Source organism: Thermobia domestica, chromosome 13, assembly GCF_964235325.1.
Source record: "Thermobia domestica chromosome 13, izTheDome1.hap1.1, whole genome shotgun sequence".
In the NCBI taxonomy this organism is placed as follows: Eukaryota; Metazoa; Arthropoda; class Insecta; order Zygentoma; family Lepismatidae; genus Thermobia; species Thermobia domestica.
The window spans coordinates 65,372,410-65,444,498 of NC_137466.1; the positions used below are offsets into that span (position 1 = coordinate 65,372,410).

Consider the following 72,089-nt stretch of genomic DNA (forward strand, 5'->3'; position numbering starts at 1 on the left):
TCCGAAAAGAAGCATTTGTGCACCCAGGTTGGTCTATACTTTTTTGTCTAATCTTGGTGTCAGGAATCACCTACCAAACTTCGTCAGTGTCTTTTGAAACACCCTGTATATTTTTAATAAGGTTCATGAGATGTGTAATGTATTATGACGTGGCAGTTAGGGGCTGCAGACGAAATTACTTTATAAATTGCCCGTGTGTCATGAGGTTCTCGCCAAAAATCGAAGAAGATGGTTTTCCCCCCAAACATTTGGATGTCTGTTTTTTTTTTTTTTTTTAATAGTAATCTGTACATTATTCTGTATAATTTGATACTAAAATCATTTATGCTGTACTTAGACCCAAATTAGTCCAAAATTTCGTCTTTCTTGACTCTAATACGGTATAGGTATCTTCTGCATTTGTCCATTTATATAAGTTTTAAGAACGAGATTGTTTTAACCAGAACACCTTTCTAGGATCTTAAGTCAAGTATATTTTAATTTACTGAGGTTGGTTTCGCTGGCTTGTCTGTCCCCTTCTCAGATGTCTATAATAACCTACTGATCTACTGTAGATATAATCTATATCTATGTTAATACGTCCTAAGATATAATGTATATCAAGATCAATAAATTGTTATACTTACGTCTGAGAAGATGACGGCTAAGCCAATGAAACGATCGTCAGGTGATATATAAAATATTATTAAAATATAGCCCTACTCGGCATAACCGCAGTTTCTAAACACATTATATAAAATGTGTTATCAAATATCTTATAAACTTCATTCGTTCAAGAACTATTGGTACTCTTTTCTTGGCTACTCTTTCTGATGTATTGTTACTTTCTTACAAAGTGGTATGTGTTTCTCTAAGTTTCTATGTTTCACTATTACTACAATAGGCGTCATCAGGGGCATATGCGGTGGGTGAACTCTGGATATCCGAACTCTCCCTCCTGGAATCCCGATTTTTTGTAAATTGAGACTAATTTTAGGGGTGTATTTTACAAATTTTGATATAATTTATCCTCATATTCAATTTGGAACCCATAAAAGATCTTTGGACACCCCTGGAAATAAATTCCTGCGTATGCGTCTGGTTGTCATTGTTAGAAGACAAACAATAGATATAATCAGCATATTTTTACATATTGTAACTGGATAAACAACCTATTGGAGGAGAAAAATGAAAATGAAATGAAGTCTTTCAGTTTTGCGTCCCACGGATATGCCGGCTAGGCTAAAGAGGCGGTGATGATGAGAAATGAATGCAATAGTGGGAAGAATAAAGTGAGAAATCCGAGAAAACACACGAACACGGTGTTTGTCCACCACAAAGCCGACTTGGTGCGTGCTGGGATCGAACGAGGGACCCAACACACCAAAGGTGAAAGCTCTACCACTGAGCCACTGTGCCCCTATTGCAAGAGAATAAAAAAACTATTAATAATTATTGGCAACGAACGGCATTCTTTTTTTCACGCCAAAAAATGAGTTTTTCTCGGTTTTTACTTTCAACTGTCTCATTTTGTTCTATGTTACCAATCGATTCATACATACATACATACACACACATACACACACACACACACACACACACACACATATATATATATATATATATATATATATATATATATATATATATATATATATACAATTAGATTTAATTAAAATTTTGGCGTATATTTCATTAACCAAGTTAATGAAAAGTTTCAAGAGTTTGCTTCAGAATCAGTTTCATCTTAATAGTCTATATGTATTCGCTATCAGACTGCACCAATTTTAAGATTCACAAAATAATAGTGTTTCTCGATTTTCTCAAAAACTACGCATGAGGATTTGTACCCACTCACAGTGTTTCTCTCAGAAACAATGTTCCAGGAGAGCATACTTAGTATTCCGGGGAGAACTTCTGGTACTATTCTATTATGTATAATATATATACTTGTATTATTTTGGTCTCCTCCGGGGGGGCACTCTCAGAGCTCCGGGCAGCAGTGCCCCCCAAAAACATATCTGGAAGGAACACTGCTCACTCATATCATTTTGTTTACTCTGTGAGACGTATCGATTGGTATATGTCTGGTCTTCGCACATTTTTTTTTCATGAAACTCTAGTAAATATTGTACGTAGAACATTAATAAATCACAAGAGGTGATTGGCCCCTTCTCTAAAGAAAATTCGAATTGTGTAAGTACAAATTGACTTAAGATATAAATGTATTCATAATTTTGATAATATAATTAGTGAATGTGCAATCTTTCAATTGTTTGTATTCAACATTTTATCTGTTCATATTTTGGAGGATAATGGGCGGATGTAATTCGAAGTTGGGAAATTCAGTAGTTGAAATAAGTGTATATAGAATCAGATATGACGCGAAAACCACACCCACGCTCTAAGCAATCAGCACACATTAGCAAAAAAGAAAAAAAAAATCTGAAAGGAAACATTAATTTTCTATTGACCTGATTTTCAAAGACGCATTGCCTTAATTTCATAATTACGATTCCCTCAGCAAGTACATGGTAAGTTGGATTTTGTTAAATCAAAATGATTTATTGCTATAGAAAGTGCCTAATATTATTAAATATAAGCAAAAAAAAAAAAAAAAAAAAAAAAACTCGTACAATATTGATTCATCGTATGTAATCTAGTGGCTAGATTACATGTGAAGTCCATTAATATGAAAGAAGAAACTTGATTCTTTATGTTAAAGAAAATTATATCCTCATGGGAATCGAATCATGTAATCTCTGGAATTGCGCGTATCAAAGAGGAATACACCACCTGCGGTCTTTGGTTAGTATGCCTCTTTTACTCTTTGTGAGTACCTTAGGAAATGTCCTCATGACTAAGTAATTAGCGCTTTCACTTTTGCTACAAGAGGTCTGGGTTCGATTCTCAGTGGGAATACGTGTTTCTAATTCCAAATTAAATTTTAGACTTACGTCTTAAAAGATATTCTCTGTGCTTTAAGGGAAAAGAAGCAGAAGGAGAAGAAATGAAGCAAATCAAGAAAGGAAATACAGTAAAATGTATAATTTAACATTTCATGCCTTACAGACGAAAAAAAAAAGCGTATCATAATTGAAGTGAATGGTTATGAAAGTAGAGTTGCATTTGATATAAAAGTTAAGATTGTTTCGTCTCGGAAAGGTCTCGTAAAAGTAATGTCTTGTCTCGGGAATCGTCTCATGTGTTTTTAATTTTTTTTAAAAAATGTGTCTCTCGTTTCTAGTAAGTACAACTCTGTCTCGTCTTATCTCGTGTGTAATACTAATGAAAGAATTGGTAGAATGATAATGTGGGACAAGATGGAAGAACACTTAGGAAACCGACGTCCACCATGTTGTCCACCACAAAATCACGTCGGATGAGATCATCCCAGAGACTCCGTGCATCAGAGATGAGAACTCCACTACTTACCAATCGTAGTTCCCCCTCAATAGAAATAAACGTTATTTAAAAGAAAAAAATATTCTTCTTTCTCTAGTGAAGCCAATGCTGGATTGGAGCCTTAGATACAGTATAGCTTATGTAGTAGTGTTCCCCAAGACAAGATGAGACAGACTTTTTGTGACGAAATGCGAGACGAAACAGAACTCTTCAAATTGAAACAGATACTTTCCAAGAGACGAGACAGCATTTTCACGGCAGGTTTTCGAGACGAGACAATCCCAAATCTCGTGTCATAGGCAACATTACTAATTACTTATTAGCTACTCCCTATAAGTGTTCTAACGGAGAAATATATTTCAACAAATTAAGTCGATCTAGTGTCTGAACTTCATATAAAGTAGTTTTTAAAATTTATTTTATATTATTATTATTATTATTATTATTATTATTATTATTATTATTATTATTATTATTATTATTATTATTATTATTATTATTATTATTATTATTTTGCTTGTTTACAAAATCAAGATATTAATGAAAGGGAATGAGTTATGACCATTTTTAAAAGTCGCGATGATTAATGAAACCAATCTTACGAAACACTTGAAGGGCAATAAGAGAGAGAAATCTCTACATCTTAAAATGCATGGAGAAACACTGGTGCACGGACAGAGAAACAACGAGATAAGATACTACACACTTTTATAGCTCTGGCTAGCCGAGTCATGGTTAACTTTCGATTCCTTGTTTTTTACGCAATCACTCTTCGATTTAAAACTTTCTTCGCTCTCAAGTTGATCGTGACCGGTCTATATAACCTGTTCAGTCTTACAACACCTTGTTAAATGTCTCTTTTGTACAGTGCATTTGGTTCATATCATAAATATAATTGTGAGGAATCAAGTTACGAATATTAGACAATAGTAACCTTATGTGTCTGCTTTGAATCATGTTTAAGTGAATTGTTATATTGATTACTTTCACTTCTACTAAGAAGCAGTGGAAAATTTTGCAAAACGGAAATCAACTAATCGAACACGTAGCTTAGTTTGGAAGTCAAAAATGGAAAAATGAAATGAAGTTAAATCTTTAATTTGCTGTTTTCCTTTAAGCGCAACAATAAAGAGAGTGCAAGGAACTAATTACGAGCAAGTGATGAAATCAAGAAAGTTGGAGAAAACTGGAAAACTTCAAAGAAACCCAGTGAATACAATGTTGCCGATTTCAACATCAATAGACTGACAGTAAACCAGAAACTCATTCCTGAAGATAAGCATTTTACACAGTTCTACCAAAATTTAAAAAAAAAGAAAATAAGCAACCACTATGTTATACCTTTTAGGCCAAAAAAAAAAAAAGACGAATGATAATGAAAGTTAATAAGAAAAAACGATGGCATGATAATGTGGGAGGAAACGAGAGAACTCCCACGTACATGATTTTATCAACTAGAAACACATATGGATTCAGATCGAACTAACAATCCCTCGTATGAAAGATGAGCGCTCTATCATTAAATCAATATGTCCCCCACCTCCCAGCCCGAAAAAAAAAAATCGGCTAGCATCTTCAGTCAGTTAATTTCTCCAATTTCGTTTTCAAATTTACTATGACAGCATTCCTGAAATCATTTTAAAGTAAGGACAACTTTTAGTAGTCAGAAGTAAATTCGATTCTTCAAAAGTAAATTAATAATTAAAAAGAAAACAATGTTTTGAGCATTTGAGCATAACATTAATAACAATATACTTTATATTTTAAAAATAATGTTAATTGAAAATTTTATATTATGGTTAATGTTAGTATACGAGAATGGATCAAAAAGTAATGCTTCCTTCACTATAATTTTGTTTCTATTGCAGCTGTTGAACTATTTATGCATGATATTATAAAGGAAACCTTACTGTACTAATGTAGTCTTTTGTTTTTCAGATTGACTGATTAGAACCATTGATTTGACGCTTAAAGAAAGCTGTTAATCTAAGTAAATTCATAATCACTTGAAAAATGTTTATGAAGTCTATGTAATGGACATCAGCAATGTCCGATGGGACAAGTAAGACCGTTTCTTTATTTTTTTTTTAAGCTTTGCTCAAAATATTTGTGAGGTTCAAAAACAATCCTGTGGAGGATCAGGAAGCAGAGGTGTCTTCAACATTGGGAGGCGGACAAATTTCAGGCTTCTTCTGGAGGGACTCAATTTTACTTCACTTTCCTTTGTGGGAATCGGACACAAATCATCATATATATTTTTTTCAAAAAACACATTTCAAATTGGATTATTAGGGGAGACAGTCCCCCCTAGTTCCAAGATTGGGAGGAACATGTCCCCATCATCCCCTCGGGATTTGCGCCAGTGTTCGAGGAGACAGGCGCATTACAGTTCAGAATGTTGCTGATGCATTGAACGTCTCGTAGAAACTTGTCAAAAACTCCTGGTCACATTTGAAGCTGACAATCGAGATGTGATCATTGGAGATGAGACTTGGAAATGGAATGAAATCTTTGAGTTTTACGTCCCATGGTTATACCGGTTAGGCTAAACGAGACGGTGATGATGAGTAATGAATGAAATGGTGGAATGAAGAAAGTGGAAGGAAACGGGAGAACCCCGAGGAAACCCACGCACACGGTTGGTTTTGTCCACTTGCGTACCCGTATGGCTTAGAGAGTAAAGTACAATCCGAGGAATGGTGACACAGTGTTTCTCCACGTCCTAAAAATTCAAGTCTTCCAGATCAACCAGAAGGTTATGGCAACATTTTAGGATACACAGGCTGTTATTCTTGTTGGTTTCCTAGACCATCGTGCCACAATTGACTGCAAAATCTATGTAACCATACTTACAAAACTTAAGAAGCCAATAAAACAGAAGAGACCACTAAAATACTTTCATTTCATCAAGCTCCATCACGGTAATGCACAACCACAAATGCCATTTTTCACAACTCAGGCGATAGCGATAAAAACACCCTTAAAATCATGGGTCAAGAAGGAAACCCCTGAATTTTCTCAAAATGATTTTGATGTCTGGATTCGATGATGGCGCAAATGTGTTCAAAATCGTGGAGACTATGTTGAAAGGTAGTTTTCTGTAGAGGACAGTTCGGGCTATGGTCTGTACTATCTTTTGCTGTTATACGTATGTTCATTAATACATTTTTATGCCCAGGAGGTATTACCTTTTGATACGCCCTCGTATATTAATACTTCAAAGTATTCAATAATATCTTATATTAATACTTCTATATAAATTATTAGAATTTGTAAAATCTGTATATCATTAAATTAAATAGTCTGTCATTTTGCATAATATATAAGTATTTGAGATTCTCAACTATAGTGTGTAATTTTATTTCTTGTCTTTTTCGGATTAATGTTGAATCTAAGAAGACACAAAGGTTTACTTGGTGAACCACAATTTTTGAAACGCTGGTTAGGATTAGAAACCATTCCATTCGTTACCACAAAAAAAAAAAAAAAAAAAAAAAAAAAAAAAGTCATGTGTGAGGAAGGCTTACTGGTAACACCATAGAAGCATTTCCTTTCCTGTCTATTTGTCTCCATAAAGACAGAGGCGGAAATGTTTGTCATCAATAACGGAAACACTACTTTGAAACTACATAGGTAGGTCAAGGGCACCAAGGTACTTAAAAAGGATAGCTATTTGATATTCCTGTGTCGCCTACGCTGACCTCCTACGTAATGAGCATAAATGCATTTTCAAATTGTTGACAAAAACATAAAAACTTGTAGCCTGTGTGCTCTTTCAATATTTGGTTTGCGTAATTGTCAAGGTTAAACATGTAACGTTAAACAATAAATTTTGTCAAATTTGTCTCGCCCATCTCCTTCATGATGACATTAGTTCAAACATAGCATTATTCATTAACAGATTGCTTCCTCATCAATAACCATCATTTCCCTATTAAATTCTTAATTATTATAAAACCGTCGACTTTAGTGCTGTATACATAAGTAACGACAGAAGCTTATCTTTATTTTTATTTATTTATTTATTTATTGAATTTAAAAAATTGCCTTGTTACTGGTGTTGAATGTGTGTAGCATGCTTATTTTCAGCCTATCGATCAGTGTTCGTAGATTTTCTGAAAAAAATTTCCCTCAACTAGCACAAATTTTCCCTTTTCCTGTCAAATTTTCCCCTAGTTTGTTAAGCATCCAATTCCTATGACAGACGTTATGCGATAAGATTAATTTAACTATATTAAATTAAGTGCCAACCACATTATTTATTCATTTGTTATTTCTTTGTACTTCTTTTCACTTTCTTCTCCATTTTTTTACACAAATATACCCAGCCAATAAAAGGTGCAAAGTATCCTACTTTGAACAAACACACACACACAAACTATCGTTATTGTTTTGGTTTATTTCTGAAGAATAAAGAATTGATCAGTCATCGCAAGAATTTCCCTGGATTTTCACGTTTTATCGAAAAATTCCTTTTTTCCTTTTTTGCTAAATTTATCTACGAAATTTCCCTAGATAAGGGAAATTTCTCTCCAATTACGAACACTGTCGCCGATTTATATGAGGAACTATTTTTCCTCTTTTCTTTCAAATGACATGATTTTACCATTTTCTTCTTCAGATCTATTTGCCTTGTCAAAATGTTTTATTATACGTAGTGATGAGCGCAAGAGTCTTGGTCTTGCAGTTTTTGCAAGAGTCTTGCGTGCAAGACCAAGACCAAGACCAAGACCAAGACCAGGAATAGCGGTGCAAGACCAAGACCAAGACCAAGGGGTGCAAGACCAAGACCAAGACCAAGACCATACCTGCAAGACCAAGACCAAGACCAAGACTCTTGCGCAAGAGTCTTGCACAAGTACTGGTAGTACTTGAATTTTTTTATACAATGTAAAAAAAAAAGAAAATTCATTACATCTTTTACTTGAATTTTTTTACTTCAGTAAAAATGACACTGGAGTGAATGTGTTCCCAGTAGTGTTATGCAATCCGTGTGAGTCAATCTGCCCCTGTAGCATATAGCTACATTATATCGTTTCCTGAATTGGTTGTTCGCGTTTTCTGTAGATATTGCTCGTTTTGGAGCCACACAGGTGTCATCTTGCCCCATATAAGCTATTTTGGTGGACAAACATAGTGTGCGTGGGTTTTCTTAGTTTTTTCCCGTTTCCTCCTACTTTCTTCATTCCACCATTTCAGTCGTTTTTCATCATCACCGTCTCCCTTAGTGTTGGTGCATTACTGTGGGATGTTAAACTAGATACTTCATTTCATTTCAAAGCATACTAGTGGTGTTCTTCTTCCAAAACTGAAGAGAAATGTAGTATTGAACATAGGTAATTCCGTACACCATAGGTGCTGACTACATGAGTATGGCATTGATTATGAGACTCAAGCATCCGTTGTAAATTTTTAGTGTGCGCTCATAAAATTAATATCGAAATAACATTTTCATGACATTGATAAAAACTAGTGCATGTGACCGCAAGTTTGATTTCATGGGCGGATGCTTATACGTTGAATAATTGTTTATCCATATAACTTTTGGCCTCCTTAGGTATACGGCACATCGGGGATTGAGCGATATAACATTATACTACAACAGTAAATCTATATTATAAAATTGAAAGTGACTATGTTTGTGACTCCTAATCTCTTGAACCACCCGCTCGAAATCCATCAAATTTTCAGTATAGATCAGGTTTGGGCCTAGAATGTTATTTGTCAGTTCACTTTGAAGGAGCAACGTATGGTAGGAGGAGGAGGAGGAGGGGGAGGTATACAAAAATCAAAAATAAATAAAAATAAAAGTGACTAAGTTTGTGACTTAATAATTCTTGAACCACCAGACCGACCTTAATCAAATTTTTAACATGTATGAGGTGCGGAACTGGGAAGTTTATTTATAGTTTCATTTTGATGGTAGAACCTAGGAGAGGAGGAGGGGAGGGGGAGGTATATATACAAATGAATAAAACTTAATAACTCTTGAAACACCCGGCCGATCTCGATCAAATTTTCAACATAGATGAAGCTCAGACCTTTCACGATTTTTATCATTTTACTTTGACGGTGCAATATAGAGGATGGTGAGGAGGGAGATATAGGTAAAAAATAAAAGTATAAGTGACTGTCTTTGTGACTTCATCACTCTTGAACCAGCCAATCGATCTTAATGAAACTTTCAACATAGATGAGGTTCGGACTTAGGGTGTTTTATATTATATCACTTTGATCGTAGAACTAAGGGTAGGAGGAGGGGAGAGGAAGTGTACAAAAATAAATAAAAGTTAGTAACTCTTGAACCACCCAACCGAACTCGATCGCATTTTCAAGATAGATGAAGTTCGGACCTGAGATGGTTTCTTTCTGTCATGGTTTCTGTCACATCACTTTGACGATGGAGCTTAGGGGCAGGGGAGAGGAGAGATATTTAAAAATGATCGAAAATGACGGATATTAGAGTAGAGTCTATAGTTTTGAGGGTCGCTGAGATAAACAATGACACTTCCGATGCTGTTTAAATCCAAATTTAGCCCCGTAGCTTGGCGGTGGGAGGGGAGATATCTAAAAATAATCGAAAATTAATATTAGTGTCGAATTCATAGTTTTTAGGGTCACGAAAGTGAATAGTGATACTTCCGATCCCATTTAAATGCCAATTCAGCACAGCAACTTGGGAAGGGGGAAGAAGGAGATATAAAAAATTATTGAAAATGACCATTATTATCAATGTCAAATTCATGGTTTTCGATGTCATAGAGATGATCAGTGACACTTCCGATCCCGTGCGTCGCAACATGGGGGAGGAAGAGATATATAAATTTATTGAAAATGACCGATATTAGCGCCGAATCCATAGTTTTCGGTGTCTCTAAGATGAACAGTGACGTTTCTGATACCGTTTAAACCCAAATTCAGCCCCGCAACTTGGGGAGAAGAAGGAGAGAGAAATAAAAAAATAATCGAAAATGACCAATATCAGTAAGCGCTTTAGTAATAATGAAAAGTGACTGATTAATGAAACATATTATTATTTTTGTTTTAAAATTTAACCCAACGAAGTGGGTAATTGATGCTAGTAATTCATATGCACAAGGGAGACTGATTTTATACAGTTATTTTAAATAACTTTAGTTTGATGTCGTTATTTTGTATTTCTAATATAGGTCAAAAGTATTTATAGAAATTGAGTTTATAGAAAAGACATAGACAGACAGACAGACAGGGACGTAGCTAAGGGGGGGCCCGAGGGGGCACCGGCCTCCCCAAATCTTGGCTTGGCCCCCCAAATACTTATTTAAAATTATGTTACATTTTTTTTAGCCGACAATAAATGAAAAAAATATTCATAGTAAACTGAAATTACACATACTTCTCAGAAAAGGTTATTTTTTTAAAAAAATATTTATAGGCTATTTCTTAAACGTTAAGTGAATGGTAATAAGAGTATAAGATCAGTAACTTTGGGGCCTGGGCGTCATTTTCGTTAACACTGGGGGGAAGTTCTTCCAGCCCTTAGAGTGATTCCAGCCTTATAGTCGCCTTGAGGTACTAAGGGCTAAAAATCTATACGAATGCACTTTTTATAACCAACTAAGACAGAACTGAAAAGTCGATTCGATTCAAAAGCTACGAGAATCCCTCTCCCTCATTGCTGAGTTTTGCAACATAATATTTTATACTTTGTTTTACTAGAAGGTATTAAGTGTAGATTTACTTTCGTATATTTATTATATTTAACAACGATTCTGGCTAAACAGATGAGAAACTATTTAGACCCCTATACAATATGTACTGGCGCTGGCAACAGGCTGAGCGGGAAAGAGTCTATTTTCGTACTGAATGTGGAGTGCGCAGTGTTAAGTTTGCTATGTATGTGTTCTTGAAATTAAGTTAAATATGGAGAGGTTTATAAAATCTGGATATTTTATTTCACATGGAAAAACTGAGACACACTTGACGAGTACCTGCAGCGAAACTGATAAGGTGCATGTTGTTGCTGAGGAAAATATTCATTCGGACACTGTTGATAAGGAAGAAGGTAAGGAAGTTGCTAGCACCTCACAACAAAACATTCATGTGAATGACTTATTTTCAGAGGTCCAAAGAAACTGCAGAGATTTTGGATTTACAAAACCACGCATCTAGAGAAGTAATAACTTCCCGTCGCGAGTGCTTAAAACGTATAGTGGCGATTGTGATCCATTTAGTTCGACAGGGATTAGCTTTACGAGGTAAAGATGAAGATGACAACAGTTTAAATAAAGAGAATTTCTAGTAAATATTCAAGTTACGACGTTTTGACCCTTTTTAAAAGAATATCAGCGCCAGGAAATACACTCTGTAAAGAAAAAATAGCGACACCTCAATTCTCAAGGTAACTTACACAGAAACCGTAGTTGCAGCCGGCTAGAAGAAGAATAGAAGGCAATTATGAGTGTGGTAGTTCATTTGCATTATATGTGACACCTATGGTGTCCAACAGCGCTTACTAATTATTTATGTATCAGTAATATTCTCTCCAGATGACACCTGAGAGGTCTCGCATCTGTGATGTGTAGGCCCAGGTAATTAGCATTTTGTGATTGTTCTCTGCTTTGTCATTGTTTGAACAGTGTCAAGTAACTATATTGTTGTTGTGGAGCGTTGTTTTTGTATGAAATTGTTGCTACATGTGGACTGTAAACAAGTATGATGGGTAAGAAATGTGACTTGTCGCCACGTGAACAAGACATAACTTTTGCTTTGTACAGCTAAGTTATATCTCTAAGGGAGATGGCTGGAATACTCAAAATCCACCATTCGACTTCAGAAAGAGTAATTCACAAGCAAAAATAGTATAAGAAATCGTCCCTCCGTGAACAGTGTGATAGAAAAAAGAAAGCATCACCAGAGCAGACCACCAAATAAAATCAATAGGACTGCAGAATTAAGGAATGACTTCCCCTAAAATCGTTTCTATAATTTGAGATGATCTTGGAAATGCAGTTACTCGTACGACGGTATTGTCTTAACTGTATGAAGAGGATATAACGAAGAAAAAACCGCCTGGAAAGTCAAAACTGACAAAAACACAGAAGTCTTCAACACGTAGGTTTGTGAGGTTATATGCTACTTGGACTTATGACAACTGGAAAATGTTGTTTTCTCCGTTGAAAAATGTTTAGAATAGTGGGAAACGATAGTGGTGTGAAGTTGTGGATAGGAATGAGCGAGGAACTTGATACGGCGTTTGTTTAAGAGATACAAATATTCAGTTACTGAGTGATGGTATGAGCTTGCTTCACCGTCAAAGACGTCAGAACAATGGATATATGTGAAGAGTGATTTGATGCACAAAAAGTCTTCAAATTCTGGTACGTAAAATTTTTACAACAGCCAAAGATAACTTTCCCCAAGAAAATATGGACTACTTCGCTTTCCAGGACGTTAATGCTTCATGTCACCGAGCGAAAATCGTTAATACGTGGTGCAAGAATATGACTACTCAAAGACTCATGTGGTCTCCAAACTCACCTGACATGAATCCAATTGTAAAGTTTGGGTCAATATGAGCAGAAGACTCAATAGACAACTATCTCGGATGGGATTAAACTCACGGAAAAGATAATCCGGGAGTGATTACATGAAATCAAGGTTGCATTTTGCAATAGCCTTATCACCAAAAGGCCTCGACGATTCCCTGCACTTGCTAAAGCCCATGGTCCATATATGAAATCAAGTTTGATCTATTTTACCTCTCCAAGTTCGTACATAATATATCTTACTCTTAAGAAAATAAAATTGTTTGTTTTGTGCTATTATTGTTGATTTTTCATACTTTTATGTATAATTCTTCCCACAGAGATTTTGCTTAAAACACGCATAGCTATTAATATATTCATATAAATTCATTATATGCATATAAAAATCCTGAAGCTAAAGCGCAAGTATTAAGAATGAACGGCTCATTAAGAACATGCATTGTAATATTATCAGCAATTAATACAAAAACTCATATTTGTTAGTGTATGTTGTGAAAACCTTTTCCGAGCAAGTGTCGCTATTTTTTCTTTACAGAGTGTACCACTTATTTGTCCCCAGAAATTCAAAATGAAGATATGCTGCGGTGAGGAAATCATCAATGTCATTGTAAGTGAACTGAATGCCGCTGGAAAGTTCAGTGTTATAGCTGATGAAACACGAGATATTAGTGTTTCTGAACAACTTAGTGTTTGCGTGAGATATGTGAAAAATTCTAAAACGGTAGAGCACTTTTTGAAATTTCAGGTAAACAATTATCGAAACTTTGGCTTCTGTAGGTGTTAATAAGGGCTCAAAATGCATTGGGCAAGCTTACGATGAGGCGAGCGTTATGAGAGGCCACATAGGTGTTGTGCAAAAGTTATTTCGCAAGTCTCATCCCCTCGCACTGTATATCCATTGCTATGTGCACCAGTTAAATTTAATAATATTTAATAATTGTAAAAGTGTGTTGGTTCGAACAAGCAAATACCTTTTTGATTTATTGCAGACTGTACGTAACTATTTCTCTGTGTAAAAGCTTATAGACAATAAAGCAAGCTCAGACAGCGTTAGGTTTGGAGCAATCCAGTATACCTGGCCTTTCAGACATTCGTTGGTCTTCACATACCGGTATTTGTTCACTGAACGCTGTAAAAAAGAATTATGGAGCTATAATCTCTGCATTAGAGGGTAAGGATGCTAAGAAGACTACTGAAGCTGATTGTATTGCGAACAAACTGAAATCATTCGCAACTGTTTCATGCTTGATTTTTTTTTTTTTTTTTTCAAGATTGTGGGAATTATTAGTGGCCTGAATAATTTTCTACAAGGAGAAGATATTATCCTAGCAGACGCCCAGCTATCTATTTGTTCGGTTGTTGGAGCCATAAAAGAACTTAAAATTCAATGTGTCTCTACACTGAAGCATTGGAGTTTGACACACGAAATGGTGTAGAATGTTTTAATCAACCAAAGAGCAGAGAAAAGCGAGATAATAGTATTATGAAAGGTTTTCTGGTTTCCATTAGTATTCCGAAGAGATACACTATAGGCTAGTATTTCACTATCCAAAAGTACATGTTTCAGAACCCTAAGGTACTCACGAAACAACTTGTATAGAGGAAGTTTGGCACCTTACATATAATTTGAAGTACTCACCAACTATCTCTATAAAAATTGTTGCAGAAGTACCGGAGGATCGTGAAACTTGGATATTTGGATAGGGCACATATTAGTTTCTAAGTGAAGTCTTGACCCGACTACGGTAGGTCCCATAGTTTCGGAGCTATGGACCTTTAGTTATTTTTATAAAATATGTTGTCGGGTGCTTATAACTCCGAAAGGAAGCATTTGTGCACCCAGGTTGGTCTATACTTTTTGTTCTATCTTGGCGTCAGGAATTACCTCCCAAACGTCGGTGTTGTTTTGAAATACCCTATATACCGGTATATATATATATATAATTCCATTTGCAAATATACCCCCCCCCCCCAAACTCAGAACTCTGGCTACGTCCCTGCAGACAGATGAGTCGTTTTTAGTTTTCACTCAAATTATTCTAAAATATTAAGTTTCGATGATAATAATTATTTTAATTTTTTCTCTCTTTTTTGTCGATATGCTAAACATATCATCATAATCATCATCAAAGCTATTTTGCCATTATTGGCTGGTTGCTTGCAGCAACTCAGGAACCTCGATGTACGGTGGTCCTCAGCTAGTCTCTTCGTCTTAATGTAGCAATTTTCTGTTTTAATACCTTCCTTTAAATACAATCTCCTTTGCTTCCTTTCTCTCTTTCCTTTCACCATACCCTCTAGCACGTCCTCCACAGCCAATATCCCAACCAGTTCCTCTTTCTCCTCTTATCAATATCTAATATTCTTTTTTCTCCTACTGCTAATATTTCTAACACCTTCTCATTCGTTTTCTGTTCAACACAGCTAATTCGCTCCATTTTTCTCCATGCCCAGGCTTCGAAAGTCTGTATTTTTTCCATTGCTTTTGCGTAATGTCCATGTTTATGCCCCATTGGAATCAGTAAAACAAAATCTCAATATTTAATTATAAGTTTGTTTAATACAATGATTAGCAAATGTGGTTGAAAGGAAAAATCTGACGCCTTTAGAGTGTAAAAATAATTTTGCATTTCATGTTATTTCAATTATCTGTACCGTTTTGATTTTCTTTCATTCGTCTCCGGGGTAGCGGTCCCAGTTTCGGAACCTGTGGAGTGTTGGATCTGTTAAAAAAATATAAAAAGATTACGAAGCGTCGTGATTTATCTTATAAGTAGCGGAGCGTGGGCACCCAATAAAAAAATAAATGTCACCACTTATGTTGTACACTATTATCATACTTACACGAAGATAAACTATGTTACATTTAGAAACATATATTGTGTTTCCGTTACTATTGGAGCATTGTAGAATTTATTATCCCTTATATCCAGAGTAAAATTTACGTATGAAAAACATAAGATTTCTTAAAAGTAAAACTTGCAAGACTCTTGCAAGCAAGACCAAGACTGGGTATGCAAGACCAAGACCAAGACCAAGACTGGGTGTGCAAGACCAAGACCAAGACCAAGACTGAAGGTTCCAGTGCAAGACCAAGACCAAGACTCGGTGTGCAAGACCAAGACCAAGACCAAGACCACCCCGGTCTTGGTCTTGGTCTTGCATTTGCTCATCACTAATTATACGGGGTCTTCGAGAAGCAATATTGGGATTTCGTGGTTCTGCTGTGCAGGAGTAATGGAATCGAGTGGCTGAATGATACGTTTTGTTTGGAAACTGAAATAGTTTGTCGTCATTTATTTATTTATTTATTTATTTATTTATTTGGTCTAGGAATTAATTCGTGCGGTTGGTACGCACACATTGAAGCTGTAGTACAAACACAAAATACATAAATACCTTAAGAAAAATATTGTCCATCGCTAGCCACCACTTTCGCCCATCTGTCAGGCAATGTACGGATTCCGTGGCGAAAGAAGTCCTCATTCTTGGAAGCGATCCAGTCAGAGACCCATGTTTCGATATCTTCTGAAGAAGTAAACCGCTGTCCAATCAAATCGTTGTTCATGCAATCGAACAAGTAATAGTCCGAAGGAGCAACGTCTGGTGAATACGGCGGGTGGGGTAAAACTTCCCATCCGACATTTTCTAAATAGGTTTTGACCGGTTCTGCGACATGTGGGCGAGCGTTATCATGTTGAACAATAAGTTTATCATGTCTGTTCTCCCATTCTGGTCGTGTTCTGGCCAGAGCTTGCTTCAAACGCATTAATTGTCGTCGATAACGTTCTCCATTCATAGTTTCACCCGGTTGCAGCAGCTCATAGTACACCACACCTTTCATATCCCACCATATGCACAGCATAACCTTTGCACAGTGAATATCTCGTTTTGGTTGTGATGGACCTGGTTCACCTAGGCCTTTTTTCGTTTAGGGTTCTCGTAATGGATCCACTTCTCATCACCCGTAATAATTCGATGCAGAAACCCCTTTCTGCTCTGTCGTTGAAGCAGCAATTCGCAAATGGTTTTTCGTCTTTCAACGTCTCTGTCTTTCAATTCATGTGGAACCCAATGTGACATCTTTTGAATCATTCTCATGGCTTTCAAGCGTTTGGAGACTGTTGTTTGATCAACGCCTAATGCTGCTGCAAGTTGTTCCTGCGTTTGACACGAATCCTGCTCGAGCAATGCTGTCAATTCTTCGTCTTGAAATTTTTTTGGCTGTCTAGCTCGCTCTTGGTCTGCCAAGCCGAAATCACCACTTCTAAACCGTGCAAACCACTTCTGACACGTTCGCTCAGCTAGAGCATGGTCACCATACACTTCCACCAAAATACGATGACTTTCAGTCGCACTTTTCTGCATGTTAAAGTAATGCAGCAGGACACCCCGCAAAAACACTTTATCAGGCACAAATTGCGCCATGTTCACTTAATTACAAACTGGTGTTGTTGACGCTTTAATCCACTGCCCTATACTACGAACGATACGCGATGACAGGGGTTTGCAACACATGTGTGGATACACGGAACTGTGGGACGCTCCGTTCGTTGCGCCATCTCTTGTCCAACCGCACGAATTAATTCCTAGACCAAATATTTGAAACTACACAGGCACAAGCCCATAGCATATCTTCCTACCTAGTAATATTTTCTCCACGATATATTCTCCTATCTAATAATATATTCATGCTTATGTGATATATTTCTGTCATCACTTATTTTTTCTCGTTGCTAACTAACTTTATGGCCTATGGAACCCGGAGGTTCAATTTCATGTTCACAAAAGCTCTCCATTGATTTCTGCCCTTCTTCAACTGGATCCAGTTTCTACTTTGTATTCCTATTTCTGCGAGATCCATCTTAATGTTATCCTCCCATCTGCGCCTATGTCTTCCTAATGGACGTTTTCCGATTGTATTTCCAGTCAAAACTTTGAAAGCGTTCATACTTTCTTCATTCTCGCTACATGGCCTGCCTGATCCTTCTAGACTTCACGCCCCTAACAATGTTTGATTTTTTAAAAAATACTACCAAAATACTACAAAAAAAAAGTTAAGGCATCTTGGAGTAAAATTGACAAATTCAAATCCACGTTTTGCCACACTGCAACACTGAAAGGTAGAACGATACCCCTGCCCTACTATTTGAATTATGGCTAAATGCTGATAGAGAGCAAAAAAAAAATATTGACAGAATCCTTTCGGAATTCGTGGTAATTTTTCATGTCAGTGTTACGTAATGTTGAAGTGCACTAGTACAGATACAGTTCTTGCATCGTAAACAATCTGGACACTTTACATGTCTTTTCAATTAATGAAGAAGAGTCGTTTCTCCAGAAAATAAACCATTCACCTTTATATAACACGTTCAATTACAGTGCAAAGTTAAGAAACCTTCAAGTTATGCAAAGTTGCTCTACTTAAAATTAAAAAAAAAAAAAAAAGAGAGAGAGAGAGAGAGAGAGAGTATGAGCACTTGAGCAAATTTTATCAAAATTTCAAAGTCGTAGCTATAACTAGAAAACCAAATAGTTAATGATAGTGGTTATCAGTGCTCTTTTTCTAATTTGAAAAAGTGCCGGTACTCACCATGAATACATTATTCTACACACTCTGATTCACTGCGAAAGAAAGCGTCAAAATTAAACCAGTAGAAAAAAATTAGTATGTGCTGCTATCTATTCATCAATCGCTTTTATAACTCATATATGCTCTTGTTCCAATCTTGTAAATCGCAATATTCATATCGTAAATATAAAATTTTAAAAATGAGTAGAAAAATCGCTTCTTTAGAGAACAGGTGCCGGTATTTCATAACATTACATACCGACAGGAAGAAAAGGCTTTGGTGATTATGAGGAGAAGAAAACGTATGATCAGTAATTATTTAAACCATTTATGAATTTAATTGTTTGTTATTTTTTTCAGATATACAAGAATGTATCAAAAAGTTCCGCTACTAGACCTATAGAATAGAATGTGCTTCCTTAAGATTGGACACTAGACCTACCCCATTCAAAATAGCAGCCTTGTACAGTGTTTCATCGTTGCCACTGGCCCTTGATCCTTACTGGATCTGTCGCACATAAAGTGGTGATCCTTCAGAAGTACATCTTTTTCGAGAAAAGGAAAGTCTTGAGAGGTCAAGTCTGTTGAGAAGGATGGATGGCGAAGTGTAATAATAATATCGCGGTCGTCAAACTCAAACGTTACGAGACAACAATTCATTATCGTCATAAAACAGTCAACCGTGCACGCCACAGTTCAGATAGTTTTCGCCAAATGTCTTTACAGATGCGACGATAAATATTTCAGAAGGACTCGGCGTTCATGATTTGGCCTTAGGCAGACAAATTCCTCATGTATATCCTCATGTATGGATCTATATACTCGTACAAAATCACCGTTGTGCAGTAACTCATACAAAGACTACAAGCAGCAGAGACTGATATTCGCTCGTTGGGCTGAGGGTAAGCAACAAGTTCATAACAACGTTTCGTTTTCTGATTAGGCGCACTTTCATTTGGATGGTGTGGGTGACAAATAAAATGTGCGCTTTTGTTCTAATAAGAATCTGTGATTGCTTCATGAAAAACATCAGTTTGCAGCCACTGACTGATTGGGCATTTCTTCGACAAAGAAGCGGTAAAGAGTGACCACGTTATGCAATAACTTTCAGCAACACAGCTGCTTGTTACTGCTTTGCCCATCAACATGCAGTGGTTTATGCGGAATAGTGCAAGGCCACACGCTGCAAACATTGTGTTGAATTTCTTACACAAGATTTTTAAGATGGATCATTGGGGTAATTTTAGGTTGGTTTCCAAACTAGTTTCGTAGCGAACAATTTTGGTTCCCTCACAGTCCAAAAATTAACCTATATGATTATTTTCTGTGGGAGCTCCCCAAGGAAAAAAAAAAAATCCGAAACATCCCCAAAATTTGAAGGAGCTCTGCAAAATTATTGTTCAGGCGTGTAATGAAATTAAAGAGGGCATGTCCAATCGGGTAATCAATAACATCCACGTTCCCTTAAATGAAATTAAAAATCAAAATGACGGTCATATTGAACATGTTCAGCATTAGAACATTTCTCCACAGTGTGTTCTTTCTTTTGGTACTAATTTCATTGCACTAATAGGAATTTCATTTATTTATTTATTTACTTTTTTTTATAATTTCGTGCGCTGGCTTGTACTCGCCTTGTAAATAGCTTAAAATCATATAACTTTCGTAGTAACTACTAATTTGATCTAAACGCACTGAAAAAGGGTAGTGATGGTTCTTAACGAAAATTATTTTTTAATGCTCATTAATCATGCTGATACTCACCACACTATGTGACCTTCATTTATTAAAAGAAGGCCTTTTCCGTTCTAAATTATATATATATATATATATATATATATATATATATATATATATATATATATATATATATATATATATATATATATTATTATTATTATTATTATTATTATTTCCGGAAGTACCACACACCAAATAACAAAAGGAAAGTCACTCTACAAGTAGGTATACAATGTTTTCGCAAGACCTTCGGGTTTCAACTTTCTCGTCGACATATACTGTTAAATAGCTCATGAATGCAGTAACACGCTTTGAACTATTTGAGAAACAAGTGTTAAAGAGAAGATGTTGTATATATGTTTCTTTTTGTATGTGCGAACAGAAAGAAAAGAAAGGGAAGAAAAGACGAAATAAAGGAATATAATGTCTACGTAATCTTCAAGCACCAATACCTGTTTTAACACGTTTCGTCCTTGGAAATTTCATGTTCATTTAATTAAGTTGGAAGATATGTATGATGTATTGCAATTTAAAGCATGGATTAGAGGGATTTAAATGTCTAGAAGCTTATAGGAGTACTCGTTTGTGATATAAAGTATCGTGAACGAAAGTTTTCGATATATCATAAGTTGAGAGATACGATGTGCATCATGAACAATATCCATGTTAACTTTGTTCCGTCAGACAAACCGTGTTTAGGGTCCAAAATGGCGATAGTGATGAAGAGCACAAACAACATTTATAAGTAACCTTACACAACAGACACATTCACGGATCAAAGAGTAGACTTGAGAAAGTCCATGCCAACTCAAGCCATAAAGACAATTTACAGTACATTAAAACAAAAGTAATCAGATTTGTATATTTTTCTGGGTCTTACAATGCGCGACTCAAGAATAATTTTTGTTACTTGATTGCAGAATTAGGAGCAATGGGTACATTGTGTGAACTGTGGAGTAGAGTGATACAATACGAGTATTAATTATCAGCAGGGTTAGCATTTTTATGGGCAATTATCATAGGAAAAACGGGAGGGAAAAGGTGCTAAAAATAAGACAAAAAGTGGCACAAAATGTGTTATTTCCCTCAACAACTTTGACGACTACTCTTTCTAAACGAAAAGAGGAGAATAGAAACTACATACATTTCTAAACTAGAGAGAGGGAGTAGATTATATGCCTATATTAGCCGTGACCACACAAAGGAAAGAAGAATAAAGCTGTTGTACTTAGCAACACTGAGCACTTCCTCATATAGATACATCATCCACAGAGAACAGTGGGGCAATTTCATATTAACTGTGAGTAACAACTCTATAGATCTAGCAAATTCAAAATATCCGAATTTGTTTTCTGAAGAATATAGTTTTCTGAAGAATTACCTTTTTTTCGCAAACTGCTTGCTCCTATCAAAATTCTCAAACAGGATGTCAACACACTCAATCCATAATTCCCTGCGAGTAACGAATGGAAATTTAGAAGGATCACGACTGTGGTTTCTTTGTAGGCAACGATGAGATTCGGGACATTCAGAAGAAAATTCGGAATAGAGATAAACTGATTTGCAACATCGTATTCGTTACTAATGGACTCTGAAACCCAGGGCCGGATCTTGAATCCTGCGAACTACGCGTTTGCTGGAGGTACCAAGTGAAGAGGGCGTTTAACTGGAAAAGGAATTTTGTGTTTTAACTGTGAATATTTATTAGAGAAAATGTTATGACCATGAGTAAAATTTTCCAGATAGCTTTACATAAATATCGTACATACTGAGATAAAGATAAAACATTCCAGAAGGACAATCAAGTCGAATCTTTGCGTGGTTGGCTGTAAAATACCCCTTTAGAACTGAAATGGAGTAGTACATCAATTGGCGCCAAAGCCACACTCACAAGTGATGGTAGTTTGAGGAAAATTTTCCGCGGCGAAGGGAAATTTAGGAAAGATTTTTTTTAAAGACGGAGAAAGGGAGAGTTTACGAATATGAGATAAAATGTATGGAAATTTATCTTTTTAATATGTGTTATATTGAGCACTACGATAGCGACTAAAGACAGCGGCATTCTTTCCACAACCCATCATATACACAAAATACAAATATAACAGACTCTTCATTCCTCTTCCAACAACCCTTCCGCAAGCTCATTGCCAAAATGGTTTTGAAATGGGAATGGATCAACAAACAAAAGAAAGTAAATTGCACGTGTTGCTTATGGATTGCGTGGTATTATCACAGTGAGAGAAATGTCTTCAAGGGTGCTCCACCGTGTCATAAACAGTGTCCCCACATAGTGCTTCGGTTCAATGACTATAGTTAAGGATTGAGAAGGGTTAGCTAAATGAAATGCACATTATCAAAGTTCAGATGATTAGGCTTTTATTGTCCATGGTCCAGAGAGAAGGGCGAACACTAAGAAAAGACGGACGGTACAAATGGAATTTTTGATCATTTCTGAGGGAAATTTTAACATAAGTTCCTTATATCACTGGCTCATAATCTGCTGCTTAATGCTCACTTTGTTAATCTCTATTAGTCCATTTATTATTTGTCAGCATTTTCTTTTCTATCCTGAGCAATTTATTTTTTTTATATTTTTAATAATGTGTATTTTCACTTTGCAATAGTACTTTGTTTTTCATGTAATAATAATGGCCAACGCTAAAAAGCTAAATGAAGCACTTTATAGGAAAAGAAAGCTACTAAACTTGAAAGATGAGAGGCCAGTGAAGGCTCTAAAAGTTTCTTTGGACTTCTGGACAAAATTTCGAAAGTGATGATCATACAAATGTAGAAGTGGGGTAGTTTTCAATACCAGTTACTGTTAACGAAGCATTTACAAGTCGGCAAACTTTTGAAACTGTAAATTTATTTTACTTGATTGCAGTAATTTAATTGTTAAATCAAAATGAAATGGATATGGCTCCTTGGTTACGGGTCTGAGTTAAATTTAATGTATTGTTTTCATAACTCTCACTGTCAATACCAGCAGCGTATACATACAGTATGCTCGTTGTATTGTAACAGTGTATTTAGACGATAATGACCCCCACAAGGCCGATTTTGCTATATACCGTCCACCTCACCTTAGTCCATGCATTTATCCGTCTCTGCACTAGTGTTTCATCAATGTTGTTAGCAACGGGCTTCATCTGTCATCATCAGCCCTGTGACGCCCCAGGGCAGAAGATAACCATTCATTTGTCTACACTAACCATATCCCTGTGTTTGTTGTGGCGTCTATCAGCACTTCACCTCATCTCTCATTTCACAACCATAGTCCGGCCTCCTTAATGCAATAGTGACCCTACGTATACTGATGCCTTCCTTATGCCAACTGATGCCTTCAAAGCCATATTGAAGAAAGAAAAAAATGATGACCACAAAAGAATAAAATAAATGAATGCTCCTCAAACTCTCAATTCCCAACTATCAATAAAAGTAAAACCCTATACCTAGATTTCCTCCTACCGAAGAAAGGGCGTAACCCTTTGATCGGCTTAACCTTAAAAAAATAACAGTGTAGCAATCGTTATCAATTCATTCTCTCGTATTAAATTCAGATGAAACGATATTTTTAAACATCATGTAATAAGTCCTAATGCAAAATAGAGGTTTGATGATTAGTTACTTGTGTTCAGGGATACATTAACGAAAGTGATCCGAGAATCTGGATCTCCCAGACCTTTTAATTTTTAAGAAAATTACCACAATAACATTGGGTAAATACACAAAATTATTTGCATTTTGTAGGCTACTCCGAAAAAACTTCGGACCCAAAAGAGAAATCTTGTGTATGCCACTGTTTATATTTACATTGTGTTACTCACTGTCCGATTTTGAATGTCTATGTCGGAAACAGACATGAAAGGACTGAATTGCTTTATAGGCCTAAGTGCACAGCTATACGATGCGTTCGCAACGCGTTTTTATGTCTCATGCGTACGCTTGGAATACACTGGCCAGGTATTTAAATGTGAATGGCTAATTACAACGCACTGCAAATGCAAAAGCAATAAAAACGTGCAAAATACGTCGGCTCAAGCGTATTCAGTGCGTTTCGGAACAACAGACCACCTGCTGTTTCGGAATCAGTAAAAGATGTCTAAAGGAAGGGAAAAGGGAAAGACGTGTTGCCAGGTAAGAGGATTCTAGCAAGAAGCGGCTGCTTGGAAGATGCTTTTGCAGAGTATTGGAACTTTGTCATTATAAAGAATGTGCGTGTATAACAAAATAAAATTCACAAAAATACAAGGAAATTCCGAAAAATTAGTTAATCACAGAAAAGTCTATGTAACCCAATAGGGTTTTTCTCGTGATTCGCATGAATGAGAATAAGGGTATGGCAGTAAAGCCTGGAAACCCTGACTGGCTGACAGTATGATTTATGACTGTAAAATTAGCGAGTAACAACCTAGGTCTCTTTCGCTGCGGGGGGTAACGCATCGGAAACGCATCCTCGTTTAGCCATACACTAATTAAAGAACGTTGAAAGGAATTTATACGGGGGTGGGTTAGAAATTTTTGCGGGAGACCTGATTTTAAGTTTCCACCACTGTATCGAAGTCAAATTAAATATCGATTAATTAAATAGCTTTTGTCCATTGTTGTGTATTAAACAAATTCAGTTAAAAGTAATAAAGAATTATTTGAGATCAACTATCTCTCAAGAAGTATTAAATGGACTAGCTTTGATGGCCATTGAATATGACGTGCTTAGTGAAGTGGATACGGATACAATAATAAGAGATTTGGCAAATTGAAAGGCAGAAAATTGTCTTTATAACATTAACTTTTCAGTAAAAAAAAAAAAAAAAAAAAAAAAAAAAAAAAAAAAAAAAAAAGAGAAATCAAGCTAATTACCATAATCGTATCACTAGAAAATTCTATGTAAATATGCTTTTAATGAAGCATAAGAGCATACACTCTGTCAAAATCAAAATCAAAACTCTCAACTCATGAGTTTCATTCTGTTTCGAATTTAATGTTTCAATTGCACTTGTCACAATATATCTTAGGTATATATCTTAGTTGTGTCTTGTGTTTATGAAGTAAAACACTTTATTAATGCTTAACACTGGAACTTTGCTCAGTATTCATTCACAGTACCGTAAATTAGTTATAATTTCGCCATTTTTCGTTAATATTCAGAGGTTGACTACATATATTGAAGAAATTTGCAATTGTAACAATTATTTGAAGAAATTTTGTCAATTACAACTTTCTACTCCTTTATTATGATTTAGGTGGAAGCGCAGAAATATTGTTTGCTTAGAATTAAGAAATGTCTAGAACCGGCCCTGCTGAAACCTTATGATGCGAATGTATACTATATTACAGTTGCTTAACTACAGAAAACATATACGAAATGTCTGGTTCGTAACTTTCAAAACATTTTACAAACTTTGCATTGCGCTAGCATTAGTGTTTTTCAATTCATACATCTTGCACAATACACGAGTATATATTTTGTTTCCTCACCTGTGAGGCGGAACATTAAAAATCTCAAAAATCTCTAATTGTGTCTGCGATTTAATCTAATATGGCTCCCACATCGGAGACCGATACTTTTCGCATAATTGTTTGAATAGTTTTGTGGATCAATATGGCTTTCTTAAAGCACTCTTATTGGTACTGACATTTGTGTGAATTTTTCGAAAAATTACTTGAAATTGGGAGATTTTACATATTGAGTGAACACAAAATCAGTTCACATTCTCGTAAATTTCGTCTTCAAAAAACTGACAATTCATAATAGAGATTTTTTTTTTTCATGATTGAAAAATGTAGAGCCTAGCAGTGAAAAGAAGAGAAAAAGGGATTAAGGATAGATTAAGGTGAATGAAGTTCAAAAAGGAATAAAGGGGTCCAAAGAGCAGAAATAAGGTGCAGGAAAATTATCTCTGTTCCCATTCAAAGGCAACATTTGAAATAATGGGGACTTTACGAGAACACCATGTTGTTCTAAAAGAAAAAGGTGCACACCTAAAATTCCTAATCCTAATAGGCTTTCTTCCTGAAACTTTTATCCGAAAGAGGACAAAATCAAAATCCAATGGGGCGACACTGGGACACTACAGTATTCGGTAAAGGACGTGTGCTGCACAAGACCGACAGGTAATCGCAATTTAATCTATCTTAACTTCGGAGGGGAGGTTCGGAGTTTTTACTAGTCTGGACGGGTCTCAGAAACGTGCCTAGAAGATGGTTACCCCTAAATTTCATGAGCCTCAGGTTAATTTTCTGTGAGGGGCCCCAATTTTTTTCAATGAATCCTCAAACTTTTTGTGAGCCCCATCCCTAACAGTCATCACCAGTGTTGGCAACTCCATTTTTCAAAATGGAAACCAGGTAACAATAGTAACAAGTAATAGTGGTTGGACCAGGAATAAAAGCTCTTTGTTTCTTTGATTTATTTTCCACTATTCTAAATTTAAAAAACTAAAACAGCTTCTGTGGAAAAGTATCGCTAGCGTATAGTCCCTACGCATAATCTCGCACCGCAGGCAGTTCAGTGGGAATTTGAAACATGAAACAACTGCAACTGACGAGGGAAGGGCGATGTCACTCAGAGATAATTACATCAAATTTGATGTAGGAATAGGCAGTGGAAATAGAAATGAACGTGTGGAAGTATCTGTTTCGCAGGCGTTCGGAATCAGAAATAATGGGCCCTACAGTTCTGGAGAAGTCTGACATGTCAATCAGATATTGATAGAATGGAGCCTTTGCTCGCTGTTGCGGCCAATGCAGAAGTTAAATAAAGTAGAATGAAACATAAAAGATGAGCCGAACAGAAAATGATCCAATGGCCGCCCTAAGTCCCACCAGGGCGAATGACGGGATACTAAATCTATCGACTACCCTTGCCATTGGCCACCTTATCTCTTGTTCATTGAGTATGCATCACTAGTTAGCCTAATGAAATTATATTAAGAAAATAAATAAAATATATACACAGAAATAAATCGATATCTCGAAACGCTCATTTTCACTTTGTGTTCACACTATTAAAGTACAGTATTTATGAAACATGCGTGGGTTATATTTGGAGTCTTGAACAAAGTTGTTGTTACAATTCTGTTCCTGTCCAATACATTTTGCTGCTTTCTAGTGGTGAGTAGACCAAATTCCAATATTTCCTTTATCCTTTACATTAACATAGTTGTGTTAATTAACAGTCTTATAAGTATTCAAATGGTTATTTTTCTCATGACCTTCCACAGTCGAGCGACTAAATTATATGACCATAAATGAACATACTATGACCATAAATTTTGAATAAATAGGAAAAGTGTGACAATGACCTGAAAATTTTACCTTTTAAGATAAGATTTTATTTCAATAAAAGTGCTTAGATACGTATTATATAGAAAAACTTATATTGTCTTCAATAGACGAAACAATCATATATCTATATCTATCTATCTATCTATCTAACTATATATATATATATATATATATATATATATATATATATATATATATATATATATATATATATAGAGAGAGAGAGAGAGAGAGAGAGAGAGAAATATATATATAGGTATAGAGAGAAAGAAGAGAGACGTTTTAAGTAGGAGAGGACATTTGATCCTCTGTAGTATGTCCGATGCTCTCTCAAAGGGGATCAAACATTTTCTGCTCGTGGCACATAAGAGAATCTCATATCCAAACACGAAGGGCCTCTAATGGTCTTTAATGCATCAGGATGTCCATTACTAGGTCGAAGATGTGTATAGACTCCTATCAGATGAAATTGACATATATGTCTTGAATATAAAAACTACTTTACAAAAATGTCCAGTAAGTAGTGGATAGAGCCTATGCATCATGAACATTTTTTGTTTCTTTATTCATTATTAATTTCTTAGGTTTATGCTTTAATTGCGCAGAATTAAGGATTAGACACTTTCTTTTATTTTCTTTTGCATTTTCGGATTTAGCCTGCCTCTGGTACTGCAGAAGTTGCGTTGCAATTAGTTTTGATTTTGCTCCTCTATTTAATTAACTGAAAACCTGTCGATGAATTTATTCTAACTTACATATACACTAAACTCCCTGGTATTACAGTTCATATATAGGCTGGTAGGCGACTTTTAGTTGTGTAATGTGTGGTCAGTATATCGACTTCCGTAGCCTTACTTATGGCATTCTATAATAGATTGAACCTCGGACTCTTTTGATTCAATTATCTGCTAACGCTTCGCCTCACGGTACTGAGTCAACATTAAAAACTGTCCCTCTCAAAATCGAACTGGGACCAAAGCCACGACCGTTTGACTATACTGGAGCAAAATAACTAATATACAAGACCTACAAGATGAGACAAGAGGGACAGAATTATCCTGTCCAGATACGAGAGGGGACAGAGCTCTGCCAATAAAATCAAATATACTTTTCCAGATGAGGCTGCACTTTCAGGAGAAGAGAAATCTCCAAAGCTTGTCTCGTGGCAACACTATTCGTGTATCTGAAACGTAAAAAACCAATATCATTTTGTGTCTTACTTCATGTAGGGCGTTCTGTGTCTAAAGGATTGAAGTTGAATTTGGTCATTTCGGACATTTAAGATCTCTACCGGACGCCCCTTTCAGTGTTTAAAAGATTCGTGTCCAGATATTGTAAATAACTCTTATAATGTTAAAAAAAAGTTCACTTTTCCGTGTATTGAAATCTTATGTACATTTTTCTCAACTTTCATAATTGGACTTGAATCATTTATGCTCTGAACGTCCCATGTAGGAAAGACGTTTCATGGGAGTCACGAATTTATCACGGTTCGTATTTCCCTTTTGTGATCTCATAATTAAATAGCTGTAGCGTTCATGCCACACCGCTTTTCCCGAGTAAACAGAATAACGCATTTATGCAAATGATGCAATAATGACTTAAGAATAATACAGAATTTTAGGAACAATGTATTAAAAACAATAAACTATTGTATATTAAAAAATGTATAAACAATAACAGCTTCTAGATTCTGCTATTTATTTATTTATTTATTTTAAAAAAGAAAGAAGGCACTCTGCTGCTGTTAAACGGGTGATAAACAATACCTCAAACGTAGTATTCATTTAATTTCTTAATATTTTGCAAATATTCAGTATTGTTTTCGTTTACCGTTATTTTGAAAATTAAGCAAAGTGGTGAATCAAATATGATCTCCGTTTAATTACTTATTATCAATAAAAACGAGATATTTTCTTTGTATTCATAATAATTAGTAAGGGATACGAGCGCTCATCTCTGGTGCAAGAGTCCGTGGTTCGATCCCAGACAAAGTAAGTTTTTAATGGGCATTACGATGTCCATGAGTCTTCTCACTGTTCCCTCGTTTCCTCTCACAGTCTTATTTCATAATAATATACTTTCATTTCGTAGGACGTCCTCTTCTTCTTTATCTGCATCTTTTCCCATGTTTATATGGGGTCGACATTAACATCTTTAATTCTTTCCCTCCACTATTCTCTATCCTGGATGTCCTCTATACTCCATTCCCTCTCCCTCAAATCCTCTCTATCTTGCCCTTCTATTTCATCTTTGCTCTCCACTCTTCCTTTTTCCTATTAGCTCCATCTTTTCAATTCTATTTCCTACATAGTTTACATTTCTTGTTCAACATGTCCCGGCCATCTCAGCTTCCATTCTTGAAATATTTTATTTAAGTTTTCCACCTTAACAGTGCCTCTTACATAATCGTTCCTTATTGTACACTTTCTCGTCAAACAACACCTTCATCTTAACATTCTCATTTCCGCCACTTTCACCTTCTTTTCCTGAACCATTGTGATTATCCACGTTTCAATGGCTGGTCTTAATACCATTTTATATACAAGACCTTTTAACCTACAACTTATTACTTTCTTGTCATATAGTATCCCGTTCATCCTTCTCGAATTTAACCAGCTCGATTGTATCGTGTGTTAAGTTTCTGTATGTAATCCTCCATCTTGGTGCGATCCTTTATCGTCTAAGATACTGATATTTCGGGAGGTAGTAACTCTCTCCTTGTAGCTGTAGGAAGCCTCTAACTTTGTTGAGTTCCATATATTCTGTCCTTGTTCTATTTATCCTCATGCCCCTCTCTTCCAGCACTTTTCTCTATTCTTCTGGTCTCTTCTCTCTTTTCTTTGGATGTTTCCGCGAAGAACGTACTCCTTGATGCTCTAGTTTTTACCTCTCTCCAAGTTGAACAAATATGAGCTAAGAGCTAATCGCTGATACAGACCAACTTCCGCAAGGAAACCTTCTGTTATATCCATATTACTCTTCATTTGAATCTCTGTTCCCTTGTGCGTGTCTATTATCAGCTGTACATATTGTTTAGAGACACCCTTCTCTCAGATGCATTCTTATGCGAGCACTCTGTTGTTATGCACCACATCAACTTCCAATCTCTGGTTGGAAGTTGCCAAGTTACACGGTAATACTATAATGTACTGTTTTACAAGATGTTAAATATTGATTTTAGCTGGATACGAACCTCTGTATTAACTGTTAAACGCTGTCGTGTTCTGCAAGTAGACGTCTATAAGATGTTAGTTTGGGTCCCAACTTCCTTGCAATTCAATGACTTCGAAACAGTTCCTAGGTTCTTTTCGATTGAAATAACTTTCTTTCTAATTATCGCAGTTCTACGATGAAACTTCCGAGATTCCTTCGTGAGAACTGTGCTAAGCTTTGGCCCGATGCAACGGAGTCGCCACCCTCGCTCAAAATGGCTTAGGGAAATTGAAACTTAGAAGATGAACAGATTCTAGGAGGCATGAGAGTTAACGTTTGTGAAAGTATGAATAGTGTAGTACCAAAGTATATAAAAATGTAATGAGTTACATTAATATACAATCTGTAATTATAATAGTTATAATTAAAACTCAAATAACATAATTTCGTTTAAATTTATCATCAATGAACCAGATACAAACTCTATCGACAAAATTAAGAATTTAATTGGATTCGTCTCCGTATTTGTTATCGCGTATCCTTCTTCTGAACAGTAAGGAGAACGGACTTTCAGAGACTCAGTTAGATACAGATTAAATACTCTTATATTTTCTTCGATTTGCAAAAAACCATTAATGCTTTAAACACAGGTATGTTTCGGAAGCAAAGGAAGTACGCGGTTATTACTATTATTCACTATTCTTCATTCGACCGATCCTCATATTTTCTTTATTTTTTTATTAGTAACTTCTTATTCTTCTTTACTTAATAACACTATTCATAATAACTCATTCAGCAAATAATTAGCTTTCCTTTATACGTTAATAAATACCAAATAATATTTTATTATTTTTAAATAACATATACCGACGTACATATACTACGAAGCTTCCATATCTACCACTTTAAGCAAACATTATCTACTTTGAGTCAATTGGTCCGTAAATTGTACAGTAATCATTAAGTTTAAAGATATTCCAATTCTGTTTCTGCATACTCCGATAGACAGTTATATACTAGTAAATAAATGATATTGCATAATTTAGTAGAGAACTTCTAAATTGACATTTCAAATGGTCGTAGAATTTAACAGTACACATGAAATTTGGAATTACTTGGTTATTTTTATATTCCGGAATAAATCATTTGGAAGATAATATGGTGGCAAAAGATGATAGGGGAGAGAGAAGAATGTCTCCCGAATAGTTTAAACTTTAGCAATTCGTTTTATTAATTATTCCTTCCTTCTCAATAAAATTTTATAATTATTTACTCTGTTTTACCTGATATGTTATTTTAATCTTTCAAACTCGGCTTTCGAAGGTTAATACGATATTTTCCAAAAATAAGCACCAACTTCTAAATCACTATGCTAATACATATATATATCTTCTTTTTTTTTTCGATAACATTTTATTAATTTTCTGCAAATTTCAATTTTAACATCTTAAGATGCAGATCAAAATTCAATTGTAATCAATTTTTTTTTTTAAAAAAAATCCTGAGATACGGATTAAAATCCAAATTGTAGTTCACGAACTCTAGTAATGCGCTAGGTACAGGTATATTTTAGTGGCGCATTACACTGTTATATGCCTTTTCCAAGTCTATGAAAACGAGGTGCTACTCCGCTTGCATTTCCCTATATCGTTTCATCAACTGGCTCAACGCAAAGATCGCGTCAGTTGTTATTCTTCTTACCATGAAACCAAACTGCTCCTCTCCAACAGTCATCTCTTGTCCTATCATTCCTTCAACTAGGCTTTCCCAAATTGTCTTTGTATGAGACATTAATTTAATTCCTCTGTAGTTTTCAGTCTAGCACATCATCTTTACTTTTATTAATTAGTACTAATATACTTTTCCGCCATTCATTTGGTACATTCTCCTGCTTCCTCAATTTTTCATGGTATTTCATAAGATACCTGTTCCTTCTTTGCTCAAGTTTCTCCAAATCTCTTTCGGTACTTGATCAAAATTTACTGCCTTACTTTTCATTTTCTTAATTGCATTTTTCACCTCTATCCTGCTTATCTCTCCCACCTCTCTATTGCCGCTCCATGCCGATGCATCTTAGTATATTTCCCCCTGGTTCTCCTCATTCAGTAGCTTCTTAAAATAGTCTCGCCACCTGTCCTGGATCAACTTTTGGTCTTGCTTCTCTTTACCCTTGTTATCTTTTATCTGCTTGATTGATATTATGTTGCAAGGATGCTTTATTTCTTTCTTTGCCTATTCTCATTATTCGTCTGCATCCGTCTTTCTTTTCCAGTTCTGTATAAGCATCATCGTCTACAGCCTTTGCTTTTGCTAATACCAGAGTTCTTATGGCCTTCTTTTTTTCTATCTTGCACTCCATCTTGTCTTCTATGCTACATATTTCATCCCATCTTTTCTTAATCTTTTTCTTATTTTTATTTGCCACTTGCATTTCCTCGTTCCATTAGAACTCTCCTTCCCTTGTGGTGGTAATTCCTTTGATGTTTTTTCCAGCACTTCTCCGACTTCCCTCACGGTATGACTATTCAACTTGCACCATTATTGTACGTCTTCTACCAATTTTACTTGCTGAAGGTCCTTTTCTTTGAACTCGTTCTTTAGACCTTCTTCTTTCAGTCTCCATCCACCATTATATCCTTTGCTCTTCGGCTATAAGCAATCTATGCTGTGAGTCCACTTTCTCTATTTATCACCTTGCTGTCCTTCACTCTATAAGGTGTTTCCCACCCCACATAAGATAATTGATCTAACTAGATCTGTTCCTCTCTTGTAAGCTATTAGCTGGCTGTCTCGTTTCTCGAAATAGATGTTAAGTATAGCCAGGTTGAATGCAATTGCTTGATCTATTATTATTTCACTTTCTGGTTTTCTTTCTGCAAAGCTTCACTTTACTAGCAATCTTTCTTCCTATTCTTGGCTCTTTTCTTTATGTTCATTTAGGTCACCTCCAACGATTAACCTTTCATTCTCAGGTACTTCCATTAACATCTACTCTAGTTTCTTCTTCCTTGAATTCTACCTGAGGGGCATAGGTGCATAATATGATCTTCAAATTAACACCTAGCTCTAGCTTGACGGTCATAATTTCATTGCCCTTTTTACTTTGCGCATTCTTTCCAAAACCTTCCTTGCCACAACAATTGCAACGCCATTCTTCCCCCTATCATTTGCTCCACTAAACAAAATATTGTATTCTTTATCTTGCTTTATTTCCTTTCCATCATGTCTCTTGTAAACATAGAATCTTCACTTTTCTTGCTGCATCAAGTCAACAATTTCTATGCTCTTTCCATTCAAAGCTCTTTCCATTCAAAGCTCTGATGTTCAATGTTCGTATCCTTGTACTGATTCTGTTGTTCGTGTCTCTCGTCTTCTGAACTAACTTCTGTAGTTGAACCCGTTCGTGATTAGGTAGTCCTGGCCCACTTATTGCACTTTTCAGGCGACATAACTGGACGTCCTTACTGGGGGGACGCCCTAGTCTCAATATCTTCTTTATGACTCTCTACCTCCCATAATGGCTTTGGCATTATTATTATTATTATTATTATTATTATTATTATTATTATTATTTTTTTTTTTTTTTTTTTTTTTTTTTTTTTTCACCAGAAGCCCTTCCTGACGCCAGTCCTCACTACTTAATCGAACTTACGACCGGCGCCTCTTGGGGTCGGATTGCCCCCTTCAATGGTTGATGTAATCGTAAGATGTAAAGTTGAGATTTCGTTTTTTTTTTTTTTAACAATAATTGATCATGAAATTATTTTTTTCCTTTACAAAAATCCTCATTTTCTCTATTATGATTAATAGAAAAATGCTAGTAATAACAGCGAAAGGAAGTAATTTTCGACATAAGTTGACAAGTACCTATTATATTTAAATATTACATTCTAATATTCACCTTGTCGGACTAAGGTAAGCTCTGAAAAACGAAAGTTAAGATGAATGGTTTCTAGTTGAGAACTCAAGAGCTACGAAGTCAGGAACCTTATGCAATCACTCACAGGCTTTCAGTTTTTTTTTTTTTTTTTTTTTTCATATCTTCATTAGATTTCTTTAGGGTGCAGGAGCGTTCATTAAAGATCTCAAAAGCTTTAGGAACTGTTATCTGGAAAAGCTTGCAAGAATAACGTGCATGGCAGAAGATTCTTGCTAAAGCTAAAATTTATATTTCTATCTTCAAAATGTAAATGTAAATCATATATGAAACTACTAGCAAATGTCCCCACTTGTTACTGTGGGTAATATTCAGCGTTTTTCCTTTGGAACCTTTCATATTGAATTCGTCATAACACGAAGTTCTACACAAAATTCAAACGTCTCGTATCGGCATCTTAGAGAAGCACAGCCAACCCTCTTTCTCCCATTCTAGGTCAAATATCTTTTAAAAAACGCCGAATCTTGTCTAACTACCCAAACACTAAACTTCATATCTGCAACCTTAAGGGATTCGAGATATGAATATCTTAATATAGGCCTAATAATTGAACCCCCCACCTCTTTTCTTCCTTTTCTAGACCAAATCTCAAAAAACGATTGAACACTTTTACGCTAAGGTTAGAGATATGAAATTCGGTGTTCGGATTTTTCAATTTAAAATAAGTAAACTCGTGTTTCAGTGTTTTTAGGTGTTGTTATAGTAATTACAATTCCCACTCCTTTTTCTTCTTAACTCTTTTCTTATCTTCTAGGACAATATCAAAAAACGCTGAAACACATGTTTAATTATTTTAAATAAGAAGTCCAAATTCAAAATTTGTATCTCTAACCTTAAGAGATCCTGAGTTACGGGCTCTAATTACAATAATTCCCTAGTAGCAGAGGCAACTTGGAAACCGCTTGCTGTAAGCTTGAATTGCAAGTCGGCCAAGCTTGCATCCAGCTTAATTGGAAAACGTGCAAGCATGTCGCAAGCTGGATTCCAGTAACGAAGTTACATGGGGGCAACCTTGCATTCAGTATTCCTTTCAAGCTTGACGCAAGCGTTTTACAAAAGTCAAGTCAAGTCAATAGCCAATGAAAGGCCAGTGATGCTATAACGCTCTGCGTAGGATCTAAGCCTATGCAATGTGTAAATTTCAAGTTTCTACCATAAGCAGTTACGCCTGTGCTTTGATTAGTCAATTAGTCACCCAATCACTCAGGACTTCTTCTTGTACCTAGTGTAGGTATTGAAGATTATTCTTCGTAATAATTCCTTGTGTTAACAACTTGATTGTAAGCCAAGAGAAATTATGAAAAACTTTTGTTACAAAACCTGTCTACTCGCTCTAGTTAGCAGTTTGAAACCTCACCTTGCATTTTAAATTAACCAGAGCCTCACCTTGGCCATTAATTCTTTGTACACGTAACATGTTTCTCTCTTTCCCTACTACCTGTCACAGTATTTTCAGCTTCGTATACGCCAAACACGATTTCAGCGAGAGTTGTTTCTTAACAAAAGATTATTTGTTTCATAGTTAGCGTGTGATGCTGTTTGTTAATTGCATCAGAGACAGAAAACAACGGGAATCTTTCCCCTTGTCTCTAGTAGTTTTTTTTTCTTTCTTTGCAACGATAAGAATTAACTGTCCTTTATTTACTCTTAGCAAAAGAGTTCAGTGAACTTTCGTTGAAGTACGAACTAGCAACGAATACATGTGCCAAATAACGGCAACCAGGAAAGTTATTAATACAGAGTATAAGATAAATTGTGATCTTGGCAGTTCTCGAAATGATCCGTATACGTCGGTATGCAATACCGCCACTTATTCCATTAATTTTCGCACCGGAACTGTTAGAATTAAAAAAAATCGATACCTGTATACTAATGTTATTCATACGGATTTAAAATTCCATAGTGAAACAACCATTACCGTATTTTCGTCGAGTTTAGGGGGGAAAAGTGATAAAGGAGTAGCTGCAAATTTATTTGTCGATACACAAACAGAACTGTGACCCTATATTACGCAAGTTTTTTTATTCCATTTGTGCTCATTCTTGGTTGAAAGAAATTCAACTTCCTATGGATGTTTTATTCTGCTGAAAGAAAAAAACACTTTCGGTAGACTATAGAAGAGAAAAGGAGCAACTAATAAGTTCTTGTTTCTTTCTAGAAAGCTAGGATACCACATAAAAAGTAGAGTGATGTGGCAAAGGAGTCGATCAAGGTCTTTGTTCAAGATACTATCCTGGTATTTACATGGTGTAAGTGAAGTTAAATAGTAGAAAATTCTAGTCAGGAGGACCGGCATGAAATTCGATCGCAGGACCTCGAGAATGAGAACCCAACGCTCTATCCCATTTATTATTATTATTTGGGCGCACGTGGCTCAGTGGTTTAAGAGCTTACCTCTGGTGCGTGAGGTCCCTAGTTCAATACCCGCCCAAGTAAGTTTGTGGCGGACAATATTGTGCCTGTGAGGTTTCTCAGGGTACTCCCGTTTCCTCCCACTTTCTCATTTCACCAATTCTTCCATCACTTGACTTAATTATCGTCTTCCTTAGCCTAAAGGGTATAATTGTGAAACGTTAAGCTGAAAGATTCCATGTATTATTATTATTATTATTATTATTATTATTATTATTATTATTATTATTATTATTATTATTATTATTATTGTAGTAATAGTAGTAAAGGTAAACTTAACACTGTCTAGTTTGGTTTCGCTAAGGCTTTTGATAAGATTTCTCATCATGTTCTCAAGAGAAACTTTCTCTTTTTTGAGATTCGTAACTCTTTAATACTTTGGTTTGCCTCTCATCTGTTTGATCGTAAATTTATGGTTTGGTATATACGTTGTAAATCATCTAAACACAACATTCTTCTGGTGTCCCACAAGGATCCTATTTTTGTCCTTTGTTCTTTATTGTGTATGTAAATGGCGTTGGTAGGATAATTCCTTGAATTGTTCTTTTTTATATATGCTGATGATTTTAAGATGTTTTTATAGTATCCAAAATTAGTTGTATCATTTAATATTACATACAGATATTAACCCATTCTAGTCTAAAAATACTTTTATTACTTCTGAATATGAATAGTGTATATTCGAGGGAAAACTAAAATTTCAGGTTATCGATCAGTACAAAATTAATGATCATAATATTGAAATGGTTTCCATTATGAAGGCTCTTGGTCTTCTCATGGATAATAAATTACTGTTTAATAAGCATGTTGATAATATTTTGCGCAAAGCCAGAAGGAATTTAGATCTTATTAAATGGATTGTAAGGGCATTTAAAGATATTTGAACGTGTATAGTTCTATATTATGCTTATGTTAGATCCCACTTAGAATATGCTACTTTGATATGAAAGAGGAGCTTGATCTCGATCTCCCAAGCTATTGAAGTAATTAAGATTTCGTTCTTAGTTCGATTTCGATTTAAATTAAAATTAAAATATCTTAACCATTGATGCTATTCTTTTGAAACTCAATTTAATCTCCCTCGTTGAAAGAAGAAATTTACAAAGGATCTAGGTTATTCACAATATAATTCATGATAAGATTGATCTAATAGATTTGATGTACATCAGAACTCCATTTTATAACCATAAACTTTATTGTGTAAGAAGTAATTTGGTTGCTACTTCAATATATAAAAGTATTCAAATGGTAAACAAAAATTTTCAATACTTCATATCTTTGATAAACAATTCTCTCAAATGAAAAATCAATATGTCAAGTGTACAAGTTATTTTTTATTATTTTTTTTAGGACAATTACTGTACATGTTTCCATAGTGTATATTGTTAACAATTTTTACGTACGTTTTGTGTTTTACTAACTGTTATTTTTTGTTGTTTTATGTTTTTTCACGGTTTTTAGTTTTGTGGAATATATTTTTCATTATTTCCTTACTCACCTATCTTTTCTTTTCTTTCTTTCTTTCTTTTCTATTTTCTTTTTTTCTTTTTTTTCTTTTTCTTTTTTTTTGATATGATCAATTGAAGGCTTTAGTTGTATGTTATTTTCCTCAATGATGAGTAAAGAATTAAGAATTATTATGATAAACAATTTTTGTAATTAAATTAGCATGTCAAAGTATACCCTTCTGTATTACATTTTTTTAAAAATATTTTTCTCCTTGAACAATTCTATGCAAATACAGTGTATTGTATTATTCAAATTTACATAGCTTTTGTGTTTTATAAGTTATTGCTTGAAGTTGCTTCCTTTATGTTTTATTTTAATTTTATGTAATATATTTCTTATGATCTCTTTAATTATGTGTCTTTTTCTTTTATGTGACCAAATCAAGTCTTTGGCTGTGGTGACACTTTCATCAATATGTAAATAAATAAATTATGCGAGAGAGAAAAGTTAGGTTATCTACTTTCATAGCAAAATTCGACACTTTATTGGACGGTATAGTTGAATATTGAAGTACAAAAATATACCAGGACTTGCAACGACAACGTTATATATTTTATATATTCATTCGTAATCTGGGCAGCAGTGCTCGAGCATTTTGTAGAAGAATAAGAAGAAAGAAATAATGTAAGCAATATATGTCAATTGATCTAGATATATTTCTGTTTGTACGTTGCTATAGTGACGGGAGATGTGTGAGTCTCCATGACAGTTAAAAGTAAGATTTTGAACTGTGATGCAAAAACAATCATTTTTTATCAAATATGGTGATTTAGAGTTTGAGATTGGTGTATATTTCTTGAAGTTATCGCTAATATATGTAATAGTTAAAATATATGTACGAACTGAGGCATAGTGTGATTATAGACTTCTCATTTCCCATTTCGAACACTGAATTTTCGACCGTTAGCGTCGTAACTAAATTGAATTCAATATGCAACAGAGACTAGTCTGTCCTGTAAATTCAATAATAGCTGAAGTGAAGCGAAGTCTTTCAGATTTACACTGAGAAAAAAATTGTATGTGACCTACGTAAAATCGTATGTTACATTTGTAAATCCCGTAGTTTTTGGACTTAACGTACAACAAACGTATAACTGAAAACGCATGTTTTATAATACTTTCTGTATAAGTGTTCCATCTATACGTACTTTCCGTATGAAACAATATAGACGGTCAGGATTTCGCATACAAATGGGCGTATAATTATAACATATAGCTGACGAAGACAACATACATATATGTATGTAATATAAGGAAGATTGTTAGATATCAGATATTCTGCAACGACATGATGTAACATCTAAGGGCAGTGCCTATGCAGCATACTGATAACATATGCTCCGTACTGATTTCCGTAGTAAGCAAGAGGATTCCGTTAATTTGTACAATATACCACTGTCATGAGAACGGATTTTTCTGTGTACGTCCCACTATTATGGCCTGTAGACTAAATGAGATCGATGATTGGAAAATAATTGGTGAAAGGAAACGGGAGAATCTCGGAAAAATCTACGACCCCTTGCACTAGAGGAAGTGCTCTACTACTGAGCTACTGTTTCCTTTCTAATGAACTGCATTTACGTGGATTTCTAAGTTTCTTTATAGTTAAATGACTCTGGAGGAGCTGGGTAGTAAGTACATGCCTGGACCTTGGTTCAGTCTACGCTGAAAGCATGTGTGATGCCAATACCACGGGAAATTGCACGTCCATGTCTTGAAATCCAAACTGTGTAAAATAGAAAAACACTTTTATAGGGTAAATTTGCACACAGTAATGTAAGTTTGCGTACAGTTTCAAAATGATGACATAAAATATCAAACAATGCATTGAAATAACTCTGACTACTGGGAAATGTATTAGTTCTCATATTTCGTGTCATTCTATTGAGTCATTTTTATATCTGTGTCATTTTGTGTCATTCATAATATTGTTGCGTAATACGTGCGATTCACTGATACATTTATGCTGTATATTTTATTTCACAGACCTACTCATATGTTCATTTATACACTTTTCAATGTGTTCTTCCATAGTTTTCTTTTTCAGATTAACATATTATTAAAACCAAAATTAAAGTAACAAAATTAGTACTTCAATTTATACACGAAAGCGAATTCTCATATGACACTTCTGCGTCTGCAGTATTCCTTTGATAAGTTACATGCGTACAAGATAAGAATAGAACAAAAAGGTATAATTCATAGAAAATGAAACAGACAAAAGATCAGTTATAGCATTTAAAGTTAAAGGAAATTAAAAGTTAAATATAAACCTAGGTATAATATACACAATGAGTAATGAGACATGTACTCAGTGGTGCGAAGGTCACTGGTTCCGTTCCATCCATGTAAGTTTGTGATAAACAACATCATGTCTATATGTTTCCTCACGGTTCTTCTGTTTCCTCCTACATTCTTATTCCACTAATTCTTTCACAATAATTCACTTTCATTAATCATCCTTCTCCATCAGCGTACAGAACAGTCATGGGACGTAAAACATAGAGATTACATTCCCTCCCTATATAAGAAATAGTAATAATACTAAAAGCTTCCCTAGTGGTAAGTCCCTAATACAAATAAGTAACGAAGAGGTGTGTTGTGTTAACAATAAACCTTAGAGATGGTAGAATTTAAAATATATTTTATAAAACAATATAAATTCATATTGTTTTAAGAGATACATAGTTGATGATGTGTTTCGCTTAAAGTATATTCTCCTTCCATCCTCCTCCCGTATACCACCACCACACCACTTGGCGTAACAGCTCTTTTGTGGGCCTCAGCCGCTCCAGCACAATCTGTTAGCGATCGGCCGAACTACTTCTAGTCTAGCGACGAACACGTGTCAGGAGGTTTATGGTGAATAACATCCTGTCGGTGGGTTTTCTCAGGTACTTTCGTTTCTTCCCTCATTCTCGTTCCACCAATTCTTCCACCATCATTCACGTACCTTAATCATTGTTTTCCTTAGTCTGAAGAACATAATCGTGGGACTTAAACTGAAAGATTTGTAGGCAGTGAATTATGATTCTGACATAACTGTAAGCTCACGTATGTAAGCTGACATTATCACTGAGTTAGTGACTATGCTAAAAGAGGAAAAGCATTGTTGTTGGATTCAGTAGGACGGGACAAAGGGACATGGGCACGAAAATGCTACAAACTCTTCCAAGATCGACTGATATCGAAGTATTTGTGGTATGCTTGCTCACCTGATTTGAATCCACCAGTTTTCTTTTATTTGTGGACTTATCTGAGAGGACGTTTGAAGATTTATGGTATTTTCTACTATATAAAAGAGCCCTAAGGGATATCTCAGTTAACACATCGAAATGATTGGCAACTAATATGTGTCACCTGGTCAATTTGTGACTTGAAAGTTAATGGAGAAGATTTTAAACATTATATAAAGGTAACGTCGGATTTTTGTAGTAACCTGAGAAAATGTAACTAGAATGAATTGTATTCCATACAAAATATAGGTATTTAGTGAATAAAATGGATCTTGTGCATGCATGACTTCATTCTCTTAATAAATTTGAATTATTTCGATTCAGAGCTCGGGGACTTTCGAATCGCACTGTGTAATCAATTGAAGACCTGAATTGCATAACATCCCAAGTTCACTCTTGTTTCTTCGTATTTTGCGTATTTTTTTTTTTTTATTTTAGCATCTATGTTTTAAGGACTATTTACTTGTATAATACATAAATCCAAATCAAAACATTAAAAAAAAAAAAAATACAAAATAATTTCAGCTAAACAGAATAGCATGCCAAGTATAATCTCCTTGTCTTTCTTCTAAAATCACAAAAGCACTCCAGTGAACTTGGGATGTTCTGCAATTCAGGTCTTCAAATTTTCACATTGTTCTTCGGTAGATGTAGATTAGTCTAATAGACTCTCTTACCAACCTGGATTTTTTTTTCTCTCATCAGCTGTATTTGTAACTGATGCTAGAAATAGCCATGAACAGTATATTATATCTTAAAGTAGAATAGCCGTGGGTCTGTAATTGCTGTAAAGACAATTGAATTTTCATTTACACTGAAAATTTGGGTCAACGTTCGTATGTGTGAGAAGTCTGATTTCTTAACTTCGTCATTCTTTTTCTTCTTGTTTGGGCTAAACAAAAATTGTTCCATGGTCGTTGTTATGTTTCTTTGTGTACATTGTACTTTTATTTTTTTTAATTGTATAGGAACTAGTACGTTAAACACTGCTTTACATAACGCACGAACTTTCTAATTGCTTCTTTCACTTTTGTTTTTCGTGTTCTGGTGTTATTAAGCAGTAACATGAAGAGATCTTATTAATTTGAAGTAATATAATCATGAATGATACACTGACTTCCCTTGCACTTAAAAAAAAAAAAAAAAAAAAAAAGTCAACAACACATAACAAGAAGCTCTTCCTTTAAAACAAAAACTGGTGACCAGAAAGTGATTCATTTTAACTGAAGGATGTTACTACTTTTCAGGGCTGATAAGCTAAAATAATACCATTATCAGTTACCTATTCAGTTCATGTCTTTTTTAAAAAATAGAATAATAACTTATCATTACTATTATTTTCAAATTAGATAGTTAAAACAATAAACACAAATGTCCTTTTTCTAGTAGAATCTGCTATCTCGAAGTTTCTTTCTTGATAATTAAAGATAGGGACACGGAGAGTTAGTGGTCTCGGGCGTTCGTCCTCTGATCACGAGACATAATCCATTGGGGATTCGAACTCCTCTGAAAAGCATGGGCGTTCTTTAAGTCCCCTCGATGTTCCTATTTGCGTCTTTCTATCGAATCTGTTAGTAATACCAAACAATAGTAGAACGCTCACCTTTGGTGTGAGGCAGGGGCGATTCCAGGGGGGTGATCGGGGCGATCGCCCCCTCCCCCGAAGAGGAAGCTTTCTCATTTTATATATATAAATAAAACCCATCCCAAAGTTTGGAGCCCTTAAAAGTAGCAGTATGACAACTCACCGCCCCCCTTTCCCAGAAGTCGGTCCTGGATCCGCCCCTGGTGTGAGGGGACTCTATTTCGATCCCTGGCCACGCAAATCTATGGTAAAGAACATTGTGTTTATGGGTTTTCATGGGGTTCTTCCGTTTATTCCCACATTCACACTTCACCAATAAGGATTTCCACTACTTATAATTTATTTTAATTTAAAAGAACAGCGGACGAAATATATCTTTTTATATGTAATATTAATAATGTAAATTTACCTTTATGCTCCGTCCGCTGAAAACGACCCCACGCCATGTTTATGCGGAAATGACGTCAGTAGTGCCCAAGAATCTATCGGAAGTCTAAGGGGTTATCTAGTAGAGAAATTAGACGGAGTTTAATATTTTAAAATTAGACGACTTATTGTAAAACTGCACTATCACAATTTGCTTTCTACTACCTACATTAAGGTGTAGTCATTCTTATCGTTAAAAAAAAAAAAAAAAAAAAAAAAAAAAAAAAAAAAGGCAGCTATGATTGAATTGAATGAATTTGATAGAGTGCACTATGCTCTTTTAATGTTACGATTAAAAAGACAGGTTTAAATTTTGTTACTGCAACACGTATTTAATTATTCTGGATATAAACTGTGCAGATGCCGAATCAAATTTATTACGAACAGGAAGTGTACAGGACAAATACACACCACGCACATGCTTTAAGTTTGAAATATATGTAAATTTTATATCGTAAATTCTCGTGAAATCGTCCTAATTCACGTCAAACAAAAATGGATTTGTTGTTAATTACCAATTACTACAAAAATGCGAAAAAAATAAATCTTTCAGTTTAGGGATGCATTCGAGTCGAGTCGAGTCGAGATTTAAGCCTGTCTCGACTCGTCTCGAGAAAATGTTGTCTCGACTCGTGTCTCGACTCGAAAATATGTTTCTGTCTCGACTCGTGTCTCGACTCGACAGTCTCTGTCTCGACTCGACTCGAATTCGAGTCGAGACGTCTCGAAATTCGAGTCGAGACAAAATGTAGGAGTTAAAATATACGCACACATCAGCCAGACTATCATGACTACGTACCTAATTGTCAGTACGTCGACTTTTGACATGGATAAAAACGGCGACACGTCTTGGCATACACGCAATGATCCTTGATAGGTCGTTGGAGAGAGCTGGCACCACATGTGCTCACTCAGGTCACCTAATTCCCGTAAATTCCGGGAAGGGGGCGATGTGCTCTGACGTCACGTTCAATCACATCCCACAAGGGACATCCCTCAAATGTCCGGCTCCAATTTCAATGAAACTTTTTTGCTGATAGAAGGCATGTATGCATCATTACTTGTGATGACAAATTTTTGCCATGGTGCATGTTTTCTATTTTTTTTAATAACTTTTAAGAGTTGTAATGTGGTTATTAGAGATTACTACAGAAGTCCCTTACTACCCTTTGTAAACGGAGCGTTAATGAAGAAAAGTGAAGAAAAACCATGTGGATACATATAAGTCCTGGGGGGAAGTCGTATGGTAGATATGACCTTGATGATCCACCATTTTGAATTAAGGTCAAGTTTTCAAAATGGGAATAGGGTAATATGATACATAATTTCGGGCTAGAATTTAATTAGAAAAATAATGGTGAGGTTAGTTTTAAGATACGCCCATTTGGGGGAAAGTTACAGGCATATTAATTGTTTTTACTTACTGTGTGAGTAAGTCCCTTCTTACTTTCGTCTCAAGACCTGTAAATCGATCGCAACGGCAGAGCCCGGTTTCGCACTAGTATTTAGAAATCTTTAAACTCACTTGAGGCAATATTTGTGGATTATTGTATTGTATTTTGCCTTTAATTAAATTTGAACCCACTTCATGATCTTGTGTAAAGTATCACTAAAAGAGAATTTCTCTTTTTATGGAGAACGTAAGCATGGCAATTATAAAAGGTGAGTAAGGTGCGTATGTATTTATAAGAAAGTCTTTTGTGGTTCCGCTAACCTATTCTTTAGTTGTTTTTTTTAAATACTCATATCTCATAAATAAAAAAGCTATTATAAAATCTCTTACCACTATTCTTTAATACTTATAAAATTTTATTTATTGTAAAAGCACTGGCGAGATATTTCTTAACGCCCACTAAAATTATGGTGGAGCTCCTTCGTGGCTAACGGTTAGCATACTTGCCGTTGGCGTGGGAAACCTGGGCTTGATTCCCGGTGGGAGTTCATGTGGTTCGGATTCCACGTTAATCAGTAGGTCCACGTCTCACATAGCCTCGCTGCTGAACGGGACGTTAAACTCAGAATCAATTCAACTCAAAATTATGGTTTTGACTTTATTATGATGTCATTAGTTTAAACGCCCAACTGCCCAGGAATTATAAACATTGACTACATTATAAAATTGTAATTCGTGACGACTAAAATATCAGAAATTAAAGATTATTCTTTGGGTTTTGGAACATTTTGAAAAACGTGAAAAACTGGTACTGCACCGATACAACACACCTTTTGGATTTGTCATAACATGTCTTACATAGCTTTGGTTCGATTCTCAACACGGACTGCAACTACCCGTTAAATTGTGCATCCGAAAGGCACTCTTTGTTAAACCTCGCTTATCACCGCTCATCTTAATAATATATATATAACTTCACCGCGAAGCAAATGTTGCATTTCTCTCTTTGATCCTAACACAAAACAAAACTAACCACAGCTGTGACACGAAGGAGCTATTTCGAAAAGAAACAAGCTGTACTTCATAGAGATGTGTACCAAATGATAGAAGTATAAAGTATTGTTTAATATCGTGTTTATTGATATCAGTTGGTGTTCTTAATGAGTTTACTCATTAGTTTAGAAAGAGTATATATGGAATTTGGACATATGTTGTACGTATTCTCCTGAGAAATTGATGAGACCAGAAAAGTTATAAGGACAGATGGAATAGGTTTAAGCGCATCTAAGTGACTTTATCAAATATTTATTCTCCGTAATGGTACCACGCGGAAAACTTGGTATAGGCCTACTTTTATCTTTGCCTCCCTCTGTTAGCTGTTTCGTATCATATATATCGGATGGTTTTGATATTTCTTCTGATCATTAAAACAACAATGGTACATGTGTGCGTGCAGAAATGCAAAAGCACAAGGTAATTTCCTATTTGTTTTGGAAACAACAAGCCCATTGCGAGAGAAATTGAGCACAGCGAGATCGGGTGTTTACTCACGGTCAGTTCGCAGCAGGAGTCCATGGTAAAAGATTTGGCTATCTCGAAAACACTCGCAAAACCTTACAAATACAAAAGACTGCGCTTCAAAGAAAGTTTAGACTCAGATGTTTTAATTTTCTTTTAGCATCTTTCTTCAGCAAGAGTCGGTTCGTTGTATTCGAAAAAGGGAAGGGAGAAAGGGTGAATTTATAATTTATGTGGGGGGTAACGTTGTAAGTAGTATAAACAATACATACCGCTTCCGACTCTGTACTGAAGCACTTCCTTTAGCGGTATATCAGTAGATCTATCCTGACCCTCATCCCACCTCAAGTTGTAAATTAGAAAGGGACAGAAGTATTCAACATGACTGCGCACTTGAGTTTCAGTTCACAATACGAAAACCAGTGAGCAAGTAAACAGTCTTTTGTAGGATCGTGTTTTACTTCTTGAATTTATTTTTGAACATTTCTGTGAATTCAACAACAGAACGCAGTAGAAATACGGACTAGTTTTTACTCCAACCATTACTTTCGCTCCAACCCAGGGATGCCACATTTATGATTTCGTACTAGATTTAGTGATTTTACTATTGAACTAGTGATCTAGTACATATTTTGGGTAAATAGGCACATTCTAGTGATTTTTTTGCATTTTTTTCTGATGCAGACAAATGAGAAGGAAATGGTTCTTAAAATAAAAGGAAGAAGTATATTGCAGTTCAAAACAAATGTAGAAACCTTAAATTATTTTTTCTTTTCCCTCTGACTGAATGAAACCCCTGCTGTGTAACGACCTTAGGTAAACAACGGCTATCTTTGGTCCGCTACCTCCTTTTGTTAGCCGACATGAGATGGGTTACTTTTTTTCTGGAAGAAAGTGAAGAAATAATTATCCAGTACATTTACGTTTTGTCAGGCACACGGGCGCAGTCTGTACTTGTTTCCTAACGAATTTTAGCAACATAACATAAATGAAACATATGTACCAGAAAATAGAGGCAGTACAAACGGAAACTTTTATCTGTGACACATTTGATGAGAAATATAGTTAGATGTCAAGTGCAAGCAATCTAAACATGTCCTATCCTGTAATTCTATTCGTATGTTTATGTAGGTGAGACTGAGAAATCAAGAAACAATAATAACTGGTTTTCTTCCAGGGGAAAAATCTAAATATGAAGGGGTGTTACACTGGGACTTTAATTGCGTCCTTTGTACAAGATTAACAAGTAATAGCAATTTTTTAATTTATTTTAGTTCTTGGGGAGAGGAAGATGGAAGCGAACCCTCGTAAGGACCTCTGCAAGGAAACATGAATACTATCCGCCACTGTTTGTTACATTACACAAAATAGTTATATATATATATATATATATATATATATATATATATATATATATATATATATATATATATATATATATATATATATATATATATATATATATAGTGAGTTTTAGTCAGGGTTTTCATTCTGCAGGAGAGGGGGGTAGTAATACCTGACGAGCATTTTCTATTCTCAGAGTGTTGCAATGATAGCATTTCCTCCATTATAACTTGGCCAAGCTAGTTGCATTATATGTAAGGATTAAGTTAGCCTAAAAAGCTTAAATTTCTATGGCTGTTTTACTCTGTACCCATGTTTCTCATTTTCGGTCTACGGGACTCTGTGTCCGGAAATTTTCGATGGCTTCCAAGTCGGAAAATAAGTGTATCAAAGGCATATATATTATATCTATGGTTATATAGGGCATGGATCTACAGTTTAAAGTGGGATGCCGGTAACAACTTCATGAGCTTCCACCGTAAATCGAACCAGAGTCTCCCGCGATCAAGGCGTATGTGTTAACCATACAGTCACGAGGAAATTCACATAAGCACACACACATATATATTGTTGAGTTGATTTTGACTTTACCGTCTCTTTCAGCAGCGAGGATATATGAAATGTAGACCTACTGATTAACGTGGAATCCGAACTACATGAGTTCGCGCCGGGAATTGAACCCGAGTCTTTCACGGTAAAGACGCGTACACTAGCCGCGGAGTTCACACACACACACACAGAATCAGAGTTCTCACACACCAAAGGTGAGAGCTGTGCCACTGAGTCACAGCGGCCACGGGGCTATGTCGAGTCCACTTTACGTTCATAGTTTCTTAGTACATAAATGTTACGATTATGAAATAGATTTTCCTTAATGAGCTGCATAAAAACAAAAGCTTTCGAAATGCATTAAACAATTAGCTCGATTTGAGTGTGAACTTAAAGTTATATCAGAGAGTAAATACGGATACGCACCAAAGCTGGAAAACTTAATACACTATTTCTCCTATATAGTCAGCATGTATCAAGCAATCGTTCAGCTTTCATTTGAGAGGATGGAAATCGAAGGCCCCTGAACAACTATGTTACTAATGTGCGGAATGTATTTATCTTACAGTGAACTGCTTTGATGCCAAGTGGCCTAACTCCAAAATTGAAATTTCCAGGAGTGAAAGTTGAAGTTCAATATCTCATGAACAATCCATATTTCTTTTATGTTGGGAACCAAAACCATAACTACTGTATGTAGTTCATTGTTTTATAACTTAGTGTTTACAAAAATCCTTTTAAAAAATACCTATTCATAGAAGTGAATGGTACTTATCTGTACTAGTTCTTGGCATCCAAGCAGTCCATTTATTGTAATACTAGCTTAATATACCCATTCTTCGCATGGGGGCTGTATTTGGAAGTCAATACCTGTGGAAGTATCACCATTCATTTCAGTGACCGCGAAAACTATGGATTTGACACTAGTATCAATCAATATGGGCTATTTATACATGTCTCGGTATTCCTCACCCGCTGACACCCGGCCCGCATACAGTAGTAGCTGAATTTGCAAGTCATCGCTGATGGAAGTGTCACCATTGATCTCAGCGACCGTGAAAACTATGGATTTGACACTAATGTCGATCAATTTGGATTACTTTTACTGCATGTCTCGCTAAACGCCCCCCTGAGACCCCCTGGTTCCAATTTTGACAAAAACGCTTCGCCTTAGACTGGGACCTGGACCAAGGTATCCGTGATCAAAATTTGGTAACTCTCGGTCAACTTGTCTGAGTAGTAATTGCCCCACTTGGCCTAACTTTTAATAATCCAATTTGGGTCCCCCATGGACCATAGTGAATGAATCAGGGATGCTTTGGCCCGGGATTACGTCACCTATTGAAATTTTGCTTATGCTTATTCAGGGGCCATGCACGATGGTACGAATGAATCAGAGGTACCTTGGCCATGTTATGACGTCATTGAATTGGGAATATTGGATCAGAGGTCATGATGATTCTTTAAAATTACTAAAAATATGGTCTTGATGATTCATTACGTTATGAAATAGTACAGGTTTACGAATGCTTTCGTTCCCTTTTATGGTATAAATTTGGAGATTGTTATGCATGGACTAACACTTGTGCAAATGAAATCTTTAGTTTTACGTCCCACGATTATGCCGGTTGGCTAAAGGCCCATACAGCAGAGGTGAACGCTCTACCACTGAGCCACCGCACCTCTACTGGTATGAATGAATTAGAGGTAGTTGGTTCGATCTAATATGTTCGTGTGACGTCACTGAACTGGGATTTTTAGCTTGGAGCTTATGATGGCTTGTTTCATTCCCTTTTATGGGTATAAAATTACCAAAACAAGGTTTGATCTCTTTCTTGATGACCTATTACATTATGAATTAGTAGACCCCAGTAATAGTATAAATTAGTATTAATATGAAACTCGAAAACTTTGGAGTTCCTCCGTGGCTAACCGGTTAGCGTATGCGCCTTTAACGTGGGAGACCAGGGTTCGATTCCCGACAGGAGCTCATGCGGTTCGGATTGTTATCCCTTTGATGAGATGGACTAACACTGGTGCAAATGAAATCTTTAGTTTTACGTCCCACGATTAGGCTAAAGGTGACGATGAGAAAGGAATGAAAGTGTGGGAGGAAACTGGAGCATAATGTTACCCACCACAAAACTACTTTTTGCGGTGTTTGAACCAGGGACCCCATACAGCAGAGGTGAACGCTCTACCATTGAGCCACCACCTCCCTTACTGGTGCGAATGAAGTTGAGGTATTTGGTTTGAGGTAATGTGATTGTTTGACGTTGGGGTGACCCTATTTCACTTTTGGGACCCCCCACACATGGACCATAGTGAATGAATTAGAGATGTTTTGGCCCGGGATTGCATTACCTATTGAAATATTTTTGCTTATGTTTACTCAGGGGCAGGGATCACTCAGGACACATAAGATCACATTGATTTACATCAGGAGTTGGGGGAGGGAGGGGAGTATCGCACCTCGTACTCTTTGATGAGTATAAAAATATTAAAATTTGGACGTTTTTTTTAACTTATCCTATTATCTTTCACGAGACATTTTCGTTGTATAATAGAGTACAATGATTTATTTTGGGAGTTATCGTTCCCTTTGGAGCATTATTACGTTATATGGAGGCATATTTAAAATGATTTCCTTAAATTTGATAAGCACTTTGTGATCCATTTTGTTCCGCTTCAGGTGTGAACATGGATACCTTGCAATTGTCCCGAGTTCGATTCTTGGAAATGTTGAAGTTAATTTAATGTTTCCGCGAAAACGATGGTGATAGACCGAAACAGGAAAAACATGAACTTCCTTGACTGAGGATTGAAGCAGGGACATCACACAGTAGAGACAAGCGCTAAGCGACCGTACACGTGTGTTGATTACTATGCAATGGTCCCGAGTTTGATTCTTGGTGCTAGTGTTAGGAAATTTTCACACCCTTCGAAGCTAATTGAAAGGATGACGATAAGAAATGATGAAATGAGAAAACATCATAAACTTATTTGCTTGAGGATTGAAGCAGAGGCCTCACACATCAGAAAAAAAAAACGCTGAGCCACCATGCCAACTTCAGTGCGAGCAGTTTTGCGTATGAAAAGAACATGATCAGATTATGTTACATTACACATTTCTGCTCGTTGTTAAGCATAGAAGTTTGTTATTGTGAAATTGCAGCATGTGCTTTTACGAAGAGTACTACATCAGCATTTTTCTCAGCTGACGGACTTTTAAAGCTCAACTTTACATTTATGTCAAAGACACTTTCATAACATATGGATGAGTGTTACATTTTTTCAATCAAGTTTAAGGAAAATGAATCACATTTTAGATGTGGTAATTTGAATGTCGTATTAAACTAACGAGTCAACGGTATGATGTCATGATCAAAATTGCGATACTAGATGTCGTAACGATTGATGTGTAAGGAGAAAAGACGTTACGATCGAATGTTACATCATGTTTCGGCTCATGATACATGATGAAAGCTGTGTTTTCATTGGTTCTCCGTGATGTCATTGATTCATTTTCCTCGTTTCTGATTGGCTGATAGTGATGTCACTTTATAGTTGAACCGTTTCAGACCTAAATAAAATTCTTAATTTCATTTTCAAATCCTACTTTCACGAAGATCTTGAATGAACGAAGGTGTACCTCTAGTGACAGCGTGACTTTACTCCGTTCCTTGAATTTGAGGTAAGTATCAACCGTGTTTTCTTAATATCAATGGAGTGCTTTTGCATGAGAATAACATTGTTATCACTGTTTTTTTTATTTTAGCATGAAATATTTAGCAAATGGAAGAATAACCCTCACTTACTTGACCGGGAATCCCACACATTAGAAGTAAGCACGAGAAATTTGTTGATTTTGGTTTAGCGTCCCTTCAGTAGTGGGGTGCTAGGAATACAGCTTAATGTTGAATTTGAGCGCATACTGGGTGTTGAACCCGGGCCACATCCCACACATTAGAAGTAAGCACGAGAAATTTGTTGATTTTGGTTTAGCGTCCTTTCAGTAGTGGGGGGCTAGGAGTACAGCTTAATGTTGAATCTGAGCGCATACTGGGTGTTGAACCCGGGCCAGATGTGCGTAACGCTAACCACTTAGCTCAGTTTCTGAAAGTTACCATTAACGTAAACAAAGAAACTACGCACGAATTTGTTCCCTACAACGTGAGACGTGGACTTGCAGTTTAATGTGGGATCTGATCTCCCGCCGAGAAACGAATTCGAGTCTTCCTTGTCTTAGCTCGAGAAAAGCAAGCGCATGAGATTTTGTTTTCGTTTCATGTTCGTCATACGTTTTAAAGTTCAGTGTCAGAGGAAAAATGCTTACTACAATGATTCTCTCAACACAGTTAGAAAAACAATTTCATTCATTCTTTTTATCACTACAGAAACTTAGGTCATTTACATGTTGATGTTGGTCCCGGGTTTGATTTCCAGTATGACGACAATAAAAATTTTAACAGTAGAACTATTTGAGATATGATAATTCTTTTAGGATTGATCGTGTAGTCATTTTGATACAGTTAAACGTGTTAGCGATTTTCTGAATTCAATTTTAATTCGTGTTTTTTTTCTCTCGTTTTAGATATTTGTTTTCTTTGCCTATTCCTTTTTGCTTACCTTATCTTTTTTCCTATTTGAATATGGCTACCTCTGGCTTTACTGTCTTGCGAGAAATCAATAGACATTATCGGCGTTTTAATCTTGAAGGACGAATGCTGGAAATTCAAATTAATGCTCCGACCAGTGGCACCGATATTGTTGAATGGGTTCAGGCCTCCTTTCAACAGATGCTGGATTACTTATTGGAAAATGTCGACGAAATATCGATGGTTGGATTATCGATTTTATCTCATGATGAGAAGAACAAACCGTTTTATTTATCTTTTCGGCGTGCAAGTAATTTGACACTGGAGACTTTATGGGCTTCCTTTGATCGCATCCTTCAAAGTAACGATAGTTTTCTCATGAACGAACCGTTCATTGTACATTTTCATCATGTGGATGTGCCCCGTGGATTTGGATTAGTGCGTCGAGGTCTTTTATTAAACGACGAGTTATTAAAGTGCAAGAAAGGCATTTTACGAGTAAAAAACACCGACAAGAAATGTTTGGCTTATGCAATTGTGATTGCTATTGGCTTAAAGAAATATAAGGATACGAACAAGAAACTGTACAGACAATATCACAACCAGAGCAAGTGTGTTGTTCTCCCTGACGTACATGAACTTTTGTCTCGATCATCAGTGAATTTAGATCATGGGGGATCCGTGGAAGAATTGCGACAATTGCAACGTTACTTGACAAATTATAAACTTACCGTATACACCAGCTTTTCCGGAGAAGATATTCTGTATGAAGGACCGGGTGGCAAAGACAAGATTCCAATCAATTTAATGTGCATCAATTCACATTATGACATCATCACGTCATTAACGTCTGTTTTTTCTACTAAATACTATTGTGCTGCATGCCACAAAAAATATGATCATCGTATTGCACACGTCAAGAACTGTTCGGCCATGTGTGAGAAATGTTTGCAGAAACCGCCATGCAGTAAGATCAATACGGAGAAACAGTGTCCAGAATGCAATCGTGAATTTTATGGTGAAACATGCTATATAAATCATCTGACTGTACCATATCATAAGGGCCAACCAATATGCAAGATGGTGAAACAGTGTTCCAAATGTCTACGCATTTATTCGTTTGTCCATACAGGGGAAAGAAAACATGATTGTACAGATTATTTTTGTAATGTGTGCCATAAACACGTTACGTCTACTCACCAATGCTATATGAAGCCTGATACGACTCAATTAAAACCTGGAGTTCCATCAGTGTTACATGCCAAGAAGGCTATGATTGTTTTCTATGATATCGAAGCCACACAGGATACTTTCTTCGATGAAGACACGTTCATTCATAAGCCCAATTTACTGGTGGCCCAACAAGTATGTTACAACTGTGTTCAAGATGAAGATATACATCATCCGTGTGAAGTTTGTGGACAGCGGGAACATATTTTTCAAGATAATCCGATCAATGCCTTTCTTGCGTATTTACGTCAACCACGACCCAACATCAAACTTATTGTATCTTTGGCACATAATTCTAAGGGATATGATGGTCATTTTATTCTTAAATCTTAAGTGGAAGAACATGAATTGAAACCTACCTTGATCTTGAACGGAGCAAAAATTTTAAGCATGAAAGTGAATCACTTATCGTTTATTGACTCTTTAAATTTCATGCCAATGGCTTTAAGTAAATTATCCAAGGCATTTCATTTACCAGCGACCAAAGGATATTTTCCACACTTTTTTAATACTGCTGCAAATCAAGCGTATGTGGGAAAATTACCGGACATCCATTATTATGGTGCAGATGAAATGAAAGTGGATGAACGAGAAAAATTCATGACATGGTACAACGATCACCAGAACGATACGTTTATTTTCCAAGAAGAATTGGTGAACTATTGTGTCCAGGACGTCAACGTACTTCGAATGGCTTGTATATCTTTCATGACCACTTTTGAACAAGAAACTCACGTCAATCCTTTCCTGGAGGCTATCACTTTGGCGAGTGCGTGCAATTTAGTATTTCGACGAAATTTCTTAAAACCCAATACTATTAGCATTCTCCCTGCACAAGGATACCGTCACAGAAACAATCAGTCACGGATTGCTTTGCAGTGGCTTGCCTACATGGAAGAAAAAGAGGGCCATCCAATTCTACATGCGGCCAAAGGGAAAGAAGTTTATGTTGCTGGTTTTCATCTGGACGGTTACTACAAAGATCCCGACACTAAAGAGGAACACGTGTATGAATTTGAAGGCTGTAGATTCCATGGCTGTCCTCTATGTGTCCCTACAGGCCGTGATCAGCCCATTTATGAGAACTCCGAAGAAACGATGAACTATCGCTACGAGAGAACACAGCGTAAAATCAAATTATTACGATCCATGGGATATAAAGTACATGAAATGTGGGAATGTGAATTTCGTCAAGTGTTAAAATCCAATCCAGCATTGGCCTCTTCTTTAAGCACACATCCTTATATTAATAAGACACCATTAAATCCAAGAGACAGCTTCTATGGTGGCCGTGTTAATGCCATTAAATTGTATCACGTCGCAAATGAAAATGAAGGCGAAGAAATAAAATTCTTGGATATCGTTTCCCTGTATCCTTATGTGAATAAATGTGGACGGTATCCAATAGGGCATCCACGAATATATCTACAGGGAGATCCAGAAATGCCCGACATTCAAGATGTCAACGGATTGGTCAAGTTGAAGATTTTGCCTAGCAGAAATGTGTTTCATCCAGTGCTGCCATTTCGCTCAAATAAGAAGTTGTTGTTTCCACTTTGTACTGCCTGTACCACAGCATTAAATCAAGATTCTGAATGTACACATACCGACACTGAACGAAGTCTAACAGGAACGTGGGTGTCCTATGAAATTCAAAAAGCCATTGAACTTGGGTATCAAGTCATTGAAATTTACGAAATTTGGGATTACGACATCACCGTATATGATCCAGAAACCAAGACTGGCGGATTATTCAGCGAATACATTAACACATTTTTGAAATCTAAGCTGGAAGCTTCTGGTTGGCCTGCCAATTGCGTCACCGAAGAAGAAAAGCAGCAGTATATTCAAATGGTACAACAACGTGAAGGCATAACTTTGGATGCAGCAAATATAATGACAAATTCAGCACGTCGTAGTCTTGCAAAACTCTGTTTGAATGCCTTCTGGGGACGACTCGCTATAAGAGACAATTTCAGCCAAACGACCATCATTAATGATCCCAAAGAACTGTATCAGAAATTAACTGCTCCAGATATAAAAGTCAACCAAATTTTACCTGTTAATGATTCGTTGTTATACCTTTATTGGCAGTATGAAGATGATGTTCCAGTACAAAATAACAATGCTAATGTTGTCCTTGGAGCATTTACAACGTGTCAAGCTCGTCTGGAACTCTACAAATATTTAGAATTGCTGCAAGAAAGAGTACTATATTTCGATACAGATTCCGTAATATTCACGCAGCGACCATCACAGCCCACAATAGAACCAGAAGTATTTCTTGGTTCAATGTCAAATGAACTGGAATCAATTGGACCAAAAGCATACATTAAAAAATTCGTGTCTGGTGGCCCAAAACAATACGCCTTGGAAATCTACAACCCCGACACGAAATCAACCAGTTATGTATGCAAAATTCGTGGGTTCACACTCAATTATACTGCAAGTCAAAAGTTAAATTTCAATAGTCTGGAGCAAATGATCATAAATCAATCGAGTGAAAAAATCTCCATTAGCACGCCGCAAAAAATTTACAGAACCCACGATCATCATCTTGTCACAAAACCTGAAGAAAAGAAGTACAGTTTCAACTATAAAAAACGCCGATTAGTACCAGACACATACGAGACATTGCCCTATGGGTATAAAAAAGCCAGAACAGAATAACAGCCATATTTTTTCCTAATACCACCAACATCACTTCCCAAAGACGGGGCAAAGAATCAACCGCAACACGGGACATGCTTCAACGATGCACGAACGGAGACAAACTCAGATGACATCACCTTGCAGAAACCAGTGGAGAAAAAAAAAGGAATTCAGGTACGTCACATTTGCTTTTCTTTTTCTCACATTACTCTCTTGATCAGTTAGTTTATGTTAATAATCTGTTTTTCTTCTTTCACAGGAAACAAAATAAATATTACCATGTATATTCATATGTTTTTATTTTCTCTTTACAGAATTTGTACCCGTCACGGACACGTCTTCCTTTGAAGAAAAAGAAATTCTGTATTCTATTTCACATGCTAAAATAAATGTACAAAAACATGATTCTGTGTTTTATTTCACATCCTAAAATCAAATTCTTTTCCTGTACTGCGATTTCAATTTCTTTTTTCTGAATCAGTTTACCGGTAAAATAAATCAATGTTTTACGGAAAAAAAATCAAACTAAATTTTTGTTTCAGAACTTTTTTTATGTACGAAATAAAAAAAAATGTGTACAAAATAAAATTCTGTTTCAGAAAATTTTTAGTGTACGAAACAAAAAACTGATTCAGAAAATTTTTGTGTACGAAAAAATGTTTACAGAAAAATTTTTTGTGTACGAAAACAAAATTCTGTTTCAGAAATTTTTTGTGTACAAAACAAAAACTGTTTCAGAAAAAATTTTATGTACAATCAAAATTGTGTTTCAGAAAAAATTTTGTGTACAAAATAAAAATCAGTTTTCGTCACGAAACTGCTCCGACTAAAAGAATCGATTCATCCTGATAGTGTTGGCAACACTGGAAAATTTCGGTAAGTATCGCTCAGGCACTGAGTTACAGCGAACACAACTAGATTCGAACCAACATCCTTAAATGTCTGATTCATCTCTAAATACAACCAACTAAACAATAAGATTATGTGTATACGCCAATGCTTAGCACTGAGTCAGCAAGGTTTTTCTTCAAGGTCAAAGTCGCACATGAAGTAAAAAGATGACAACACAGATCTTCCATCTTTCTATATGAAACATAAACCTAGTGTAAACTGCTCGCACTGAAATGTGTAATGTAACATAACCTGTACATGTTCTTTTCATACGCGAAACTGTTCGCACTGAATGGAGTACGGCGGCTCAGCGCTTGTCTCTAACGAGTGAGGTTCCTGCTTCAATCCACAACGAAGTAAGTTCATGTTTCCTCCTATCATTTTTCATCATCGTTTCAAGGGGACGTTAAACTAAACATTTCCTGAAACTAACACAAAAAATCGAACTCGGGACCATGACATAGTAATCAACAAACTGAACTTCTCAATGGAGTATGGTGGCTCAGATGTGTGAGTTCTCTGCTTCAATCCGCAAGTAAGTAAGTTTATGATGTTTTCTCATTTCTCATCATCGTTTCAAGGGGGACGTTAACATTTCCTGAAACTAACACCAAGAATCAAACTCGGGACCATTGCATAGTAATCAACACACGTGTACGGTCGCTTAGCGCTTGTCTCTACTGTGTGATGTCCCTGCTTCAATCCTCAGTCAAGGAAGTTCATGTTTTTCCTGTTTCGGTCTATCACCATCGTTTTCGCGGAAACATTAAATTAACTTCAACATTTCCAAGAATCGAACTCGGGACAATTGCAAGGTATCCATGTTCACACCTGAAGCGGAACAAAATGGATCACAAAGTGCTTATCAAATTTAAGGAAATCATTTTAAATATGCCTCCATATAACGTAATAATGCTCCAAAGGGAACGATAACTCCCAAAATAAATCATTGTACTCTATTATACAACGAAAATGTCTCGTGAAAGATAATAGGATAAGTTAAAAAAAACGTCCAAATTTTAATATTTTTATACTCATCAAAGAGTACGAGGTGCGATACTCCCCTCCCTCCCCCAACTCCTGATGTAAATCAATGTGATCTTATGTGTCCTGAGTGATCCCTGCCCCTGAGTAAACATAAGCAAAAATATTTCAATAGGTAATGCAATCCCGGGCCAAAACATCTCTAATTCATTCACTATGGTCCATGTGTGGGGGGTCCCAAAAGTGAAATAGGGTCACCCCAACGTCAAACAATCACATTACCTCAAACCAAATACCTCAACTTCATTCGCACCAGTAAGGGAGGTGGTGGCTCAATGGTAGAGCGTTCACCTCTGCTGTATGGGGTCCCTGGTTCAAACACCGCAAAAAGTAGTTTTGTGGTGGGTAACATTATGCTCCAGTTTCCTCCCACACTTTCATTCCTTTCTCATCGTCACCTTTAGCCTAATCGTGGGACGTAAAACTAAAGATTTCATTTGCACCAGTGTTAGTCCATCTCATCAAAGGGATAACAATCCGAACCGCATGAGCTCCTGTCGGGAATCGAACCCTGGTCTCCCACGTTAAAGGCGCATACGCTAACCGGTTAGCCACGGAGGAACTCCAAAGTTTTCGAGTTTCATATTAATACTAATTTATACTATTACTGGGGTCTACTAATTCATAATGTAATAGGTCATCAAGAAAGAGATCAAACCTTGTTTTGGTAATTTTATACCCATAAAAGGGAATGAAACAAGCCATCATAAGCTCCAAGCTAAAAATCCCAGTTCAGTGACGTCACACGAACATATTAGATCGAACCAACTACCTCTAATTCATTCATACCAGTAGAGGTGCGGTGGCTCAGTGGTAGAGCGTTCACCTCTGCTGTATGGGCCTTTAGCCAACCGGCATAATCGTGGGACGTAAAACTAAAGATTTCATTTGCACAAGTGTTAGTCCATGCATAACAATCTCCAAATTTATACCATAAAAGGGAACGAAAGCATTCGTAAACCTGTACTATTTCATAACGTAATGAATCATCAAGACCATATTTTTAGTAATTTTAAAGAATCATCATGACCTCTGATCCAATATTCCCAATTCAATGACGTCATAACATGGCCAAGGTACCTCTGATTCATTCGTACCATCGTGCATGGCCCCTGAATAAGCATAAGCAAAATTTCAATAGGTGACGTAATCCCGGGCCAAAGCATCCCTGATTCATTCACTATGGTCCATGGGGGACCCAAATTGGATTATTAAAAGTTAGGCCAAGTGGGGCAATTACTACTACTGTCTGGTCCCCAGGTCGGTCCCAGTAAACGTCCCCCCCGAGACCCCCTGGTTCGAAATTTAAAAACCGCTTCGTCTTGATCTAGGGCCTGGTCTAAGGTACCCGTGACCAAATTTTGGGAACTCTCGGTCCACTCGTCTGGTCCCCAGATCGCACACAGACAGACAGACAAACACACAAACAAACTCTTTATTTTATTTATATTAGATAAGATATACTATGTAAAATAGTCTTGTATCATAATATGTGATTTACAACAAATGTTACATTATATATTATCCGTAGCTCGTGATATGCTGCAACATATTAAAGCCTCAGAATAGTTGGACAACCGAATAATCCAGAAGTTACGTAACCCTATTGCGTTCATGGGAACGAAAACACAATAATTATAACTATGCTAAATTACTATAGACTACCAACTGCTCATTCAGAGAATTTATGAAGTTCACTTTATCGCAAGAGTTTTATACAAACTAGATTTAGACTACGGATAATAGTTTTATACAAACTAGATAATCAATTATTATTATTATATTTGCAGTACAACCAGTGGCGTATTTACGATTTTGTTTCGGGGAGGGCTTTGGTAACTTTCGGAAGGGGGGCTTTGCCTGAAAATGTGAAAATTCTGCAAGATATTTCATATACTTTACTATAGTAAGTAAGATTTCGGGGGAGCTTAAGCCCGGAAGCCCTCCCCTAAATACGCCACTGAGTACAACCAAATACAACGACATTAACTATTAGTTCTAATTAACTGAATTAAGCTGAAAATTAAATCTTGATCTTTAAAGATTAACTATTAATTTTATGCGTTCTGTACCTTTCTGAAGGAATAAAAGCTGGAATTGGTTTCAAGGCTGTTTCTGAGTGAATACTTTCTTCAAAATAATATTAAAAATTATAGAAAGATTTTCGAGACATTCGAGTCGAGTCGAGATTTTTAAGAGCCGTCTCGACTCGACTCGTGTCTCGACTCGTCTCGAATTTTACAAAGTGTGTCTCGACTCGAATCTCGACTCGAATTCGAGTCGAGTCGAGTCGAGATTCGAGACATGTCTCGACTCGAGCGCATCCCTATTTCAGTTATACGTTTCGTGCAGGCTAAAGGAGACAGTGATGATGAGAACGAATGAAATGATGGAATAAAGATAGTGGTAGGAAGCGAAAGAAACTTTAGAAAATCCACACACACGGTGTTTGTCCACCACAAAGCTCACTTGGTCCAAACTGAGATCGAACCATGAACTCCATACACCAGAGGTGGACGCTCTATTATTGAGAAACTGCGATCCAGTACAGAGATATTTGAAATAAATAAAATCTCTAATTAAATAATAATGCATATTTGAAGTTATCTCTGAACAAGTTTTCACATACATTGAGTAACAGAATTTAAACAGAAAACGTATATCTGAAAACGCATGTTTCATAATACTTTCCGTATAAGTGTTCCACCTATACGTACTTTCCGTATGAAACAATATAGGCAGTCAGGATATCCCATACAAATGGACGTATATAACATATAGCTGACGAAGGTAACATACATAGGGGTATATGTATGTAATATAAGGAAGACTGTTATTGTGCTGCCAAAATGTCTTGATCCGTGGCAAAAATGCGAACTAACGCTCAAACTCTCACACACACACGCATTGAGCCAATAAGGGTTCAGCTGTTGCTAAGCGAGAGAAAGGGAGTGGAATTCCTTCAACCGATAGCAGCGCTTGCTACGGAAGACTAGAGATCAAGTAAATGTAGCATATCTATAGATATGAGACATCCTGCAATATGATGTAACACCTAAGGGCAGTGTCTATGTAGCATACGGATAACGAATGCTTCGTACTGATTTCTGTAGTAAGCAAGAGGCTTCCGTATATTTGTACAATACACCGCGGTCCGGATAACTGATTTTTCTCAGTGTAGGCAGCTTGTTCACTTACCTCTTCGTAAAAATTAACTCAAGCTCTTTAGTTTAACACCTCACGGTCATGCCCTTTAGCATAGAGGAGATAATTGGTTAATTAAAGTAAATGATGATGAAATTAAATTTTGTGATCTCCCACTGGGAATCGAAGCAGGAGCCATGTGCACCAAAGGGACACTTGCTAAACGTTAGGCCAGTGGGGAGGGCTTGCCTCTTCGTCTTTCAGTTTAATTAAGTTCATTCCCACTCATTATGAAAGATTCTTATAACCCACTACATCTGCTTTAGTACTCTTCGTATTTTCTTATTTTATTTAAGCTTTTCAATAATTGGTATTGCGAAGAATCAGTTTTCGGAAATCCTTCTTTCCTAACTCTATAAATATCTGTTGTCTGCAGTACCTTATAAAGATTTAATTATGCAAGTTCGTATACTATCTATTTTGAGCAAAGATAGATATCGTCTAAAGGAACACTTATGACGTGATCAATTCAATTGAGTTTTTATCGCAAAGAATTCGGCTGACATTTCTTTCCTTGATATCTCCAAATATTAAAAATAATGAAGAAATATTTTAAGGGATATTTTGTATCAATGTTTTATATTTATTTTTGAATTCAGGTATCAAGTCTGTATTTTAGTGGAAATCTCCCTTTTTTCGCTATCATTCAGTTTCATTAACCATTTGTCTCCTTTACCTTAAAGGGCATAATTCATCGATGAAGGGACGAAGTGGCGTATCTTGATTTTTATAATGTCTCTTTAACGTTATAATGTACTACACATTTCAAAATACACCATTTGCAGAAAATTTATGTCTCCCTTATCTCAGGCATTCAGCTAAAAGTTTTTTTTTTTTTTTTTTTTTTTTTTAATGGTGATAGAGCAGGTTAAATAAGGATGAATGATGGTCATAACTCAAAATCGTGTTTTCGAGTTAAGCCACTTCGCCTCTTCACCGACGAATCCTGAAACGTAAAACTACAAATTTCATTTCATTCCATTTTTAATACGAGATTTGTTAACTTATTTGAAGCTCAGAATATTTCACTTTAGTGGCAAAAACTATCACATAAAGGAAATAGTAATTATTGAGGAAAAATGTCGAAACCCGAGAAAATAGGTTGAAGCACAAACTGAATTTTGTTGCCCTGTTTTTCTTCTACTTTCTATTGAGAAGAAATTATGAATCTCAGTTCTCTTCGAAGTAATCTTTTGTGAGATCTTGACTAATGACACATTCTTCCAAAAGTAATGATGTAAATTTTAATGTCACATTTAATATTATGTTTATAGTTTTTTCTTAAAAAAAAAAAAAAAAAAGTAATTAGCATCGCTTATGATGAAGCAAAGTTATGCAACCTTTAGCGTGTGTGTTGCAAACGTTTTCGTCTTCTAAAGCGGATGAAAAGAAAAGTTCCTTTCTACAACTCAAAATTTACAAATTAAAAAAAAAAAAAAACTAACTACTCGTAAAATAAAAAAAAATTGTCGATAGTGGGAAATTTGTTTTAGAAAAATCTATAGGATGCTCCAAAAGTGTATAGCAGAAGTTGAATTGTATATATATATATACGTAAATCGCACAAATGCCGAAATGGTCATTGTAGACGGGACCAAAGTTGATTTATCTAAAAGTACAATGTATCAATTAACACTAGCAAACGTTGAGGAAAATGATGATACCATCAGATCTTACCTGAATGCAGTTTTGGGATTGATAAAAAAAATCGTGGTTTTCTGCAGAAATAGTTGGAGATAATAACTCTTTACATGATTGGATCGAACCCCCCCCCCCCGCAGTTATGAATCAATGTGAATGTATGCGCTTTTACCAGCCCGCATGTCATATATATATATATATATATATATATATATATATATATAGTCGAGTCGTCAAGATCAGTTGAGTTCAATCAATCGCGTACGATATACTTGCACATATATCGGAGGCGGCTCATGAAGGAAGTCACACTACGATCTTGACGACTCGTAGCAAGATGAGAAATCTTGTCGAGCCCAAATATGAGATCTTAGGCTGTGCAGGCCTTTGATTCCTGAGATGTGAATTATCACGTTGACGCTAGAAAAGGAAAGGAAAATACTATTCGTAACAAAACTACATGGAAAAACCTGCTATTAAAACGTTATTTAATTTGAGACATAGGAAAGTAATTGGTGAGAGAGTTGATTAGTTGTGTTGTAAATGAAAATTGTACAGTCAGCGACAAAAGTTCTTTCCGTTTGGTAAAGTATATTTTGGCAATTACGGTGGTATAGCTGGAACGTACAGAAAATGACATTGTTTTTAATTTACTGAAAACTGTACTCAAATTGTCCTTTCATTCTGAAGTTATTTGCGAAACTAATTTCATGAAACGAAAAAAAAAAGAAAAAACTTTTGTCGCTCGCTGACAGTACTTATAATAAAGATAAGCTTTAAGAAAGAAATCAGTGAAAAACAATTTATTTCCGCAATAAGAAAACATATATGCATTACCTTGAACTATTGAAAAACGACATCCAAAAAAGTCTCAAGGATTCATAGTTTGAAATTAACTATTTTTGCCAAATTTTTCATAAAGTTTTAGTAATACCACATATTAAATGTATTGATCTACAGTATGTAGCAGACAGATGAATATGTAACATGTTTATGTGGATGTGTGGTTGATAGGAATTCCTCGTTTTAAATACCAAAAGCAATTGAGTCAATGTTAATGGCTGCAGCTGAGAGCTGTAGCGCATTGACGTCGAACAAAGAAAGATACATTACATCCATGAACATGGCACATGCACATGTTTATCTCGGATTTCTTTCCTTTCTTTTCTTCTTCTTCTTTTAACTCTGTTGCCAACATAAAATAATGGCATATTGCCAACTTCGCACCAGTTAGAACTTTAACTAAGTCCATAAAACATTTTTTTTTTTTTAATCAATAACAACATAGCTATTGCAGGATATATGAATGAACAGTGTTGCAGAATATTCTAACACAATTTTATAATAAATGAAATTTTAAAAAAAATGAATATTTAAAGGTAGTTATTAAAATTTGGAAAAATTCTATTGTATTCGAATCTGTAATTTTTGACCGGTACAACTTTTATACGTCAATAATTTTTTTTAGTAGGTTAAAGTAGAATACTTTACTTTAGTCAGTGGCGGCTGTCGGGGAAAGTCACATATTTAAAAATTATTATATTGCTACAAGTTATGGAAGAAAGTTTCATATAGCTTCAGAAAGCTTTATTCAACAATTAGTTGTTCCTTCCCTTACCTTGTAGTGGTAAAATTTAAAGTTTTACTACTGTGACTTTCGTCAATACTGTTTACATTAAAACTGTATCCCATGGTTTAATCAATTCGACTCTCAGAAATATTACCCGATGAAAGTATTGAAGTTACTGACTTTGGTTAACTATACATTTACCAGTTCTCTCGAATTCTTTAGGTACTTTTTCGATATATTTGTATTCAGGGACGTACGTAGCGGTGGATTCTGGAGTAGGAACCTTCCTTCCCCCGAAATTCCTCATTTTTTATCTAAATTTAGTATAATTTTAGGGGTGATTTTACAAATTTTAATATAATTTATCCTCATATTGAATTTGGACACTTCGAAATAAATTCCTACGTACGTACCTGATTGTGTTGTAAATTTACATATTAATCTAGTAGAGGATGAACAATGTGAACACTTTTTGTTGATTAACTGTGACTGATTTATCTTTAGAAACTGAACAACTCTTGAGTGCTCTTCTGTAGAACCTATGGCTGATTCTTAAAACAGGTAGGGTTGTCTTCGAAAGAAAAATGATCAGGACTCATTACGTACATAAAAAGTTACAAAAAAAAAAAATCTGAAAATTGGTAACTTAAATCATACTCTATGTATGTCTACAGCAGAGAAATTCTTCCTTGTTCTGGATTCGAATTATTCTAGTTTAAGTTTCACTTCGTTTTAGTTTTTGCTGCCTGAAATTGTTCTTTTAATTTCGCAGAAATTCAAAACCAACAAACAAAAAAGGTATACACCATCTGAACCTTTGCTTTCACTATCAACTTAGCATCCACTGAACTCACGTCAAATACGTTATGTTATCGATTCCCACATTCTTCACAATCGAAAGGAGAAATACTCATTCTATTAGCACTGTTTCACATTCCGTAATTTTCAAACATATTCGGTACTGCATTTTTTTTTCTTAATCAAAAAGGAGATAAAACTTTTTTTTTTTTTTTGTTTTTTTATCTGTCAACATTTTACACTTTTATGAGATTGAATATTACAACTTGTGTGTTTCATATGCATTTCAAACTAAAATTTATTTTCCTTAGATTGTGCATAAAAATGAGTAATTATTTTAAATTTATTACTAAAACTATGTATTTTATATCAATAGTTTGTGCAGGGGCGGATCCAGGGAGGGGCGATCGGAAGAGGAAATTTTCTTATTTCATATATATAAATGAAACCCATCCCAAAGTTTGGAGCCCTTAAAAGTAGCAGTATGACAACCCACCGCCCCCCCCCCGGAAATCGCTCCTGGATCCGCCCCTAAGTTTGTGAGAACTATTCAGGAAAAAAATAAAAAACACAGCAAAGCCTTCTAAAGTATTTGGCGATAGGCTAATTGTGGTGAGGAAGGGTCTGTTCTGTAAAAGATTATCTTATGATCTCTACAACAAGTGAACTGCACTAGATTTATGTGCTAGGTTTGGTCCTACCTGTCATAACCTCGTTGTTGGATAAGATGTGCAGCAAGCAAAAAATGATCAATTTAATGCTCCTTTCAACTTCTCTGATGTATCCTTGATCTTTCTGTTTCAGTTTTATGGACTTACCATGATTTCCTTTCGCAAATAAGAGACAAAAAAGAAGAAAAAATACAGTTATTGAGAAAAAGTAAGCTGTTTTGGTTGTAGATTTCACATGAAATATACTACAGTGAAACCCTACTAACGGACACCTCTATAAAGCGGACACCTCCCTTAACGGACACATTTTGCAATCCCCAAACACTGTAATAGGAAAAAACATATTGGCAAACCTCTCTAAAGCGGACACTCTCTAGTACGGACACGGACAGTCTTTTCCCTCTTTTATACGTATTATTTACCTCCGTATTACGGACACTTTCTCTAGAAATAAGTTGAAAAGTGTAGTAAAAATGCATTTTTAGTAATTCATACGTGTGTCACCAAGGAAGCATTGTGACAACATTTTGCCTCCTCAACTGTCTGCTCAGCATCCTAGATGAAGCGTCTCTGTTTAACAACACTCTTATGTCCTTTGCTTGCATCCCACTCCCACACCCAAGCTGTTTTAGACACAAAAGTGATTGACAGTTGCCCGTCGTTAGGGATGACACGTTATGCTACTGTCCCGTTGGAGTCTCTAACCAACCAGAAGATAAGTTTAGTATTTGTTGCCCTCAGGTATATATATTGTCTCAAAAAGGACACTTCAGGACTGCAATTACCCTACAAATTAAAGCGCCATACTGAAAACGAATGAAGTACTGATAAGTGTAAAGTGCAGAGAACTATAACATGTTATTTCCATGTTATGCCTCGAACATAGAATATTGGATGACAGAGGGTAAAGCAGGTAATATTCGTAAATACGTGATTCATGCAAAAATATTTTTTTCTAATTGTATATTACCTTGCTCACTAATTTACATAACAAAATACTGAAACCTCTTGAAGGCGGACACCTCTCTATAGCGGACAATTTTTGATTCCCCACGACTGTCCGCTTTAGAGAGGTTTCACTGTATTTACTTTTATCTATGGCTGTGCTGCGAACTATATAGAATATATTAAGGACAAAGTAATGAATATTGTCCTAAAGATTCATTCGTGAGTAAGCGGAAGTGGGTACCAGAAGCTGAAAGTTAGAAACAGAAACTTTTCAATCGATCAAGTCTTTACATAATCGTTCTTTTCCTATAAGCTTTAGCCTTCTTTGCGGTCATGATCCTGATCTTCAGCTTTCTTGGAGGCAAAGATATTGTGATGGGGAACGGTTTATATTGTAAGGCTTGATCTAGCATGAAAGTCTTGGCAGCCGCCTACTTCATTGGATTCAAGTCCCATTGTGGTTCATAGCCTATAATAGTAGCCTATCCTTCATAACCTTCGTATTACATAAGGATACAAAACAAGAAGAAATTTCTATATCAGAGCTTTTTTTTTCATTCTTTTTGTATGGGGTTGGTGTTTTTTTTATGAACTTCTTCCAGATTAATCTGTTTTTCACCCATTCTATGTATGATGAAATCGTAAAATACAAGATAATAAATAAATAAATAAAAATTGAGAAATTAAAAGCAACTACTGAAAGCCATACTTTCACTTAAAAGTACATAACAATTTTCCATTCTTTAATTTAAGAATCAAGAGTCTGAAAGTAAGACTGTGGAACGTCTACAGAAAACATTATAATATAATTAAATACTACAATTAAATATATGTAGTAATATATATATATATATATATATATGTTTTGTGTGTGTGTGTGTGTGTGTGTGTGTGTGTGTGTGTATTATAGTGGAGAAAATATATAATACGGCAAAAACAATCATGTACTCGTCATTATTACTATTATGCAAGATTATTTTTATTTACTGAAGTACTCATAATTTCAATTACATAATATTAACATGAAGACAATTTTGTACATATGAGGTTCTTTTTCAAGTAGTTATACATAGATCAAAAAATCTACTTTTTAGTACCCGCTTTTTAAGACGGGAAAAGTAAGCTTTATAGAAAATATTTGAAAGGTACGCAAACTTTTTCTGTTCTTTTCAAGATACTTGTTGATGACAAATTGTTTTCACTGGAGTTAGGTAATGCCTCGTACAAAATCGTTCTTAAATAACTTTTCACAACGTCAAGACCGAGTCAAATTATTTTCTCACATTCCAACCATTCAACCAACTCATGCAATTTGTTAGGTATATAAAATCGGAAACTAGAATATTATAGAAATCGTCCCATTTTAAAGAGGATTGAAAAAAAGACTTGAACACATTCCACGTGTTCATTACATTTAATGAAGAATGTACGCACAGGCGTGCCCACCAATAATTTTCTGGGGGGGGGGGACAGTACTCTTCACTCAACATTGTGGGTCAAATTTAAAGAAAGGCTGATGTCATTGCACTCCGCCCCCCCCCCCCCCCCCAATTCCAAAATGTCACATAACATGAATTAAAGTGCTGCAATTTAGGATAAATAAATCCTATCAATGGTCATAACAGAATCTATTCCAATGACACGAAAAATCCTATTTATTAAAATTGATGGGTTTTCCAGGGTAGTGGTTGATTTGTAGGTTTCATGACAGTACAATGAACTTATGATCAGTGACGAAGCATATTATTCAAGTTCATGTTTTCATTTAAGATTTGTATTGTTTCCCATTTTGATACTGAAATTGGGTGTTTAAGTGTCCTGTTAAGAAGCTTCAACCTCTGATAATAGGGTCTATCTCTAGCCATATGAGCCCAAGAAACGTAGATCCTTTTTCAAAAAGCAGCAAAAGCCCAGCTGCTGATCCTAAAAATGTGTTGACAATTCCATCAGTCTTCATCTTTTCCAACGTAAAGAGAATTTCTTCATAATGTTAAACAACTCCCATTATTAGACTGAGTCTACAAATTCACCTAGTGGGACACAAGGGTTTAATGTTTACAATGTTTGAGACGAGACCACCAGCATTAGCCTCGATCAGAGCAGAAATTCTTGACCTCACTGAAAGTGACTGAGAAAACAGTACTCCTAGTTCATGCACCCAGTGCAAAGAGTTTCCCACTACTTCTGACGCACTACAGGCACCCTTAATCACAAGATTAGTACTGTGAGCTCCACAATGTACGTACAAGGCAAGAAGTTGTTGTTTATGTATAATAGATGGAACACTAATGTTTGCATCACTCGTATTTCCAGAGCCATCATAAACTTGTCCTCTGAGTTGAGCAATGGGAAGCTGGAGTCTCACCATCTCATCCAGAATAACTGAAGTTATAAACTCACCAGTAGTTTTTTGATATACTGTAGAACACAATAAAACTTTCATGAGGACAGAGATCTTCATCAACTTACCTGGCACAAATACTTAATTGTTCTTCACCATTCACATCACGGGAACAATCATACACGATAGGGAACAGAGGATGGTTTTGAGATTTGATTTTGTTACATATATGAAAAGCAATTTCTTGGCCCATGGTTTCGAGATTTCGTTCTGGATTTTAACATACATGAAACTACATCTCTTTGTGTTTTCCTTTATCCAGCTCTTCAATTGTGGAAAATCTTCAGAGCGAAGGCTCATCAACTTAAAGAAATTCCTAAATCGGGAGTCATGTCCTGTAAATGCAAGTCCTTGTCTTGCAAGATAACGTATACTTGAGATTACATTTTTTTCCAAGAATTTCCTGGCTTTCAGTTGTTCATCTAAAATTTGTCTGTTTAGTTGGTTTTCTATTGATTTTTTTCTCTCCGTGTAGCGCAGTTCAACCAGTTTATGGCATTCTGAAGTTTCGTGTATACTTAATTTCTCTTTAGCCTTCTTCCAGTTGCAAAATTCTACAGTAGAGAAAGCGTCTTCCATAGTTTTAGTAAGAACTTTTTTTTAATTGTTTTTCAAGATATCCATACAGTAAAAACAGAAAAGGACGTTAATTTTGTTTGGATAGACGTGCAGCCACGGAAGGAACCAAGTTGACACAAATTTCAATGTTCTATCTTTCAGAGACTGTTGTGGAAAATTTGTAAGTAACACTAAAGTTTAATTGGGCTTTGAAAATTTCGAAGAGTGGGAAGAATCTGAACCACTTGCTAAACGTGGAGATTGAGAGGTTTCTTCTATAGATATTGATGGTGATGGTGACCGATACGAGATTTGAATTTCCATTGTCACTTTCAGGTTGTAATCCATCAGCAAAACTATCATTTTAATTAATTTTTTTCTTCTTTTCTTCAATAATGGCACTGCTTTGACCCACGAGCTGTCTTCTTTTCATTTCCTTATAACAGATTGATCCATTCCAAAAAATAAAACAACACTAAACAGAAACAGATGAAAAACTTCATATCAACGTTATATTCACAGTCACACACATAAACACAGCTGTCTAAATAACATTGATGTTGGAGAAAATACGCTGCAAAACATGTCCTTTCAAAAACAGTGGGGCACTTGCGCACAGCCCAGTTGACGAAGTTTAACAGTACATTAGAAAGAACACGTAAAGAGACTTACGTTACCCGCACACGAAGAAAAAGGTCTTTTTAGGCAGGTTTTGACTTATATTTCCGTAACTAAACACAGTGTTGTAAGTCTTCCATCGATTGTCAAGGTTAATGCCATAATAGTGGTATTTTTACAGCAAGAGTCGGTATATTAAATAAAAAAAAAAAATCATTCCACGTTTTCTCTTTTCTCTTTGTAATGCTATAAATGTAGAAGGAAAGGAATCTTTTTAGATATTTAGAAAGCGACATTTTTTTTTTCAGCTACCCCTTTCGTGGAAGACTAAAGATAAAATCTTAAGGCAGAAATATTTGAAACTAAGCATGAAACTTTTGATAAGTACTAATTCGAATTCGAAATATTTTTGCCTTGTAAGCATGTTGTAAATCTTTCACAAAGCGGTAGCTGTTCAAAATAAAAAGAGACACTAAGAACTGCGTATTTTCAATTAGAATCTATTATATTTCCTTAAAGATACTAGTTCAGCCTGCGCTCACTACACACAGCATCATTCACATATGAGCATGAATCTCTTTGTCATTCCTCACAACATTTGTACATGTCCCTCTACAGACACAAGTAAAGGACGTCTTGATAAAAATCGGCAAGGGGTATCATAAAGGGGATATTTTTTCAATATCTTGC

General features: G+C 35.7%; 1 protein-coding gene across 1 annotated transcript; it reads left to right on the forward strand.

The window, feature by feature from the left end:
• The first annotated feature begins 11,286 nt into the window (after positions 1–11,286).
• On the forward strand, positions 11,287–57,460 carry LOC145667630 (uncharacterized). The gene is made up of 3 exons (XM_081735091.1): positions 11,287–11,428; positions 55,980–57,229; positions 57,370–57,460. The coding sequence occupies exons 1-2, from the start codon at positions 11,287–11,289 to the stop codon at positions 57,071–57,073; spliced, it is 1,236 nt and encodes a 411-aa protein (XP_081591217.1). The 3' UTR covers positions 57,074–57,229; positions 57,370–57,460.
• Positions 57,461–72,089: the final 14,629 nt, after the last annotated feature.

What these genes read in the sequence shown, in the direction of transcription:
- LOC145667630 (XM_081735091.1), top strand. Translation starts at nt 11,287, where the DNA reads ATGGAGAGGTTTATAAAATCTGGATATTTTATTTCACATGGAAAAACT. An exon ending in CACTGTTGATAAGGAAGAAG is followed by an intron (nt 11,429 to 55,979) that starts GTAAGGAAGTTG and finishes CCTGTACCACAG; the next exon opens with CATTAAATCAAGATTCTGAA.